Source organism: Gigantopelta aegis, chromosome 3 (assembly GCF_016097555.1).
Source record: "Gigantopelta aegis isolate Gae_Host chromosome 3, Gae_host_genome, whole genome shotgun sequence".
Classification (NCBI taxonomy): domain Eukaryota; kingdom Metazoa; phylum Mollusca; class Gastropoda; order Neomphalida; family Peltospiridae; genus Gigantopelta; species Gigantopelta aegis.
Window position 1 is genome coordinate 44,937,254 of NC_054701.1, and position 72,089 is coordinate 45,009,342.

The 72,089-nt window shown below is 36.6% G+C and overlaps 1 protein-coding gene across 1 annotated transcript; it reads right to left on the bottom strand.

The window, feature by feature from the left end:
* Window positions 1-845: 845 nt before the first annotated feature.
* On the bottom strand, window positions 846-48,794 carry LOC121390502. Its single transcript, XM_041522336.1, has 4 exons — window positions 48,486-48,794; window positions 14,572-14,719; window positions 13,050-13,195; window positions 846-1,089 (listed from the first exon to the last, which is right to left on the bottom strand). The coding sequence occupies exons 1-4, from the start codon at window positions 48,783-48,785 to the stop codon at window positions 973-975; spliced, it is 711 nt and encodes a 236-aa protein (XP_041378270.1). The 5' UTR covers window positions 48,786-48,794; the 3' UTR covers window positions 846-972.
* Window positions 48,795-72,089: the final 23,295 nt, after the last annotated feature.

A 72,089-nucleotide genomic window follows, 5' to 3' on the forward strand; every position in this document is an offset into this window, starting at 1 on the left:
ATGGCATCAGACATATGGCTAAGGACCACACAGATATTGAGGGAGAAAACCTGCTGTCGCCACTTCATGGGCTACTCTTTTCGATTAGCAGCAAGGGATCTTTTATATGCACTATCCCATAGACAGGATAGCACATACCACAGCCTTTGATGTACCAGTCGTGGTGCACTGGCTGGAGCGAGAAATAGCCCAATGGGCCCACTGATGGGGATTGATTCCAGACTGACCGCACATCAAGTGAACGCTTTACCACTGGGCTATGGTTTACTTGATTAGAAATTTCCACCCCTGTACAATGGTAAACGGTATATCAACCTGTAAACATAAGTTAATGTTAGTTAACAATTAGATTTCTTTTGGAATTCTGTATATTTGGTTGCAGTGGAATGTTTGTTTAGTGACACCCCAGCACATTGTCCAAACTGTATGGCTATTAGGTATCACATAAATGATAAAACTGATACTTGTTTTATTTTTACTTTTAGAGTTTTGTTAGTTAAAAATGAGGCATCTTTATAATGTATTTTCCCACAGATAGTTTAAGAATTGTAAGATATACACCAATTTAATTTTAAGCCATTTTATTTGTTTGATCTATTTCTCGTTCCAGCCAATGCACCACGACTGGTATATCAAAGGTCGTGGTATGTGCTATCCTGTCTGTGGGATGGTGCATATAAAAGATGCTTTGCTACTGGTGGAAAAATGTAGCAGGTTTCCTTTCTAAGACTATATGTCAAAATTACCAAATGTATGACATCCAATAGCCAATGATTAATAAATCAATGTGCTCTTTTTTCTTTTCTTTTTTTCAGTTTGATTGTTTTCTCTTATATCCACTTTAGGTTCAAGCATGCTGTTGTGGGCACACACACTTCAGCTATCTCGGCTGTCTGTCTAAAATAAAACTCATCGTGGCCGACTGCTTAACAATTACATCACTGAGGTTGGTATAAAGTCCTATAATCAATATTAAAATGATGTTTGTGGGGGTTTTGTGTTTTTCATAATACCTGGGCCTTCCTTGTCTTTCTCGCACAGTAACTCTGGCTCAAACAGCAAGCTCTGCAACTGGGGAATGATATTCCGCTGAAACATAAAACAAAAGCCTTGGGATGCAACACAAACATTTACCATGCCACGAAGACATGAGAAAACTCAAAACTCTAATTACCAAACACTTAGAAGTGTGTGTTGTTGAAGATGTCTGGACTGACTACTAGGGTTGTGTCAGCTATGCTGGAGTGTTACATAATTAACATAACTAAACCAAACTGTTTCAAATACATACAATGTCAAAACCTATATTACTGTAAATCAGAAAATATTAGTGGTAGTACTATACCAAATAACTTCCGGCTGGGTCAAAGTTCGAGGTGCACCGAACTTTTGATAGAGAAGTGAACACCACAAGTCCTGTGATTGGTTATAAATGTGAGTGTGTTGGTTGTAAAAAATAATAGTTTCATCTGGGTAAAATAAATGTGCAATTTTATTTCATCTAGTACCAATGTGTCAAGTAGCCTTGTGCTTGAAACATGTATGGGGTACCTGTAAAAAAAAGTACTCAAATTTTGTGCGAAACTAGGGTAGTCATAGACGCTACCCGTTATCTCAGAAACGAGCAGCTTGACCCCCATTTTTTTCTGATTCACTTTAAGTGTAAGGGGTGGTAGTATTTATATCCGTGGCATTTATGTCGGTTGATACGTTGCAGGTAGGAGTTTTAGCCGCATATGTTACTATTGTCGTCTATGGGATTTGATTTGGTAGTATACACCCTATAGCACATATTCAGTGCATAATAAAAAATATTATGATTTTGTCATTTTATTTAATTAAACTATACTGGTTGATTAATTAGCCATCACTCGATCATGCAAGTTCACAATGACCTTGACCTTGACAATAATCTCTGTACATGGCTCTGAATGGAGTTTGAATCAAAGTTAGCACTGAAGAAAAGTTGGTTTTGGCCTATAATTCATACTGTAAAGATTTCAATAATTTCTTTTTACATGGTATTTGACTTGCCATATACAACTGCTCTTAAATATGGTATTATATATAGGCAACCTGAACTAAGATTTTAATAGCAATTTATTTTTATATTAAAAATAGCATGTGCCAATAGTGGGTTAATGTCTTTAGTTTCCATTAACATTGTTAATTTTTTTTATGTATGAAATTCTGAAAATTCAAATTTGTAAAGAAGTTGATTTTTATTGTCATTTTGACATATTTATAGGGTGCTAAGTTATATTTTAGACAAATTTGTAGTTTTATGCAAAATTTAAAGTAAATTTGAAGAAAAACTTTACCAAAAAACATAATTAAATTTGTTGTCACTATTGTGCCTTCTGTTCTTATTTGTACATAACAATAAGGTTGTTAAACATATACTTAGATCTCCAGATCATTTTGTTTCTTAATAATCACTTAGTTAGCTCTCATGAAAAGCATTTTGAGTTTATACTAGATTCAGAACCAATTTTTTCAGATTTGATTATCTGCCTTGGATTAAGTTGATAATTTATTTTATTGTTAAAGCTGTATTACCTAATGTTACTAGCTAAATAAAATGCTGGATTACAGATTGTAGGAATACATCTAATGTACATATTGTATTCATCCGGATTAGAAAATAATGCAAGAAAATAGATGTTCGGGTAATTTTGTCATTTAAAAATAGTTTTTTTTCAGTAATTAATCAAAAATAAATGTGTTTAAAGCTGCATGATTATTCCAGATATCACAACTATTAAAACCTCCAACTACAGTAGGCTATAAATAAAATATAGTCAGGAATATTGGTGGCTGCCAATGGTTTTGATGGTTCATTATGAAAATCAGCATGGCCGATGGATTTGAAATTCCCACACCTGGTAACTTGAAGACACCCACACCCAGCATACAGGATTTCCTCCCAACACTAATGTTCAGGACATTAAGTCATTACTTCATACAGGTACAGTCATGTTTGTGTTTCCTTCCTCAGACAGTGTATTTTTTTAATACTGATATTTCTTTGATGTGCCTGTTAAGGTCTTCATAATCTAGGGGTCAATCAAGTGCATGTGTTTTAATGGCATTCTTTAAAGGGGTAGAGGTACTCTGACTATCTTTGTTGTCTCTACATATATACCTGAGTACACACACCCAACTGAAAGTAAATATCTTCAGGAGTTTTATTTTAAAACATTTTGTTGTTTAATATGACATATTGCATTTCTACAAAACTATATGCAATATATATGCTTTTTGAGGTGTACATTATATTAGGTTGTACTGTAGAAACAACAGTTTCAGTGAGGTTGTCAGTTTATGTCAGAATACACCAGATCCTGGTTGTCATAAAGACACATAGCTGGACACTTTTTGAAAAATGTATGTTATCAGTATAGGTAGTACTATACCAAATAACTTCCGGCTGGGTCAAAGTTCGAGGTGCACCGAACTTTTGATAGAGAAGTGAACACCACAAGTCCTGTGATTGGTTATAAATGTGAGTGTGTTGGTTGTAAAAAATAATAGTTTCATCTGGGTAAAATAAATGTGCAATTTTATTTCATCTAGTACCAATGTGTCAAGTAGCCTTGTGCTTGAAACATGTATGGGGTACCTGTAAAAAAAAGTACTCAAATTTTGTGCGAAACTAGGGTAGTCATAGACACTACCCGTTATCTCAGAAACGAGCAGCTTGACCCCCATTTTTTTATGATTCACTTTAAGTGTAAGGGGTGGTAGTATTTATATCCGTGGCATTTATGTCGGTTGATACGTTGCAGGTAGGAGTTTTAGCCGCATATGTTACTATTGTCGTCTATGGGATTTGATTTGGTAGTATACACCCTAGTGACCTTAAAATTTAGTGAAATCCGTATCAGTGACATATTAGCAACATAAAACGTTAGCGAGGTCGGCATATCAAACATTAAAAAAACCGTAGGCCGTTTTTTGTTTGTTTTTTAGACTGACTGGTGACAAGAACACTCGATAATTTTTGATGTTGTGCAATGCGCACTATTTCCGGTTTGAAATATAGCCTCAAACGTCCAAGTGACGCTCCTTGTCTCCAACTTAATTTTAATAAAAACATTACAGTGTTATACGTCTAAAATAATTAGTATTGTTGTCTGTATTTATTGCCTAATCTATAGCCTGTTGTTTGTCCAGTTAATCGCCAACGAAACCACCACACATAATCAGTCCAATGAAAACGTGTTTTCGGAGTAGTCTATTGTGCGTACAGGGGTCGTAAGCTGTTTTTCCACTGAGACGTACTAGTAATCAATGCTCTGGTACTTTTCTCACTTTGTCAAATAAAGAAAACAATTTATTTTTAACCACAATTATGTGTCTTTATTGCTAAAAGTTACAAACATTGAAACTATAAGCCTGTATTCATAATACTGACATTTCGTTTTGCTTTGTTGCGACACTGCACCGGATGTGACAATAGTTTTAATTATTGTGCCACGAACGGTAGTGCACATAGGATATGTGACGACTTTTTATTTGCCTTGGTTCTGAAATTCAACTTAATTAATTCAAATCGTTATTAAATATGTATACGTTTTTAAGACTTGTTTGATTTTTGTTTTAATCTGACTTTAGTTTATATTTAGCGTCATGAAATGTTAGCGTTTTGTATGGCTCGCTAAATTCGTGAATATTTTATGCTCGCCAACATTTTCTGATTTACAGTATTACCCCCAAAATATCTTGATGGCTACTAGGAATGAGTGTCATGAGAATTTGCCATTCTTAGGTAACAAATAAAATATTAAAATTATATTAAAATATTAGTACTGTATATTAAATTATCAAAATATATTGTTTACAACAGTATTTTGAGGAACGCTTATTTTTACAAGATGAACAAAAAACATGATACACCCAGACCTCTGAAAATTGCGGGTGCGATAGTTTCATTCCTCTGTCGTTTGTGCAATCCATTTTTTTTTTTTCACGCATTGAATTTATGACATTATTTACATGTTCATGACAGGTTACCTAAAACCGAAATGGGTCACCTGAATTAGTTTTTGCGCAGATTTTCAGTTCTCAGAGTCCTGGATACACTTCAGCATACTAAAGTTTAATCAATAATGTCAAAGTTGAGAGGAAGGAAGGAATGTTTTATTTAACGATGCACTCAACACATTGTATTTACAGTTATATGGCATCAGACATATGGTAAAGGACCACACAGATATAGAGAGAGGAAACCCGTTGTCGCCACTTCATGGGCTACTCTTTTCAATTAGCAGCAAGGGATCATTTATATGCACCATCCCACAGACAGGATAGTACATACCACGGCCTTTGTTATACCAGTTGTAGAGCACTGGCTGGAATGAGAAATAGCCCAATGGGGCCACCGACGGGATCCTAAATAGACCGCCCATCAAGCGAGTGCTTTAGTTGAGAGAGCCAGTTGAAGCCAAGATATGAGGAGCCCAATTCACAAATTTCTCTTAGGCTCTGTTAGACAACAAAGCATCCTCTTTGCACGTCTTTTAGCATTGCACTGTGAGATCGCAAAGTTGTGAGAGTTTAATGAATAGGCCCCAGGCCTACATTTAGCAGGCCATTTTCCACTAAATGTTTGCAAACTATTCTGACTGGTTCCCTAAGTAGTCATCTGGTTTAATATACAGTGTAACAATTGGTCTAGAAATCCTTTATAATGACAACAGCTGGCTGAACTTACACCAGTCTTTCCGCTTAACAACAGATTTTTATGAAAATACCAAGTGTATTGGTACAGACAGGATGAATTGTAATACATGTTATTTATTCGTTTTAATCATAATATTTTGAATCGTATCATATTTGTAATACAGACATCACTCATGGTTAAATGTCCTCATGACATCACAAACTGTCACTTTTGTCCATGCTTTAAAATAATTTTGTTATGCTAAAATTTATAAAATGCCATACTTGGGGTAACAAATCAAATATTAAACTCATTATTTCACTCAGGACATAAACTTGTTATGAAATGGAAGCTTATAACTATCTAATAGTGTAAGAGTTAATTTTTTCCACTGCTAGAAAAAAAATCTCTTTATTCATTAAGAGACTTTCTATATCAATGAACAATTATTAACTTTGCAAAACATAAAAAGTTGAAAGCACTCTACTATATGATAACTGTGACAAAGACACAATGCTCCTCGAATAAGTGCTCTAACACTGAGCCACATCTCACTTCCTTATTGGCGTTCTCAAAAAGAAGAAAAAAACCCATTCCATATCGACAAATATAATTGGAACTGTCTAAAAATCAAAAGTGAGTGGAATTAATCTATCGGGATATCTCAGCAGACCCAGTAATGGAGAACTGTTTAAGTTGTCTATGTCCCAGTGGGCAGATGACTGTAAATCAACAAAATGCTGAAAGACTTCAGGCCATTCAGACCACAAGACAAACAGAAATTTAATTGTTTATCAGCTCATTGCTGTTGACACGGTTTTGAGAAGAAAAAGAAAAACAATAATTTAATTCACCCTGAAGGTGAGGAAACATTTCAGATCTTTCAAATAACAACATTTTAATGCAAGTCCTGATTGTTATCACTTAGCTCGCAGCAAGTCGTCTTTAGTTTTTATTTTATCCTGCCAAACACAAAATAACTCCACCATTACTAAAATGGGGAGATAAGTGTGAAAGGCATAGAAAGTTAAAAGTGTTTTGTTTAACGACACCATTAAAGCACATTGATGTAAAATGATTCATCAGCTGTTGTATATGAAACAAATATTTGGTAATTTTGACTCGTAATCTTCATAGGAAACCTGCTACATTTTTTTTTTAGTACTTTTCCACAGACCTACCATGACCTTTGATATACCAGTCGTGGTTCACTGGATGGAATGGGGGGTACCAATCAAAGACGTGGAAAGAGGCACATATACCCAAAGTGATTTTGGGGGGGTGGGGGGTGGGGGTGTTGTTGATTTTATTGGGTTTGTGCAACACAACTGATACATCAAAGGCTGTTGTATTTGCACTCATGATTATTGAAGCCAGTGCAACACGACTGGTACATTAAAAGCTGTGGTACATGTGCTATCCTGTCTATGGGATGGTTCACATAAAAGATCCCTTGCTACTAAATAAAAAGAGAAGCCCATGAAATGGTGACAGCAGGTTTCCTCCCTCAATATCTGTGTCGTCTTTAACCATATGCCCGATGCCATATAACCGTAAATAAAATGTGTCGAGTGTGTTGTTAAATAGAACATTTCCTTCATGATTATTGGAATGTGTATATATAAGATATCTTACTGTTTTATAGGTAGGAATAACCTATTGTTGGCAGCAGGTTTCTTCTTTTTCTTTCTCTCAATTATGTATCAAAATAATATGTCAGAAGATAAATAACATTAATTTTAAGATGAGCCAAAATATCATTAATAAAGTTATGAATCTTGGTTTCATTTCCTCGTGGGGAATTGTCATCTGTATGCATGTCTTTGCTTTGTTCTGAGATTCGGTGTGTTACAGAAATCCATAATCTCTACTGTGAGAAAAGAATACACAGCAGTGACATGGATACAGCTCTGTGCGGGGAGATATCTATTACCTTAGTAATCCTCTACTGTGGACTTTGTCTAAATCACAGCCATGTGAAAAAGACAAAACATCCTCTTCAAATTACACATTTGTTTTTACAGTTTTGGACCAATTTAGGATTAACAGATCAAATATATCAAAAGGTCTGAAAAATCTACAGGGAATACAGTTTGAGGTGAAAAGAAACACAGGAAATACATTTAGTTTTTACTGTTATATTTTCAAAAGCCATAGAAAATTCACATGAAATTGGTTTACAGGAAAAACAATTCACAGGAAAAAGATTATAGGAAAATGCATCTATTTAGAGAGATTTAAATCTCAAATATCAGTTCTTTTATATTTTACACTTTGAAATAACAAATAATGAAACAGTTCTGATGACTGCCAGACAATACAGTTAAAATGTTAATAAAAGATTATCTATGTTTAAAAAGCACATAAATTTCACGACCTTGATCATATTATTTCTTTAAATAGTCTGATTTTCAATTTACATAAGCATTGCTGTCGATATATACACCTCGTCATAAATATCGCACCACCCAATTTTGTTCACTAAGTAAAACTGGATCTTCAGCCTCATAAAAATGGTGCTTAGAAAAGCACATTAAACTGTTTATATGGCCTCATGTGAGCGTTCAGTCAGAAAATTTACAACACAAGACCGAATTTGAGCACTAAATGAGGGTTTAATTGTAGCAAAGTAAAGTTCACTAAAATCACTGTAAAATACGGTGAAATAAGTATGGCTGCCGGGGTCGTTACAACAGACACACAACACAGTTCACATTTCATTAATGTCAAACACACTAGTAAGGTCCACAATGACTGGCTAACTCAGTATCTGGTGTAACCGCCTCGCACTTGGATAACATGTTCTACACACCTTCTCATGCTTGTCACCAGACGTCTGATGCTCTGTTGAGGGATCTGCTGCCACTCATCATGCAATGCATGGGTCAATTCCTGAAGGTTCTGAACTGGAGGATCCCTTGCTCTCACCCTACGTCCCAAAATGTCCCACAAATGCTCAATAGGATTTAGGTCTGGACTTCTGGCAGGCCATGGTAGTGTCTCAATGGCGTTGTGTTGGAGATGCTGAACAACAGCTCGAGCACGATGTGGTCTGGCATTATTGTCCATGAAGACTGGACGTGTGGCGAGAGCATGGTTATCGAAATGAGGCACAACAGCACCGTCCAGGATCAAGTTCTGGTACATCTGTCCATTCAGTGTTCCGGGAACTGTGATGAGGTCAAGTTTACAATCATAGGAACAACACCCCCACACCATTACGGATCCACCCCCAAATGGAACCTCAGCTTGAATGTTCCTCTGATCATATGCTGTGCCTCTCTGCCTCCAAACTCGTGCCCTCCCGTCTGTATGATGCAGCAAAAATCTGCTTTCATCGGACCAGTGGATCCTTCTCCATGTTCTCAGGTTCCAGTGATTACGTGCTTGGCACCAGGCTAAACGGGCATGGCGGTGCTGCTTTGTGAGGAGTGGACGTCTGATTGGTCGTCTTGCTCTCAATCCTGCAGAATTTAGGCGTCGTCTGATGGTGCTGATGGACACTCTGTTGTATGGATGCCATCCATGTCGCAGCTGTGTACAAGTAGACTTTGGGCTTCGTCTGGCTTGGCGTACGAGAGCACGGTCTTCCCTGTCATTGGTTTTTCTGGGACGTCCAGACCTCGGTGCATCCTTCACTTCACCAAAAGCAGTATGTTTACGTATTAGCCTGCTGATGACAGTGTGATTAATGTTCAATTGTGTTCCAATAGCATGACATGACATACCAGTCTGGTGCATACCAATAATTTGCCATCTTTGGTTCAGAGGCACTGGACGCTTGGGCATTTCACTGGTTGGTCAAAATAAAGCTTAATTTATGCCTAAAATCAAATTTTAGCTGTGTCTGCCAACATAACATACACCAAAAGAGGCTATGTGCATACTGCATTGTTAGCAAACCGACCCCCGGATCAATCATGCTCGACTGAGCATGCACGTGCAGCTCGGAACAGGGTGTGTTTGTGATATTATGTTCACAGATGTTGTAGTATATTAAATATATACTTGTAGTTTAAAAAACCGAAACTTATATTTTCTAATTTTACTTTAAAATGTGTGGTGTGATATTTATGACGAGGTGTATATATAGGGAAGCGAAAATGGACATATTTTTTCAAAAACTGATTTAATATAATGGAGTGCATGATAATGAAAGATATTTTATTGTTAATTTTCACTAACACATGCATACATTTTTTTAAAGGGACTGTCCTGAGTTTGCAGCCATTGTAAGATGTTTTTGATTAACAGTCTTTTTGCAAACTAAAATCACATATTAAATACATTTTCTTATTTAGAATGCAATTGTCTGTATATCTAATGTGTTTGTGGTCATGCATTGTTATTATTTACTAACATATATTTGATCCAATTTGGGCTACTATATTAATTAGGACAACAAAAAATACCTCGTTTATACAGAAATTGATATTTTCTAAACAAGAAAATACCTTTAATATGTAATTTAAGTCATCAAAAAGCATCCGTTAGTTGTAAACATGTCACAATGAAACCAAACTCAGGACAGTCCCTTTAACTCTTTCACCCCTACAGGCCGGTATACCGGCTTACAAATAACAACTCCGCTCAGCACGACAGGCCGGTATAGCGGCTTGTAACACCTGTTCATATTTGGCGCCGAGTGACGCGTCGTTATTATAATTAGCTAAAATCTCGCGCGAGCATAAACCACGTGTGAAGTTTGTTTATGGCTGCGTCCAGGTTTTACATTGTTTTCAAATAGTTTTTGCAAGTTTATATCAATATTTTATCTGTATTTTGAAATGAATTCCAACGGAGATAATTCACCTGTTGTGAGCAATGACGGAGATTCCGACGATGAGTTTTCAGACGATGAAATGTGGAATAACATGGACTTTGGTGCGTTTGATTTAATCGAAATTGGCGAGCTTGAACAAAACATCATTCAGCGTGCAAACTTAGAAGAAAACGATGCCGATGACGACCTGCAAGATGACTTGCCATTGTTTTATCATGCACCTGAATTTACCTGGACACGTGAGCCATATTTAATTAGGTGCCGATCAACTTTTGCTAAAAATCTGGGCCCCGTAAAATTGTTTGACATTGACACTAAGGCCACTCAGTATTTTTCTTTGTTTTATACCAATGCAATGTTTGAAAAAATTGTGGAATTTACAAACATGAATGCCATGAGAAAGCGAACCAAACTTTCATTCGGGTTGTTCAATACCTGTAATCACTGTGGCTCCACTGGCATTGTAAGTCAACTTGTATATACTTTGTGAAATTCAAATTAATTAAATACATAACTTATTGATCAATCTTGACTTTATTTTCACATTATTACCATGTTTCATTTATCAAATACATGAAAGATATGCAAATTTTACCTGTATTTACCTGGTTTTCACCTGTATGGTATATCATTTTAAAAATATTATTTTATATTTAGACAGTCTATCCACTCCCCTTTCTGGAAATGTATAGTTTGTAATCAAAATTACTGATAGATTAACTGGTTTTATCCATTACCTAATGTGACCCTAAATTTGCAATATAAACTCAGGGTGCAGGGAACTATAGTGCAATAAATACTTAGTGGTGAAAGAGTTAATAGTCTGATTTTAAATTTACTCAACCACTGCTTTTCAGGCATGGAAAAAAATAGACATTTTCTCAGACTTCATTTCCTACACAAATTGTTACTTTTTTTTCACCTACAAGCTGATGAAATCAAATGGATTTTTATTATTATACACTATTTTAAGACGGTTAATTGTCTCTGCCTTTGACATATCGGCACAAAAACGGATGAACTCAACAAATTCAATCTCCATTAATGTTTTAAAGTGTTCATGCTATATTTCATTCACGTTCCTTTTTTAACAGTAAATGACTTCTAAAAAAATAACAAGTCAGGATCAGTGTTTTTATTATTAATGATGATATTCTTCAAAAGTTCACATATATTTCTGTCTCCAATCAGCATAAATTAAAGATCTCCTTGCCCTATTCAGCATGATATATTATGTTTTGAATCTGTCTGTTCATGTGTCTGTCCAAGATATAGCTTTCTGAAAAAAGAATCTTCCGCAGTGCATAGCTTTATATGTAGATTTACAGATCAAGTTTGACTTTTATCAATATCTATTGGCTCAGTAGGGGAATTAATTTAGCAGTACTTTAGCAGTACTTTAGCAGTACTTTAGCAGTACTTTAGCAGTAAGAATGCTCCATTTCCTGGCTAATGTAAGCTTTACAATTTAGTGACAGAAGAGCATGCCATTAATTGATTTTGCCATTGGTAAAATTATTCTTTTACTGTCATAAGTCACTGTCAGCAGCTTTTCTATTTATTCCACATGATTGTAAGTGTAAGTGCAGATGTTTAAGGCATCAACTGACCCCAACTGGATCTTCACGTGTGTGAAAATTAAGACATCTGGGCAAAATGAGCTGGTCTGAAACCTTTTCACCATGTATTTCTTTCATTCCACCCACAATATTAGTTGTAATGCATGTAAAAATGCATAGTGATTTGTTTGGAACCCTTTATAGTTGTTTGCATGGTAAGAATACTTATATGAATAAACATTGTTATCCAGATTAAGACATTTTAGTATCAAGGCCAGGGTCAGGATTAGGGTCAGGGTCAGGGTCAGGGTCAGGGTCAGGGTTAGGGTGAGATTTCCTCTTTATGTTAGTACAATGGTCAGGGTGACCAGGCAGATATATTTCTTTTACTTCTCAACAGAGATGGTTACACGAGGAAGACAGGTTACTGGTTAACAGAGGTGGTTACTTGAGGAAGACAGGTTACTGCTTAACAGAGGTGGTTACTTGAGGAAGACAGGTTACTGCTTAACAGAGGTGGTTACTTGAGGAAGACAGGTTACTGCTTGACAGAGGTGGTTACTTGAGGAAGACAGGTTACTGCTTAACAGAGGTGGTTACTTGAGGAAGACAGGTTACTGCTTCACAGAGGTGGTTACTTGAGGAAGACAGGTTACTGCTTAACAGAGGTGGTTACTTGAGGAAGACAGGTTACTGCTTAACAGAGGTGGTTACTTGAGGAAGACAGGTTACTGCTTAACAGAGGTGGTTACTTGAGGAAGACAGGTTACTGCTTAACAGAGGTGGTTACTTGAGGAAGACAGGTTACTGCTTAACAGAGGTGGTTACTTGAGGAAGACAGGTTACTGCTTAACAGAGGTGGTTACACGAGGAAGACAGGTTACTGGTTAACAGAGGTGGTTACACGAGGAAGACAGGTTACTGGTTAACAGAGGTGGTTACTTGAGGAAGACAGGTTACTGCTTAACAGAGGTGGTTACTTGAGGAAGACAGGTTACTGGTTAGCAGAGGTGGTTATATTAGGAGGTTGGACTGTACGCACCTTCTGAAACCTCTGTCTGAGATCGAGTGTGGACGTCTGGTGACAAGCCTCTGACGACAAACTGCTCAGACACATGAGGACCGTCCACGCTTTCTTGTCCTTGTCCTCACTGATGGACTGGACTGTCCGACTCAACACGACAGAATCTAAAACAAACAAGTCATCTATCTGACATATTTACCATTAAGACTTTCATGAGTGAGCCCACATTGTAGGCAGTGTATAGGTCTGTCTGTGTGTGTGTCTGAGTGTGTTTGTATGTCTGTGTATGAGTCTGTGTGGGTGTGTCTGTGTGTGTGTGTGTCTGTGCGTCTGAGTGTGTCTGTGTGTGTGTGTGTGTCTGAGTGTGTTTGTGTGTCTGTGTATGAGTCTGTCCGTCTGTGTGTGTGTGTGTGTTTGTGTGTATGAGTCTGTGTGTGTGTGTGTCTGTGTGTCTGAGTGTGTTTGTGTGTCTGTGTCTGTGTGTGTGTTTGTGTGTCTGAGTGTGTCTATGTCTGTGTATGAGTCTGTGTGTGTCTGTGTATGAGTATGTGTGTTTGTGTCTGTGCGTGTCTATGTCTGTGTATGAGTATGTGTGTGTGTGTGTGTCTGTGCATGTGTGTGTGTGTCTGTGTGTCTGTGCGTGTCTGTGTGTCAGAGTGTGTCTGTGTATGAGTCTGTGTGTGTGTGTGTGCGAGTGTGTGAGTGTCTGTCTGTGTGTATCTCTGTCTGTGTGTATCTCTGTCTGTGTGTATCTATGTCTGTGTGTCCATGTCTGTGTGTGTAGGCAAGTAAAGGATCACAATATGGGATGGATGGATGAATGAAAAAATGAATGATTGGACAAATGGATGGATGAATGATTGTAAACTGATGGCGAGTGTGTTCTGTATTGTGATTGGTTAATTACATTCTTTTTCTGGGATCAAATAGACAAATCTAAAAACTCCATATGGTTATCTCCTAAATGAATGATTGGATTGATGGATGGATGGAAGGATGGTTTAACAATACCATATTGGGTGTCAAAAAATAATGATATAAAAATAATGAATAACAATATAAAAACAGTGTAGATGTGTGAAAAATATAATTATCAAAGAACAGTATCTCCTTAAAATTTCAATATCAGTTCTGGATAGAATAACAACAAATGCTGAAGTTTAAAACCTATTTCAAATCTGAGGAACAGAACCCAACAATTTAAAACAGCATCTTGTAAGTTAATTAATGTTTAAAAGGTTATTAATCTGCCAAATCAGACTGTGTTCATATAACCTATCCGACTTGATTCTTTTACTGCAATATCATCATTTATTTGGGAGGGCCTCCATGGAACCTGTGATAAATATTATTCAAAATATTTATAGTAGTAGTAAGTAGCACTGTAACATCAGCATAAGTTAATCATTTGACAAATGTTCACACACATCTTTAAAGTTCCTTCGGAAGATCTGCTGAAGATAAGAGTCCATTAACAACATGTTGGAAACCTTAAACTGATTACTGAGCATCGCAATATCAGCGTGACCTTGACACTCACCTGGTCTGACCTTGAACTTGACCTCAGCTCCGAGTTGCCTGAAAGCAGACTCTATGAGAGGAACTTCATGTTTTATAGCTGACAGTGACCCTTCTACTAGAATAACAACAGGAAGCTTGGTCTTCTGTGGCAATGACTCATCCTCCAACTGTAAAAAACAAAAGAGGAAAAATATTCATTTATAATCAATGCAGCAAATATAAATTTAAAATATTTATTTTATCTGGATTATAACATAAAGGCTGAATTTATGAAGATTGTTTTTCTTAAAAGCAGATGTCGTTACATGTGCTTAAGACAAAACAAGCTTTGTAAATTCAACCCTATGTTTGTGGACATGCCTGTACTATATGTTAATGTCTGTAAGACACACACACCCACCCACCCACCCACCCACCATACTGACAAGGTGTGTCGATTGATAGAATACCCTCTTTGTTGATTGGCAGTAGGACATCATCTATATTTTCATTTCATTTCAACTTACTTTCGTGCTTATATCCAATTACGGTTCAAGCACATTGTCCTGGACACACATCTCAGCTATCTGAGCTGTCTGTCCAGGACAGTGGGTTTGTTGTTAGTGGTTAGTGAGAAAGAAGAGGATGTAGTGGTCTTACACCTATCCATTAAAACATCGTTCAAACTCGCTCTGGGTGGGAGCCGGTACTGGGCTGCGAACCCAGTACCTACCAGCCTTATATCCGGTGGCTTAATCACGACACCACCGAGGCTGGTTCCACTATATTAAAAATGGCAGTACAATGCTCCTCATGTTGATTAGTAATTGAACATATTCCCCCATCATGCTTCTTGGTCTTAAAAACACCTTTCATCTTAATAAAAATCAATATCTTACATAAGAAGAGCCAGAATCTAATTATATGTGTTTTAATACATAATACAGTGAGTGATTCAATTGTCTAAAGCTAGTTAGTGAAGCTATGTAACTAAATGTCACTAAAGTACATGAGTTAAAAAAGACGTAATTCTTCTTTCATTCAATTAGTAATCCATAGCAGCTATTTCAATTGATTTTGTAACAGTTTATTGTGTTTACTGTTGGATATCATTCATGTTGTCATATAGTCACAGGAAACATGCTACATTTTTCCTTTAGTAATAACAGGATCTTTTATATGCACTTTCCCACAGACAGAACAGCACATACCACAATCTTTATTCATTTCATGCTCATATCCAATAAATATATCAAGTATGCTGTCTTGGGCACACACCTCAGTTATCTGGGCTATCTGTCCAAGACAGTGGGTTAGTGGTTAGTGAGAGAGAAGATGGTGTAGTGGTCTTACACCTACCCACTGAGCTGGTACCAGGCTACTAACCCAGTACCTACCAGCCTTATGTCCGATGGCTTAACCACGACACCACCGAGGCTGGTTCCCCTATATTAAAAATGGCAGTACAATACTATATACTATATTATACTAGTCGTGGGACATTGGTTGATATGGTGTGGGGGGGAACCCAATCAGACAATGGTTCCACTGAGGGGATTCGATCCTTTGAACCAAGCACCTCAGGCGAGAGCTCTACCAACTGAGCAAGATCCCACCCATGGCAAGTACATGTACTTTGTGACCTGAGAGGATGGGATTCAGCTCAGTCGGTCGATTGCTTGCTTGAGATGCTCGTGTTACAGGATCTAACTACCTTGGTGGATCCATTCAAATGATTTGAATTTTTTCTCATTCCAACCAGTGCACCACAACTGGACAAAGGCTGTGGTATGTGTTTTCCTGTCTGTGGGAAAGTGCATATAAAAGATCCCTTGCTGCATTAGAAAAAATGTTGCGGGTTTCCTCTGATGACTATGAGTCAGAATTACCAAATGTTTTACATCCAAAAGCTGATAATCAATGTGCTCTAGTGGTGCCATTAAACAAAACAAACTTCTTCTCTTTTTTTTTTTTGCGACCTGAGAGAAAAATTGCCTTGTCATATAACCTAGCTCTGGCCACCTTTTATACAGATTGCAGTGACCAGAACAGACTTTAAAATATCTATCATTCTACTGTTCCATAAACAAAAGAATAAACCAAACTCAACTATTTATTCAGCAATGAAAGTAGCTTCTTCAAATCTAAAGTGATAAGCGATGTAAAAATCAACAACTGAATACAATACCTACAAAGTCTGCCTCTGGCTTTACACCAGTAATGTCCCTAATCCATCCCCAAAGCTCGGATGAATCGAGGGACTACTGTATTGAAATGGCCCACCTCAGTGGCAATGCGGACATGTCACCAGTTCTTAGGCTGACCAGCCAGTATACAAATAACAGGGGCCAGTTGATCATAGCATACTGGCCTCGGTGGTATCGTGGTTAAGCCATCGGACATAAGGCTAGTAGGTATAGGGTTCACAGCCCGGTACCGGCTTTCACCCAGAACGAGTTTTAACGACTCAATGAATAGGTTTAAGACGACACACCCTCTCTCACTAACCATTAATAACTAACAACTAACCTACTGTCCTGAACAGCCAGCCCAGATAGCTGAGGTGTGCCCAGGAAAGTGTACTTGAACCTTAATTGGATATAAGCATGAAAATAAGTTGAAATGAAATGATCATAGCATGGTGTAGCTGAACTCAAGTTGGTGAAGTGTGCACATTCTAAATACATGTTAAAAATTCCCAAAACATACTTTATGTCCAGCTAGCCACAAATAGCTCATTATTACTAATTGCATACAAACATGGTATAAAATTATCATTATTATCATCATAATTATCTTCAATTGTTTAATTTAAGTCAGTATTGGACCAAGTGTCATTAAAGAAACATTCCTTTCCTGTCTATTAATTTTTAATGTGCTCTGGGATGGAGATGGACAAAATTAAATATGTGTAAGATTGGGAAAGAATGAGACTTGGAGAAGCTAAGTGTTGAAACTTCAAATACATCCAATACTCAACAGCTCAAATACGGAATCTTGGAATGAGGGAAGATAAGATTAAAATGTCAACAACTAAGCCTGGAAGTTTAAAATTAAAGCAAGACTCAGCATAATTTGACAAGTAAGATTTTATAGATATGGATGTTGACAGCGCTGCTTGCTGATGATGTAAACATGGCCCCATGCCATAAACAGATAGTTGAAAGGTTGGAAGTTACATATGTATGAACAGATAAGATAAGTTAACAGTCAGCAATAATTTGACACAAGAACTTGTTTCAATTAATTACTTACTTACCATTTGTGATACCCAACAGCCGATGTGTGTTTTTGTGCTGGGGTGTCGTTAAACATTCATTCAATTAATTACAAAAAATTAGGAGATAACTTTGGGTTTTTTGGGGTTGTTGTTTTTGTCAAATTGCAGGCATAAACCTGTAGCTTTACTGTCACATCTTTAATTTAACTGATTATGCATCAGTGAATCTATTAATTGAATTTATTTCAACTTATTTTCATGCTTATATCCAATTAAGGTTCAAGCATGTTGTCCTGGGCACACACCTCAGCTATCTGGGCTGTCTGTCCAGGACAGTGGGTTAGTTTTCAGTTGCTTAGTGGTTAGTGAGAGAGAAGAGGGTGTATAGTGGCCTTACACCTACCCATTGAGCCCTTAAGAACTCGCTCTGGGTTGGAACCGGTACCGGGCTGCGAACCCTGTACCTACCAGCCTGTAGTCTGATGGCTTAACCACTGTGCCACTGAGGCCGGTTGAATCTATTAAAAGACATTTGCAACAATAAAACCATTGCTATATAATGGTAAACTGGAAATGCATTAGTGTTATCCCCATTCTGATTTTTAATACAAATATTTTATTTTCAATAAGAATAACCATTACAAACATCAATAACCATTACCACCCTGTATCTACCAGCCTGTAGTCCGATGGCTTAACCACTGCGCCACCGAGGCCGGTTGAATCTATTAAAAGACATTTGCAAAAATAAAGCCACTGCTATATAATGGTAAATTGGAAATGCATTAGTGTTATCCCCATTCTAATTTTTAATACAAATATTTTATTTTCAACAAGACTAACCATTACAAACATCAATAACCATTACAAGCTGGTGATGTCCTATGACATTATCAAGAAATCTTAACGAGAGCCTGGAAGCCAAACCATTAGCAGATCTGTCAGAGATTGCATGATTAGCAGGATTTCAATTTTTATGTATGAATAAATCACAACATGATTCTTTCTGACCTTAAAATTATTCTGTGTTCAACCTATGCAATAATGTCGGTGGCAATCGACAATGTTGTGGCAATTGCATAGATTTTTTAATTCTCCATAGTACTTTTTTTCTTCTTTTTAAAAAAAATTAAAAAATCTTGAATCATATTCAACTGCTGTGGACATTTAAAAAATAAAATAAAAAATGAATTGGTCAATCCATCTTCAAGATATCATTACAAATGAAATACCTTTTTAAAAAGTTATGATGCATTTTAAAATGTGGAAAGTTGCAGCTATAAATCGGTGGTTTTACTATCCTAAATTTGAGAAAATATCCAGTGAGATTACTTCTTGCAAATATGCTTTAATTTGACATTATGTCTTACACTGCATAACAAATATGTCAAAGTGACCTAAATTCTGAATACTTTGGGTCACCTATGGCTGTTATTTGTTAATTATTATACTGGATAATGCTATGCTTGTGCAATCACATTTACATGATTGTTTAGCATCAAAGTCTATATCATGTACTTATAAACAACACAAATGAATATTAAAAAAACCCACCTTCAGAAGAAGGAAGGAAGGAAATGTTTTATTTAACAACACACTCAACACATTTTATTTACAGTTAAAATATGGTGTCAAACATATGGTTAAGGACCACACAGATATATATAGAGAAAACCCGCTGTCGACACTTCATGGGCTACATACCACGACCTTTGTTACACCAGTTGTGAAGCACTGACTGGAACAAGAAATAGCCCAATGGGGCCACCGACCGCACATCAAGAGAGCGCGTTACCACTGGGCTATGTCCCGCTCCCCCACCTATAGCTACTCAATCTTTTGAACCACTTCTCTATAATTTCACAATTTTAATATCACAGTCAACATAGCCCCTTTGATCGAACCATCAAATGAAATGAAATGTACCTATTTTAGTCATTTAATTACACAATTTATCTTCCAGATAAATTACACCGCACACACATAAAAACAGCATGACTTGCACAAACAGCATGACTTGTAATGGAATATTTGTAATAGCCATCACCGAACACATGTAATTCAGAACAGCAAAGTTCAAAACCATGCTCGTTTCCTAATTAATATTTACGGCTGCAATTAATGAACAAAAAGAGTCCTTCATGAACCATTGGACAGAAATGCAAATCTGACATTATCCATAATTTGCCTACATTATTTCCACATCTTGATTCAATTAACGCAATTAATTCGGAAACAGGATAGCACGGTACAGAGAAATACTAGCAATAAACTTGGCATGGAATCGCACCAGCTTGGGCGAGGTGAATGAAGACATTACAATAATAAATCCTATCAGGGCAGTTTTTATTTTATGCCTAGTGTGTCTCCCACATCTTTCTCTTATAAATACATATATATAGGTGATGGGTATATACAAAACATTAGCTACCCTCCCTTCCCCTCCAGCTCTTAGCCATGGAATAACTCATGGTGGATCTATAAAAATGTACCTACCCCAACCCCTTCAACTCTTAGCCCTGGAATAAATACTTTTACTCCATGGGTGGTGGGTATATAAAACAATTACCTACAAGCTCCCTTCTCCAGCTCTTAACCTTGCAATAAATCTTTGTACTCTGTGGGTGGTTGGTAAGTAAATAAAAATTACCTACACATTCCAACTCATAGCCTTGCAATAAATTGTTTTACTCCTTTGATGGTGGGTCAAACAACCTCAGTGGAACTATTCTTTGACTGGGTTTTTCTCCATCCCAACCAGTGCTCCATGACTGGTATATCAAAGGCCAAGGTATGTACTGTCTTGGCTATTGGAATGTATATATAAACGATCCCTTGCTACTAATGGAATAATGTGATGGATTTCCTTTAAGACTACAAGTCAAAATATTACCAAATGTTTGACATCCTCTGATTAATAAATCAACGTGCTCTTATGAAGGAACGAAATGTTTTATTTAACGACGCACTTAATACAAAATGTTATGATTATACAGCATCAGACATTTGGTTAAGGACCACAGATATTGAAAGAGGAAACCTGCTGTCGCCACTTTATGGACTGCTTTTTTCGATTAGCAGCAAGGATCTTTTATATGCATCATCCCACAGACAGGATAACACATACCACAGCCTTTGATAGACCAGTCGTGGTGCACTGGCTGGAACGAGAAATAGCCCAATGGGCCCACCGATGGGGATTGATCCCAGACCAACTGGGCATTAAGCGAGCGCTTTACCACTGGGCTACGTCCCACCCCTCCCTTGTGCTTTAATGATGTCATTAAACAAGACCAACTAACTTTTTAATTTTATAAAAGATCCCTTGCTGCTAAAGACTGAGTACAAATTACCAAATGTTTGCCATCCAATAGCTGATGATTAATAAATCAATGTGTTCTAGTGGTATCATTAAACAAAGCAAACTTTAAAGTTTATGTCTTAATCAACCATCACCTACCAGACTGAACGCATACCAGTATTTGTAATCTAACTGTCCACTGATCATATATTAGTCTGAAGTACACATATTACAGTTATCTCTCTTAAAAGATGTCTTCTATGAATCATGCTCCACAAAATGAATATGATTCCAAGTTCAAGGGTGATATCTGCCAAATTAGACAGAACATATTTTTAATTTCATTTTAATGTATCATTTCCTGCTCAAGTCTTTTATTAAATTTATGCACTTCTGAAATCAGCCCGATGTTTATTTCTAGGACACAGCAGATAACCAAAATTGCCAAAATTGCTTTCTGAAAATAAATTTCCTGTGTTATCAGCATCTAATATTACAAATAATAACTGGTTTTTTGTGGGTTTTTTTGCAAAACACAATTTTATTACTGAATACATTTAATTATGCTGAACATTAAAATCCAACATTATCTCTTTTTTTCTGTTATTTATCACTCATTTCAACGTGCTTTGCCTCTAACATTATTTATTATGAGAAAACTGGCGTAACTGGCTATGGTTATATAATGCCTTAACTGCAAATATCCATGCAATGTTTTGAGATGACAGAGCAAAGCATTTTTGTTGTGTGATCGTCTGCAGTGTTACACAAGAAGAATGATGTCTCCTCCATGGGAAAGTGGCACCACTGATGTAACATGATGATATAATTATTTCCATGTTCAGCTATTTAAACTATGGTTCAAGCATTCTGCCATGTGTAGCATAGCTTTAAATCTCACTAATTTGTGCACAACAGGCTTTTTGTCTGTTCAAGCACACCAAGGTCTTTTTAGTTCTGTAATGTTAATAACAGCTGCTAAAGAGTTGTACATATTCACAAATGCATTTCAAGTTATTTTAATTTAATAACTTAACCTTCCACTGATTTTGAGGTACAATAGTTTAAGTTTATCATGTTTGTACTTAATTTGGGCTTGCTTATTTTAATTTAATAACTTAACCTTCCACTGATTCTGAGGTACAATAGTTTGAGTTTATCATGTTTGTACTTAATTTGGGCTTGCTTATTTTAATTTAATAACTTAACCTTCCACTGATTCTGAGGTACAATAGTTTACGTTTATCATGTTTGTACTTAATTTGGGCTTGCTTATTTTAATTTAATAACTTAACCTTCCACTGATTCTGATGTACAATAGTTTAAGTTTATCATGTTTGTACTTAATTTGGGCTTGCTTATTTTAATTTAATAACTTAACCTTCCACTGATTCTGATGTACAATAGTTTAAGTTTATCATGTTTGTACTTAATTTGGGCTTGCTTATTTTAATTTAATAACTTAACCTTCCACTGATTCTGAGGTACAACAGTTTGAGTTTATCATGTTTGTACTTAATTTGGGCTTGCTTATTTTAATTTAATAACTTAACCTTCCACTGATTCTGAGGTACAATAGTTTGAGTTTATCATGTTTGTACTTAATTTGGGCTTGCTTATTTTAATTTAATAACTTAACCTTCCACTGATTCTGAGGTACAATAGTTTGAGTTTATCATGTTTGTACTTAATTTGGGCTTGCTTATTTTAATTTAATAACTTAACCTTACACTGATTCTGAGGTACAATAGTTTGAGTTTATCATGTTTGTACTTAATTTGGGCTTGCTTATTTTAATTTAATAACTTAACCTTCCACTGATTCTGAGGTACAATAGTTTGAGTTTATCATGTTTGTACTTAATTTGGGCTTGCTTATTTTAATTTAATAACTTAACCTTCCACTGATTCTGAGGTACAATAGTTTGAGTTTATCATGTTTGTACTTAATTTGGGCTTGCTTATTTTAATTTAATAACTTAACCTTCCACTGATTTTGAGGTACAATAGTTTGAGTTTATCATGTTTGTACTTAATTTGGGCTTGCTTATTTTAATTTAATAACTTAACCTTCCACTGATTTTGAGGTACAATAGTTTAAGTTTATCATGTTTGTACTTAATTTGGGCTTGCTTATTTTAATTTAATAACTTAACCTTTCACGATTCTGATGTACAATAGTTTGAGTTTATCATGTTTGTACTTAATTTGGGCTTGCTTATTTTAATTTAATAACTTAACCTTCCACTGATTTTGAGGTACAATAGTTTAAGTTTATCATGTTTGTACTTAATTTGGGCTTGCTTATTTTAATTTAATAACTTAACCTTCCACTGATTTTGAGGTACAATAGTTTAAGTTTATCATGTTTGTACTTAATTTGGGCTTGCTTATTTTAATTTAATAACTTAACCTTTCACGATTCTGATGTACAATAGTTTGAGTTTATCATGTTTGTACTTAATTTGGGCTTGCTTATTTTAATTTAATAACTTAACCTTCCACTGATTTTGAGGTACAATAGTTTAAGTTTATCATGTTTGTACTTAATTTGGGCTTGCTTATTTTAATTTAATAACTTAACCTTCCACTGATTTTGAGGTACAATAGTTTAAGTTTATCATGTTTGTACTTAATTTGGGCTTGCTTATTTTGGGCACAACCTTTATCGCTTCAGCTTTTGTGCAATTTAAAGCCATGGGTAGGAAATTGCTGAACTCTGTCCATAACGGTTACTAGTATTTTTAGTTTTCAAAATTTATTTTTATTCTTATATCAAATTAAGGTCCAAGCACACTTCTTCCAGGACATTCACCTCAATTCAGGCCTTTGAAAATTGCGAGAACAATAGTTTTATTTGCATGTCGCTTGCACAAGCCTAGTTCTGCATAACCTCATTTTTGTTTGTGCATTAAATTTATGACATCATTTGCATAGTCAAGATGGGTTAAACAAAAATGATATAGGTTACCTCAACTTATTTTTGTGCATAATACAAATGGCTAATACCAATTTTCAAAGGACTGCAGTTGCCTGCATTGTCTTTCTAGGACAGAAGTTAATGATTAGTAGTCATTGAGATAAACATAATTTGACATGATGATCTTGCACCTACATGTTATGCTAGGATACGACTACCAATTGCCAGCAGAAAGTTGGTCAAATTTCTGCTGTCACGATTTCTACGAGAGTCCAGTTGCTAGTCTGAGCCTTGTAACAACTCTAAATCTTGTTGTATAACTTGTTAATTGTTAATCTGAGGATACCATCGTAAGTTAGGACTTGGGAAAGTTACAACACAACCGTTGAGTTGGCTAACTTTGTCATAACAGTTGACAGTCTGATCCTAGCATCAGCAGTGATGGCACCAATACAGTGATATGAACCCAGTACCCATCATTTATAAATTATAATAACCTAACAACTGTACCACTGAGGCTAACATGATACTCCTAACATTTAATAACAGCAAGGGATCTTTTTTTAAAGGCATACTGTCACAGATTTAAGGACCATATTTCCCTAAAAATGGATAATAAATAAAAATTACATTAATTGTTGGAAACCAAATCTAGCTATTGCATCACCTTAACTGAACTATGATGGAGTGAAATCCATGTCATCCCTCTCGGCTATGTTATTTTTTGAATTATGGACCATTGCCATAATTCAATTATTTTTACAAAATGTCATTAATAAATAGAGTATGGCGGTTATGAACATGGCTGAATAAAGTACATTTAGGGACAAATAAAATTATTTTTGTTCAGGTAATACTTTGTTAGATCATTAAATAGGTCAGTGGTCTGTGACAATATGCTTTTAACACAATTAAACAGGACATATGCCATTGCTTTTATACTATATGTGACGCAATATATATTTTTTTTTACTGCATTGTAATTGTGGAGCACTGGTTGCATGTAATTGGAAATAATCCATTCAGTTGATGGAGGTATATGGTACAAACTGATCTGTATTAAGCTTAGTTAACGACAGAAAAGGAATTGTTCAACAACATCTGAGTACATTTGTTAAACTATAGCTAAATAGTGTCTAACATATGGTTATTTCAATATTTGATAGAGAAAAATAAAATGAAAACCTGCTGGTGTTACAAAGGCTATGTCTAATGAAAAACCCCACAGCAATGGATCTTTGATATACACTTTTCCATAAACAGGACAGTAGTCTAGAGTCTTTGATGTACCAATCATAGGACTCTGGCTGGGATGGGCAAAAATTCAAATTCCTTGAAGAAGGAAATGTTTTATATAACAATGCACTCAATATATTTTAATTACAGTTATATGGCATTGGACATAATGATTAAGAACCATACAGATAACAAGAGAGGAAACCCACTGCCACCACGCAATGGGCTATTTTTTCCAATTAGCATCAAGGGATCTTTTATATGCAGCATCCTATCAGAACAGTACATACCATAACCTTTGTTACAGCAGTTGTAGAGCACTGGCTGCAACGAGAAATAGCTGAATAGGCCCACTGATGGGGATTGATCCTAGACCGACCGCTCATCAGGCGAGTGCTTTAACAATGAGCTACATCCAGCACCAAAATCCATTACGGCCAACTGATCCCATGGCCCTTCAGACTCCGAGGTGCGAGTGCAGATTTTAAGTACTCTCTAGGATGTCTGAACATCAAACACTGGTTTTACTGTACTTGCAGTGTCACAATAAAGAAGAAGACTTGAACAATTACTCCCATTGGGCATGCAATGGTCTGAGCAATGTCTGGCCCCCACTTGACCATCGTCCAGGACCCACTGCACATCGGCCATCAACGTTAAGTGAAGTGACAGTCGACAATGGATCCCGCCAGCCAGCCATGCCAGATATGTGTTGAAGCATCACAGGAATCTCACCATTATTCAAACTGTCAATTCCAACTTGCTGTTAATGTTTCATTGTATGTAATCAGTCACATTGTGACTTGGGGAAGGGGGAAAGAATATAACTAATTTTTTAATACATATTTAGTCAAAATCTGTGATAAACAGTTAATCAAAGAAGTTGTAGTGACCTACATGTATATTGTAATAAATTACCTTAATTAAAATACAGCAAAGTCCACTTATAACGAACATGCTTAGAATGAAAGCTGCATAGAACGAACTGATCTTAAAGTCCCGTTTTATCTCCCTGTACATTAATAACCAACTTATGCAAATATATACAACTAACTACTGCTATAACGAATTAACTATTATGGTCTCTTGCGGTTCATTATAAGAGTACTTTACTGTACCTAATTTTGGATTGTAATTTTAAAAAGTGATCTAAATTGTAATACTTACTTAAACAGTAATAAAAACTGAATTTTAATAAAACACCTTACTTGAATTGTAATAATTAAATAAACTGCCCTGACATGTAATAACCATAGCTACTCTGAACTGCAATGAGATATTGACTTGAACTGTCATTTAATAATTATTTAGAAATTAATAGTATATTAGATTAATTGGGATAATGGCTTCACATATATCAAAATGAAAATGGAGGATAATATGAAATTGTAGTTTTAAAAGATGATTTTGGGAGGTACATTTCAATTTTTTTTTTTAATTATAGGTTAGCCCAGACTTCATGGTTTAAGGGGAGCTATACCATGCTCCCCATCACTCCCATGACACTAGTTCAAGGAGTAATTTTTAGCTCCCCATAGCATGTGAATTTATATGGTACCAATATGGTAATATCTTAACTCCTCTCAATTTTTTCATGGCTAGAGTTGGCTAACCTTTAAAAAACCCGATGATTTACACAACTATTTTTATTTTATATTTTCACAGCAAAATGGGGTGGGATGTAGCCTAGTGGTAAAGCATTCGCTTGATGCATGGCTGGTCTAGAATCGATCCCCGTCGGTGGACCCATTGGGCTATTTCTTGTTCCAGCCAGTGCTCCACAACTGGTGTAACAAAGGCCGTGATATGCACTATCCTGTCTTTGGGATGGTGCATATAAAAGATCCCTTGCTGTTAATCAAAAAGAATAGCCCATGAAGTGGTGACAGCAGGTTTCCTCCCTCAATATCTGTGTGGTCCTTAACCATATGCCCGACGCCATATAACTGTAAATAAAATGTGTTGAATGCGTCGTTAAATAAAATATTTTCTTCCTTCACAGCAAAATAAAATAAAATTACAAACACTTGAGTCATAAAAAAATATAGTGTCAATATAAATTTTAACACCCACAGCTTCCAAAAACATGTAAATATTAGTGTTTTCATTTTGTCTTTGTAAAAAAAAAAAAAAAAAAAGATGAAACTAAAGTTGAAAGAATAATCTGCACTTTGTACTCATCTCTTCCACACATGCACTGAAATAACCCAGCAACACACAAGGGCATCACCCTCAAAAACCCTGGTGCCTGCTAAAACTGATAGCTTTTTCGTGTGTGATGTCGTTGCCCTTTCGGTTTGAAGAAATTTGATTTCTTGATATTATGTGTCTGGTTCACACAACAGCTATTTATGAGTGTACTTATCTGATATATACACATTCCATTAGCAGTTGCTAAGAATGCATCACAATGTTTCAACTGGAAATTGGTGAGAAAATCTAAGACAACAAAGAAATGTTTGTTGAACGATACCTCAGCACATTTTAAATCGCAGGTATTTAACGTCTAACATGTGGCCATTGTAATACTTGGCCTAGAGAAAGAAACCTGTTGATGATGCCACATAGGCTATTCTTACTGAGTATCAGTAAGGAAGTTTGTTTTGTTTAACAACACCACTAGAGCACATTGATTTATTAATCATCAGCTATTGGATGTCAAATAATTGGTAATTTTGACATACCTTAGAGATGAAACCCACTACATTTTTCTATTAGTAGCAAGGGATCTTTTATATGCACCATCCCACAGACAGGATAGCACATATACCATAACCTTTGATATACTAGTCGTGATGCACTGGCTGGAACGAGAAATAGCTCAATATGAGCCCACTGATGGGGATCAATCCCAAACAGACCGCACATCAAACTAGTGTTTTACCACTGGGCTACGTCCTGTCCCAGAGTTACAGCAAATAGTCTTATATGCACATTTCCTCAAACAAATTAACAAATACCATGGCTTTTGATATATCATGTGGCAATAGTTGGAATATGAAATACTCCAGATAGATATAGCCGTTGATGGGGACTGGTCCTAATAATCCATCACATCTTAAACTTAAAAAAATGAAGAACTGTGGGAGGTTGTTTTTTTGGGGTGTGTGCGTTGCGTTCTCTTTACGAACCATGATACACTTCCTGTCAGTGAATTAATTTCCCATACAAGGTCCTTGCAAAAGTGTTAAAAGTTTTTAACAGCCATTAGCTATGAACCATGAAATGAGAGGATTTTTTTTTTTTTTTAAACTCTGAATTGATTAACATATGGTCGATACAAATCTCTGAGAAATGACACTATTTGTACAAATACTGTAAAAAGTTTAACTAAGCCTAAATATTAGAAAATCATTAGCCAGGGTCTTGTTTCCTCTCAGTAGGAGAAGCCTGTGTGGCAGTAATGGATTTCCTCTTTCAGTTTTACTACTGTATAATACTTTATTTTCGAGTGGAATTTATTTTTGCATTTTTCGTGTGTGAATGAAATTCGTGAAAATATATTCCACGCGAAAATAAACTTTTTATAAAGGCTGACAATTTTTTTTTTTTAAATATGTAGTCTCGTTCAACTATACCACATTAGTTTCCGATGTACGAGGCTAGTAGTAACAAAGCGGTGCTCCCTCTTGTTACGGAACAAAACACAAAAGCTGTTTAAAACTTTAAATCAAGAACACGATTGTAAGTACATACATGATAATAAAACAATACTAACACTAAAAAGCTTTATGCTGTTTTCCTTCGCATGTGCTAGCGATCAGTTCATCGGACAGTCTACATGTGTTCAACGACGGAAGTAAACATGCATTATCACAGTATATTAAAAATGTGTTCAGATGTTTCACAATTTTATTTTTATTTTTGGCCTGTTAGCCAATCACAAACCGTTTTGAACTAGTATTTTGACGGCAATAAATATTGTTTCAATTAAACTTAAGTTACTGAGTATTAGTAGCTTGTGCCTTCAAATTTCGTTTTGTTTGTTTTCGTTTTTTGGTTTTATAACAATTATAAGGACAATAAAGTCTTGATTGGTTAAAGCAGGAAAACTATTGTTTTATGTGTATAGCACTCGTGTGTACATGTAGGATTAGTTCTACAGATTAGCGTAACAACCGGCAAAACTAAGTTCCGTTTTTAAAACAAAATTATTGACATCTGTACTTCGTTTTTTTATTGATGGGGGTTGGGAGATTCGCGAAAATAAATGTTCGCAAATTGACCCATTTTCATTAAATCGCGAAAATTTGATCCCGCGAAAATAAAGTATTCTACAGTGTCTAGATCAAGTATAGGACAAACAGCATATTCTACCAGGCAGCTGCAAGTAATCTATTACATGCATATTGCCATAGACAGGACAGTATATACCATGGCTTTTGATGTACCAGTTATGAATCAATGTATAGAATGGGGGCGGGAAGTAGCTCAGTGGTACAGCGCTTGCTCGATGCACGGTCAGTCTGGTATCGATCCCCATCGGTGGGCCCATTGGGCTATTTCTCCTCACAGCCAGTGCACCACGACTGGTATATCAAAGGCCGTGGTATGTGCTATCCTGTCTGTGGGATGGTGCATATAAAATATCCCTTGCTGCTAATCGGAAAGAGTAGCCCATGAAGTGGCGACAGTGGGTTTCCTCTCTCAATATCTGTGTGGTCCTTAACCATATGTCTGATGCCATATAACCGTAAATAAAATGTGCTGAGTGTGTCGTTAAATAAAACATTTCTTTCTTTCTTATGTATAGGATGAGCAAAAAGAAAAAGAAAACAGTAGAACAGAGCTACATTATGCCTCAATGTGTAAGACTACAGTAGCTATTATGATATACACTAGATATTGAGAAATGAGACTGCCACATGGCTATTCTTATTATTAGCAGCAAGGTTGCTTTTATATTCATTTTCAAAGAAAAAACAACAAGATACATTTGATATAGCAGCTGTTGAGCACTAGCTGGAATAGGAATTTTTATTTTTTTTAACAACACCACTAGAGCACATTGATTTATTAATCATCAGCTATTGGATGTCCAACATATGGTCATTTTTGACAGTCATAGGGAGGAAATCAGCTACATTTTTTCATTAGTAGCAAGCGATCTTTTATATGCACCATCCCAGACAGGCTAGTACATACCACGGCCTTTGATATACCAGTTGTGGTGCACTGGCTGTAATGAGAAATAGCCCAATGGGCCCACCGACAGGGATTGATCCCAAACCAACCATGCATCAAGCGAGCACTTTACCAGTGGGCTACATCCCACCCCTAGAATGAAAGGAAGGAATGAGATGTTTTATTTAACGACGCACTCAGCACATTTTATTTACATTGCTCGTATTAGGCTCTACAATTTGAAAAGGAAGGAAGGTAATGGTTTATTTAACGATGCACTCAACACATTTTATTTACGGTTTTATGGCATCAGACATATGGTTAAGGACCACACAGATATTGAGGGAGGAAACCCACTGTCGCCACTTCATGGCCTACTCTTTTCGATTAGCAGCAAGGGATCTTTTATATGCACCATCCCATAGACAGGATAGCACATACCACAGCCTTTGATGTACCAGTTGTGGTGCACTGGCTGGAGCGAGAAATAGCCCAATGGGCCCACTGATGGGGATCGATCCCAAACCAATCGTGCATCAAGCAAGCGCTTTACCACTAAGCGATGTCCCGACCATAGAATGGGAAAAGACCCTGTTGAATCCACTGAAGAGGAATAGCCCTCTTATCAGAAATAGAAACAATAAGCCATGCAACACTCATTCTCTCCTTTGGGCTGTTGCGGACTGTTATGATTTGACCTCAGATGTTAAATCCCAAGCACAAACATCCGAATACATCTGCCTTCAGTTGGGATTTATTTAACAGGAATTAATTGTGAATGCATGTGTAAAAGAAAAATACTCTAGCATAAGCAAAAATAATTGAAGCTTACAGTTTTGTTGCCTTCGAATGCAACCGAGAGCAATTCTGCTCACAGAAATGACATTTATGAATCATGCATGAACAAGTTGGTAGAATTGATGGAACGGTTTACTGAAGGCTATCACAATGTCACAGGCACATTTACAGATTTTTGCCATTCATCCTGTAATGAGGCAAATAAATATGAATTAGGATCGGAATTGTGCAATTTAATCAAATTTGGCAATGAATACCAAATAGTTACTTGTGTTTTTGGGTATTATTAATAAATCAAATTTGTTACACTATGTGCCATGATGTTAACTCTGGTCAAATTGCAATTTAAGGCCATGCAAAAAGAGAGAGAGAGAAGAGAGAGAGAGAGAGAGAGAGAGAGAGAGAGAGAGAGAGAGAGAGAGAGAGAGAGAGAGAGAGAGAGAGAGAGAGAGAGAGAGAGAGAGAGAGAGAGAGAGAGAGATAGAAGAGAGATATGGAGGGAGAGAGAGACAGACAGACGGAGACAGGAGAGAGAGAGAGAGAGAGAGAGAGAGAGAGAGAGAGAGAGAGAGAGAGAGAGAGAGAGAGACAGACAGACAGACAGACAGACAGACAGACAGACAGACAGACAGACAGACAGAAAAGAAGTAAATATGATTTAGGATCTGGATAATATAATTCAAGGAACACTTTAATCAAATTTTGCACTGAATACCAAATAGTTCCTGTGTTGTGTTGGTATTATTAATAAATCAAATTCATTACACTATGTGCTATGGTGTTAACTCAGATCAAATTGCAATTTACGGCCATACCAAAAAAAAACCCACCACCACAACACCAAACAAACAAACAAAAAAGAAAACAATACCCCCAACAAAACATCCCAAAGAAACACCCCTAAAACTAATTAAAACACAATCAAAACACACATAAAAGTAGAAAAGAAAAAAAGTACATTATCTGTGTTTGTTATTATAGTAGGAAGTCTATTTTTTTTTAAAGCAGATTGTTTCTGATGTGAAGCAACTCTATTTTAGCACTCAGACTGACAGGTGGGATCATTTAATCTTCATTCTTTCATTTATACCAACAACAAAAAAAGAGAGAAAAAAAAAGAAAAAAAAAAAGAAAGAAGAAAATATGGCTTTGTGAAAAAAAAGTGTTATGCTAGGCTAATACTACAAACTGCCAGCAGAAAGTTGGCCAACTTGACGGTTGTGTTGCAACTTCCACAACTCCTGACTTACAATGGGTGCGCTCAGATTAACTAATAGGTTATGTGACAAGAATCGAGTTGCAAGAGCGCTCATATTAGCAACTGGACAGTCATAGAAGTCGTAACAGGAGAAAGTTGGCCAACTTTCTGCTGGCAGTTGGTAGTCTGATCCTAAATAAATGATTATAGCAAACAGTGTATACTTTTTTTTCAAAGATTGGCCTTTGAAAAGCTATAAGCTATAGATATAGATCCATAAAGGAATAATTTGAATTTTTAAAAATAGAACTATGTTTATATACTTAAAAACTATAAAGAACCAGGAAAACAGAAACATACATATAAGACAACTGTATAAATACTAAATGCCAACAATGTTTATATACTGAACTAGCGAGAACAGAAGAACAAAAGGTGAAGCTACAAAATGAATATAAAAGGTCAGTTGCTTGTACAGAGGAAATCAATATTAAGCAATTATGGCCCAGATGATGAGAACAAAATAATGCTCTATAGAGCATGGAAAACAAATATTGACCCAGGGTGGTAGGCTTGTATGTACCGTAGGTTGATATTTGTTTTCGGTATTCCATAAATCTTAACATTGTCATCCCAAATGTGTTATTCATTCAGTTATAATAACAACATTAAATAAATAAACAGTAAGTTAAAGACATTAATTTAAAAAACAATTTTTTTATAACATTTAAATGCTGGGATGTCTGGCTTTTTGTTTGTCATTTTTTAAAACATGAATTGAGATGGAAATTCATAGATGCAACTATAAACCAAGTTTCACTGATTTAGTATTTAGTTTATGTTACAAATTGAGTTGTTAAACATGAAAAATTATTTTTTAGCTATATTTAGCTATATACCATTGGAAAAGTAATAATTATATCTTGCCTTTTGACTTCACCAAAGTTAAAAGTTTGTTTTGCTGAAAAACATCACTAGAGCACATTGGTTTTTCTATTGGATGTCAAACAGTTGGTAATTTTGGCATGTAGTCTATTTTTCCACTAGCAAGGGATCTTTTATATGCACCATGCCATAGACAGGATAGCACATACCATGGCCTTTGATGTACCAATCGTGATGCACAGGCTGGGACAAGAAGTAGCCCAATGGGCCCACCAACAGGGATTGATCCTAGACCAAATGTGCACCAAGTGAGCACTTTTAACATTGAGCTTGACTTCACCAATGCAAAAAGGAAAATAACAACTCAGCAGTTTCAACAATGGGCTTTTAGTGATTAATATATGGTTTTCATACACTAGGTCTAAAGTGTGAGATAAGAATGAATGAATGAATGAATGAATGTTTAACGACACCCCAGCACGAAAAATACATCGGCTATTGGGTGTCAAACTATGGTAATGCAAATAAATAAAGTGATGATCAACATCAATATAAAAATTCAAGGTTTAAACAAAAACAGTGTAAAGAACTGTGCAAAAATACAAATATCACAGAATTTTACGGACACCGAATTTTTACTCTAAACTTCAATTTGTGCTGTATTGGCCATTCTCAAAGAGAATGTTACACCCCTGCACCACGGTGAGGTTACAGCACGCGCAGGGGTGTGAGATAAGAAACCATCTGTTATCAGGTACTTAAGCTACTTCTATCAAATAAGACTTGGCTTCATTTAGGGTTTCACTTGCACATTCAGCTGTTGTAGCAGCAAAGGATTATTTATATATGCACTTTCTCAGACAGCACAGCACATACCTGACATTTGTTGGGGTACAATAAAATCCATTGGATTCACCAAAGGAGATCAATCCCATGACTCACCAAATTGCAGGTGAGCAGTGTACCACTAAACTCCACCCAGCATATCAACACTAACACAAAAGTCTGTTGTGTTTAATAACACCACTAGAGCAAATTGATTTATTAATTAATCATTGACTTTTGGACCTCAAATATTTGGTAATTTTAACATGTAGTCTCAGAGAGGAAACCTGCTTACATTTTTCCATTAGTAGCAATGGATCTTTATATATATATATGCACCATTCAACAGACAGGATCGCAAATATGATGACCTTTGATTTACCAGTTGTGGTGCACTGGCTGGAACATGAAATGGGCTCACCAAATAGGGATCGATCTTAGATCTACCATGTATCAGGCAAATGCTTTACCACTGGGCTATGTCCTGCCCTCAACTCTGAAAAAGATATACACATTAGCAATCAAAGGAAAGTGTATATGAAACGTGTGTTTCCGAACAGCTTGGCCTGTCAGAAAACCAGTGACATGAAACAAGACACTGTTGGCATTTCTTTGGACAGGTTATCCACCTGACAACATAAAGCCATGTTGAGAATTTCGAAATTTGTCAACTACATGATATTGCCTTCGGGGCAAGGTGAAAATGTAGTTGCATATTCAAGGTTTGACTGTTAGGGAAATGTCAAGCAGTGACAGGTGAAGAGGACCCCAGCCTACCTGGGTCCCCGTTCCACGAAGCGATCTTAGCCCTAAGATCAACTTAAGTGCATAGGGTAGCTATGCGCCTAAGGTAATCTTAGGGCTAAGATCACTTCGTGGAACGGGGCCCAGGACTGTAAGATGAAGAAAATATTATTTCAGAAATTATTTCAGGGATTAAGAAAAGAATAAATTGTTTCGTAGAAGCACTGACATAAAGGCCATAGAATTGTCAGTACCTGTTATGGAAAGAAAAATATTATATTTTGTTGAACTACACCCCAGCACATTGTTTAGTGATCTGACATAAGAAAATATTACTTGGTCCAGAGAATGATAATAGAATATTGCTGCTTCCACATAAACTATTATTTTCAACTAGCAGCAAGGAGTATTCTATATATGCCCTTTACCACAATTAGGACATAGGTTTAACTTTAAAGTTACTTTAGTTAAATATAATTGGACTTTTATCTCGAGCTGTGCATGATCCATTAGTATATGCCACCATAACTGTCAAAACTATCCCTTGAACTGTGTCTTGTGCAGAAATGCAACTTTGTCATTCAGCTGAAGCAGAAACAATGTTTTATTCTGCTGGAACGTGGCTGCCTTCCTAATGACAAAACACCAGACAGTGATTCATGAGAGCACACCATCATGAAAGGACAAAAAAAAAAAAATCCTTTGTACTCTGTTTTGTACTAAGATAAAAGTTGCCATATGATGATTGTTTTGTGGCTCAGGTTAGAGAGGAGGCACCCTAGTTATTTTAACAGCATTGCCTTAAGACCAATAAACCAAGTTACATTTGAATGGGTGACTTTTTGGCTACCTCTTAACATGCCAGCAATAACAGTCCCATAACCTCTGGTACTGATAGCCTGCCTGCGAAGCATCACTGTCTGGTTAACTTGCCTAAACTGGGGCCATATTGGATTGATAAAATGATGGGAAACAAGACCTTGGCACCAACACGTTCACCTAATGGCCAGCTAATATCGGCCAAACCAGGTTAACATTGGCCAGACCTCATAACAGATGGTGTGCACTAAAACAACTTGTTAAAACCCATCTTCTTTACAGCCACAGATATCAATCAACCAGATACATCAAGTTTTCTAATTGGTGTGCCTGGTATTTTTTTTATATATAACAGAATGTTTATTTATAAAATTAATGATACACCCTTGAGTGTTTTAATTTACAACTAATCATGAGTGAAATAAAAAACATGGGGGTCATTAAGACTGTAAAAACTTTTCAAGACACGAACATTTAGCACATCTGTCTTTTTTATTTCATTCCAAGGAAAGGAAAGGTGTATTTGTTTAATGATACCTTAACACATTGTAAGCTGTGTTTATCTGGTGTCTCAACAAATGGTTATTATAATAATTGGTTTACTGAGAAAGGAAATCACTATCATCACATTCCTATCAAATAAGAGAAAGAGATATTTTACATGCATCTCTTTAAAACCAACATGCTTATTATCTTTGAAAATAGATGGAAGGAAATGTTTTATTTAATGACACACTCAACACATTTCATTTACGGTTATATGGCATCAGACACATTGTTAAGGACCACACAGATATTGAGAGAATGAAACCTGCTGTTGCCACTTTATGGGCTACTCTTTTTAATTAGCAGCATGGGATCTTTTATATGCACCATCCCACAGAAAGGATAGTACATACCACAGCCTTTGTTACACCAGTTGTGGAACACTGGCTGGAATGAGAAATAGCCCAATGGGTCCACCGACGGGGATCGATCCTAGACTGACCGCACATCAAGCAGACACTTTACCACTGGGCTACGTTCCACCCCTGAAAATAGAAGGGTTTTAAAAATAAAAAAAAGTAGATGGCTATATTTACTCAATACTGAATAACTGTAAGCATTCCCTATCCTGGACAGGACTCTCTGGTGAAGTCGCAGGTTGTGTCCATGACAGATGTGCTTGAACAATTATCTGATGGAAGCATGCCAAAAATTACCCACACCCACTGTAAGCATGAAACATATAGTGGTAATTGCAGCAATGGCTGCCAAAAAATCACCACCTGCCACCTAGTAATGAACACAATGCCCAAGATGGAATAGCATACAACAGCTTTTAATATACCAGTCCTGTAAAACATCCCAACATAATTATTGAGGACTACTGATATTATGACACATCATATCTCTAGAAAGCACACTACAATTACTCCTTTATGTATCTACCATCAAACTGAATTTGAAACTAAATTAAGTTAAAGTTAAAGTTTGTTTTGTTTAACGACACCACTAGATCACACTGATTTATTAATCATCAGCTATTGGATGTCTAACATTTGGTAATTTTGATATAAGTATTAAGAGAGGAAACCCGCCATATTTTTCCATTGGTAGCAAGGGGTCTTTTAATATACACCATCCCACGAACAGGATAGCACATACCACAGTCTTTGATATACCAGTCGTAGTGCATGCCTGGAACAAGAAATAGCCCAATGGACTCACTGATGAGGATTGATCCCACACCGACTGTTCATCAAGCGAGCGATATTACCACTGGACTACGTCGCGTCCCTTAAATATTAAGAGAGGAAACCCACTACATTTTTCAATTAGTAGCAAGGGACCTTTTATATGCACCATCCCACAGATAGGATAGCACATACCACAGCCTTTGATATACTGGCTAGAACGAGAAATAACCCAATGGACCCACAGACAGAGATTAATCCCAAGGCTAATCACGTATCAGGCAAGTACTTTACCACTGGACTAAGTCTCACTCCCCTGAATTAAGTCTGACAGCAGATGTATCAGACTAATCTACTACTAAGCTACATCTTGCAGTGGCCATGATTCTTTCATGAACTACAATAAAATGGTGGGAGGTCCATAAACCCCCATCCCTCAGATGGTAACTAATGAACTTCTATCTGCTGTAATAATATATAAACATACATTCCATGCCAGTATAACCACAGCAGGCCAGGAAATGTTTTTCACAGTTTCCTTCACAGCTAGAGGTGACACACTTGAATAACAAGTTCAGAAAATATCATTGACAGCCCTTGCACAGAGCCATGCTGTTCCCAGGCCACCCCCTCCTCACTACATCACTGTCCCCTGCCCTGTCACATCAAACATGCTATAACAGCTGTCATCTTTAACGGCTGCTCAAGTATTTTGTATACATTCAAGTCTGCTACAGACATTTTTGAAGAGGCGTTCACCCCAGTGGCAATTTGTTAGGGCCAGATACATGCAATATATTGCAAACAAAACTGGAAAGAAATAATCTTTTATCTTCAACACATGGAATAATCTATTAAACAGACAGCTTCCTGTTTCCTTGGTTTAAACATCACATGGTAGATATTCCTTCTTTTTTTTCTTCTTTTTTGTTTTGTTTAAAGACTTTTTTCCTCCATGATCATTTTCAACAAATGTTCTTTTGTTATAGCGACATTTTGGTTAAACAATAGCAATGGCAAACAATGGCAATAGTTAGAGTATGATGTGTGGACACAGGGGTTGGGGTGAGGGTAGGGGTGGATTGATGGCTGGCAGAGTTCAACTGTCCATCAGTTAAGAATATGATGTGTGGACGCAGGGGTTGGGGTGAGGGTTGGGGTGAATGAATGGTTGGTAGAGTTCATTTGTACATCAGTTAAGAATATGATGTATAAACATAGGAGTTGGGGTGAGGGTAAAGGTGAATCAATGGTTGGTAGAGTTCATTTGTACATCAGTTAAGAATATGATGTATAAACATAGGGGTTGGGGTGAGGGTAGGGGGTGAATCAATGGTTGGTAGAGTTCATTTGTACATCAGTTAAGAATATGATGTATAAACATAGGGGTTGGGGTGGATCAATGGTTGGTAGAGTTCATTTGTACATCAGCTAAGAATATGATGTATAAACATAGGGGTTGGGGTGAGGGTAGGGGGTGAAACAATGGTTGGTAGAGTTCATTTGTACATCAGTTAAGAATATGATGTATAAACATAGGGGTTGGGGTGAGGGTAAAGGTGAATCAATGGTTGGTAGAGTTCATTTGTACATCAGTTAAGAATATGATGTATAAACATAGGGGTTGGGGTGAGGGTAAAGGTGAATCAATGGTTGGTAGAGTTCAACTGTCCATCAGTTAAAAATATGATGTATAAACATAGGGGTTGGGGTGAGGGTAAAGGTGAATCAATGGTTGGTAGAGTTCATTTGTACACCAGTTAGGAAGGAAGGAAGGAAATGTTTTATTTAACGATGCACTCAACACATTTTATTTACAGTAATGTGGCGTCGGACATATGGTTAAGGACCACACAGATATTGAGACAAAACTCACTATTGCCACTTCATGGGCTACTCTTTTTGATTAACAGCAAGGGATCTTTTATATGCACCATCCCTCAGACAGGATAGGTCTAACAGTTAAGAGTATGATGTGTGGACACAGGGTGTTTGGCTGAGGGTAGGGGTGGATTGATAGTTGGTAAGAGTTCAACTGTCCATCAGTTAGAGTATGATGTGTGGACACAAGGGGGCTGGGCCAAGGGATTGATGGTTGAAAGAGTTCTACTGTCCGTCAAGGCCTCTCAAATGGGTGTGCTAATTGGGGTGGTCATCATATCTTTAAATGTCACTTTTCATATAGATAATAGTATTTTTTTCAACCAGGTAGGTATATTAAAATGGGCATGACTTAGAGGTGTAGCTAATCCTCATACCACCATTGCAAATGATGTCTAACAATGATCATTTCATCACTTGGTGAAGATCGAGTGAGATAGGAACCCACTGCCATCATAAAGGCTATTTCTACTGAAAAAGCTATAAGGAAATTTGTATATGCATTTTCCTACAGACAGGACAATACATATAATGGTCTTTGATGAAACAAAGAGATGATCAAAGTTTGTTTTGTTTAACAATACCACCAAAGCACACTGATGTCTCAATAATTGGCTACTGGATGTCAAACATTTGATAATTCTGACATATAGTCTTGGAGCAAGGAATCGTTTATAGTCACTTTTCCAGAACAGGACATCACATACCATGACCTTTAGTAAATAATAAAAAAAAAAACCCAAGAATTCTGTGGAATTGAATGTCTCACCTACCATAAACTTTTTGGATTTTGGTGCACTGTGATGAAAATCCATAGATGCACCTACAAACCAAGTTTCATTGACCTAGTTTATGAGAAACTGATCTAAACACGGGACTTTTTAACATTAAAATTTAACACAAAAGTTTACGACAATGCCACCATGGGAAAAGTAATACCTATATCTTCGTAACAGTAAGACAATAAATCAAGTTATATATAAAAAAAAGATACAGTTAATGGTGATTGATCCTTTGACCTGTTACACCTCAGGTGAGCATTCTAAAACTCGGCTACATCCGGTACCCACTGCCGACAGAGGACAAATGTCCTGATCTTGATAAACTAATGACATAATAAGACAAACAAAACATGAAATGGGAAGGATATGTCAACTTAATCATGTAACTAATAGCTGACAGGCAGTAAAAATCACCTGCTACTGACATTGAAGTACAGGCTGTTGAAACACATAAAATATATATTATTTCCACCAGGGTTTTTCCTTTTTTTCCATATGACAAAAATATCAAAATAATACTCAAACTGGCTCAGTTTCTAACTGTTCCAGATATCAGCTGGGATGTGCGAGGTAATGTTTTAAAATGTTCAGCATCCACATAAAGTAACATAAAATTAAATTAATCTTTAAGAGAAGAAACTATATACTTTCTTTTTATAAATCACTTTTCCAACCGTATGTTGATTTATCTTAACAATATCAAAAACATATCATACATACATACATATATACCTGCCTGTGCAAAACACATGAAAATGTCACTACCATAAACTGAACACATATCCTCTACCAAGCACAACAAATTTTCCTATCTCCTAAATTCTAGGGCCATAAATTTGATTTGTAACAGTACATGATAAAGCTATATACAAAATTTTATCTCAATATCTTCAGGCATTGCAAAAAAAATCTTTTTTTTTTTTTTTTTAATATCTTCTAAGTTCAAGGGTCATAACTCTGTCAAAAATGGCTAAATCGACATTAAGGTCAAATCGATATTAAGGTCAAACTTGATTTGTAACAGTACATGATAAAGCTATACACAAAATTTCATCTCAATAGCAAGGCATTCTGAAAAAAACAACCCATCTGGAAAACTATATGTGGGACACACAGACAGACTTGACCGACCTATAGTTCCCTACCAGTGCAACTATAGACCAAGTTTCACTGACCTAGGACTTATAGTTTGTAAGAAACTGATCTAAACGCGAAACTTTAAACTTTTAACTACAATACAAAAGTTGACACGATCGCCGCCACTGTTGCTGCCATCGTCAGAAAGGTTATACCTCTATCTCGCCTTTTCACATCGAAAAGGTAGAATAAAAAGAATCTGACGTCAAATTCAGTCTGACTGTAGATATATCAGACAACCAGACTTTCTGCCACTGAGCTACATTTTATGATCTTCAGTTACAGCTGTTCTGCAAATTTTAATCTAGTCATATTTAGAGTTGATAAGTTCATGGGTTCTCAAACATGTGGAGATGGCAGACGATTATGTAAGACATATAAAGGGCTACTTCAGACAGCTATCGGGACCGCAATGGTTTGAAATGCACATGATTTATTCTGTCATAGATATACTCACAAACTGTCAGTCCCCCACTGAGTAGCTATCAGAGAAATGTCTACCTGTCAGCTGTAATGCATTTACAAATACAGGTACCTGTTACAGTATACAATATAAGTGTACACAGGCAAATCCAGGAAATATTTTAGGGAGGGTACCTAGAGGAAAAAGGGAACACAGACCAACCCCTAAAAAACAAAAGAAAAAAATTTGCATTTGTGAAATGAAAATTGTAAAGAAATTGTAAAAAAAAAAAAAAGGGGGGGGGGGGCACTTGAACAGTTTTCGAGGGGTCAGGTCCCCCTGGTCTATACCCTTGTATCTGCCCTTGGTGTATATTTATTATGTATGTATGCATCAGGTTCTGTTGTGTATTACTTGACTATACATTGTACATGTAGTTTTATTGCTTGCATGTGACATTTTTTATTTACATATATTATATATATATATATAATATTATATATATATATATAATTAATCTATGCAGGTAAAAAAAAAAAATATATAATGAAAGGTATTAGAACTTTTTTGTGACGTTTCCATGACTGAATTTCACACTAAAAGAAAAAACAAATACTAATAATAAAAGGAATTTAAAAAATAAAAATAGTAATAACACTTACTTACAGTGCTTTTCATATTTTTTTTAGCTGGACTGGATTGGAATTTTTTATTTAACAATGATATAGAGTACTTTTTAAAATATCACAAACCAGCTGTCTTGTCGCAGCTGAAAGATATTGAAGGAAAGTGACACAGGAGATATCGGAAAAATGCCATAACAACATTAGGCGATATGGAATCCAGGTAACAGTGACTCCTGAAAGACCTAAATATTCAATGAATTTTCTCCATCTAATCTGTTACCCTCCAAATCCATTAAATATGATGCAACAAATTGGTCCAGTATCTGTGGACATAGCTAGTCTCAAACTGAGGTAGAAGTTGAAAATGGGGGCATGAAGGGTCAAGGATGTTCGAGCTGAAATAGTCTGATGTTTTATGTAAGAAAGGCACTTGAGATTCAAATCATTCTGACAGTTATATGGCTAGTGGAATAGGAAGGAAGGAAGGAAGAAAATATTTTATTTAATGACATTTTATTTTCAGTTATATGGCATCAGACATATGGTTAAGGACCACTCAGATATTGAGAGAGGAAACCCGCTGTCTCCACTTCATGGACTACTCTTTTCGATTAGCAGCAAGGGATCTTTTATATGCACCATCCCACAGACAGGATAGTACATACCACAGCCTTTGTTACACCAGTTGTGGAGCACTGGCTGGAATGAGAAACAGCCTAATAGGTCCACCGACGGGGATCGATCCTGGACCGACCGTGCATCAAGCGAATGCTTTACCACTGGGCTACGTCCCGCCCCCGGCTAGTGGAATAATGCATGCACTAGCTGTCCAGGTACCTAAACACTGGGTATGGTAATTTGTATACACTGTACGTGTTGCTCACAACTGCAAAGGTTACAGTTAAAGATTGTTTTGTTTAACACTGATTTATAATTCATCACAGATGGTAACAAACATATGACAATTCTGACACAGTAGTCTTAGAAGAAACCTGTTACATTTATTTATTAACAGCAACAGATTTTTTAATATGCACTTTCTCACAGACAGGACAGAAACCACTGCCTTTGACATATACCATTTGAATGGTACTGGTTGGGATGGGAAAAACCCAATCAGATAGTGAGTCCACCCAAGGGATTCGATCCTATGACCCAAGCATCTCAGGCAAGTGCTCTACCCACTGAGCTAAATCCCATCCCTTCCAATAACTGCATGTTAACATTAAATACTTTTGACATCTATTGTTCACTCAAAAACCATGACATTTTTTATGAACCATTACTAATGGCTTAATAGACTATAATAACCTATTTCATGATTATCATTAAGCACATCTTTTCTTCCTTTCTTTTGTGGCAGTTTTTTCCTTCGGAGATAGATCTGCAGCATTAAAACCGTAAGCTTGGATTACATTGTTTGCCAGGTGTACTTAATAACATATTAAGTGAATCATCAGCTTGTGAGATTCTGAGAAAGAAAAATATACAGAAGTCACCAGAGACCAAAGCATTCTATAGCTTGAGATTGAATGTTTGAAAAACTAACAAATTTAGATTAATAATTCCCACACTGGTTTGAAACCAGATATAAGTCTGATTATGATCAGATTAAACAAAACAACAAAGAGAAATCAAGATTCATAACAATGTGAACATTAATATTTATTTTAGTGCAATATCCCATTAGGCCATTAACCTTTAAAGAACCATACATACATTAAATTTGTATGACTAAACAAAAAAAATTAAAATTGCACAGATGTATTTTTCCAAAATATACCATTATTTTCTGCTCCTCTTGTTCAATATACATTTATAAATATCAAATGAAATATTAATTATACCATTAATCTTTAAAAAACACACACTATAAATACTGATTTATATACAAATTCATAAAAGAAAACTTGCATAGACCATTATTTTTTCAGCCTGTATTTAATTTTTTTTCAATAGCAACTATAATGGTTCTACATAACACCAAACCAGATTTTTTCTTTTAATGCTCTCAGCTAAAAATATCTATTTTTAAAAATTAAAGATCTAAAATTATGTTATATAAAGGTGAAAAATAAACAATGCTCTTTCCAATTAAAAAAACTAATTAATGGAAGTGTTAGGAAATTAATGTATTTCTAACACTATTATCCAACTGGGTGTCATCATCAATCAGCTAAACATATTACAGTCCTGATATCTCTAGGCAGATGGCCACTACGTGGGTCAGAGGAGGACAACAAGATCATTAGACATTGGTGAAGTGTGGAGACCTTCTGCTCACCGAAGCAGAACCAACCCACTGGGGCGAGTAAACAAAGATCTCCAACGAGGCACCAGCAAACAGTCCTGTATAACCAAAGCAGTTTCCGAGAAAGGCGGAAAAAGGATTATGTCCTTATTCTTCAGTAGGCAAGGATCTTTTTTTTTAAACAAACAATCTTAGCATAATAAACAGAAGTCTTGTGAATGGATCTTCTATGGCTTTGTGTTGCAGTGTATAATGCTGTCGGTGGTTAGTGGTGAATTAGGCAGTTATGATGGCACACACAAAAAAGACCCCAGTGGGCTTTAAATGATTCACTCCGTTCCATGAATGCTCAAATGTCAAAACATGTGACAAATGAAAATGACTCGCTATGGCTCTAGCAGATGGTTAAAAAGAAATCAACAACAAATCTTTTTTAATACGAACTTAACAAAAACCTTTCTTTTATTATTTACTATTTAAAGCAGACTATTTTGGTTTAAGTTTAAGTTTCCAAAGAAAAACAGGATCTTATTAAAAAGCAATACAATTTAAGCAAACTACATTTACATTAATAGTCATACTGGAGACAGATGGGCATGCCATAATGTTTTTCACAGAAAATTATGTTTCAAGATAAAAATACAGTATTTGTAAATTTCGCAATCGTGAAGTAAATCATATGCAAGAGGCTAAAACATTTGCACAAAGCTAACCTAAAATGTGTTTATCTTACTACTTCATCTTATCAAATTAAAAACAATTAAACTCCAAACTAAACAGTTATGTAGAATGAATTTAGTAAAATTAATTTAATATCATAACTCCATGCTTCAGGAAAACGTCTGTAAATTTTTTAAAGATACAAATTTTATTTTTATATATTTAAAATATATGGGACTTACCACAAAGAGCTACTTGTAATCTACTTTTTTTCTAGCTAAAACCCAGAGCTAATATACAAAACAGCATTAAAACAGTAACTGATAAAAATTTGTATTACACTTATAATGTTGTTTTCGCATGGACAAAAGTGTGCAATAAATCTATATAACATCACACTTTTTACATCTCCCCATCTCTCACCGAGTCAAACTTGCTTGTTACATTATGCAGTGTCACTTGGGGTATGGTACAATGTACAAGTCAGGTAATTACCACATAAACGCATGGATGGTACAGATGGTTATTGCACACTTTCCATGTTTTGACTGACAGCAGACAGACACTTATGCTGTCGCATTTGGTACTATCAACTGTCAGTCAGAACATCAAATGTGTGCAATTAACTTCTGTGGTGATTTACTAACAAAATTATAGGAATAGAAAATGCAAAATCAACAATTCCATATGAAAATAACACCATTACTATTATCAATGACTATTTTCAAATATGTGATTGAAAACACAACCTCAAAAAGAAAGTGTTTTATTACAACATATAAAGACAGCCATCTTAATTCTGCAGTCCAATTTCAATAAAGACATGCAATTATGCTAAACAATAAACTAACATTTAAAAAAATTATTTCCAGTAGTGTGAAATTATTTATTATCTAACTATACAACAATATAAACTGTAATAAAAAATCTATTTGTATTTTTTACTGGTTACTATTTTAAGTAACAATCCATTATCATGAAAGGAATATTTTATTTATGCTGTGTTTGTTCAAGTGATGAAAGTTGCATCTGCTACAGAATGAACCTCAGTTAACAATGGCGTTAGAAGCAGACGTCGGTAAACCTCGGTTAACAATGGCGTTAGAAGCAGACGTCGGTAAACCTCGGTTAACAATGGCGTTAGAAGCAGACGTCGGTAAACCTCGGTTAACAATGGCGTTAGAAGCAGACGTCGGTAAACCTCGGTTAACAATGGCGTTAGAAGCAGACGTCGGTAAACCTCGGTTAACAATGGCTAGGGAAGCAGACGTCGGTAAACATCGGTTAACAATGGCGTTAGAAGCAGACGTCAGTAAACCTCGGTTAACAATGGCGTTAGAAGCAGACGTCAGTAAACCTCGGTTAACAATGGCGTTAGAAGCAGACATCAGTAAACCTCGGTTAACAATGGCGTTAGAAGCAGACGTCAGTAAACCTCGGTTAACAAAGGTGTTAGAAGCAGAAATCAGTATAATGTCCACCTTAATTGGAACTTTGATAGTACTTTGCCCCCACCCATCAGATGGGAAGATATACGACTGATGTTTTCTTTTAAATATAACTACATGTATGTATCTTAATTTGTAGCTACTGTAAGATGTTTTTCCCTGTGTAGCATGGACTGGATCTGGGAGTGAGGATGGAGAGTTAATAGATCTAGTGGACCGTTGTTTTTTCTATATTTTCCACAAAACATTGTTTTAGCTACAGTGGATGTCTGTGGGTTTCCTATCCCTTGAACCCTTCCAGCCAAGGACTTTGGCCAACATCAGTAGCAGCAACATTACAATATATGTTGCATTTAAGTTTGTTAAGTTAGTTTTGTTTAACACCACCACTAGCGCACATTGATTTATTAATCATCAGCTACTGGTAATTTTGACATATTGTCTTGGAGAAGAAACCCTCTACATTTTTCCATTAGTAGCAAGGGATCTTTTATATGCACCATCCCATAAACAGGATAGCACATACCACAGTCTTTGATATACCAGTCGTGGTACACTGGCTGGAATGAAAAATATCTCAGTGGGGATCAATCCGGGTCCGACCATGCATAAAGTGAGCGCTTTACCACTGGGCTACATACGAACCCCATATATGTTGCAAAAACTGCAACTGAAACTATTACATCAAGATATACTATCAGTAACCAAACACTAAGGGAATGTTATTTCTTATTGGGTAGCAGAAAAAGAAATGGTAATATAATGATCAGTCAGCAGAAGAAGGCTATAACAGTTTCAGTGCAGTCCTAAAGTGTTGCCATAGTCTGTAATTTATGAACTCATTTCAAAGAAACTAAACAATAAATAATATGATAAACAGAATTTACAAAACTTCAACTTGCACCTTTTTTTAATGTGGAAAATATCAACACGATTTCTTTATCCATCCATTCTTGAGGGGAAATCATCAAAATATCATCACTTCAGGGTCATATATAAGAATATCTCTCCAATCTCAGAATCACAGCCCATGATCCCCCCCTCCAAACCAAAACAAAACAAAAACATGACCAAAACAGATATACCTAAAACTTGATTGAAGAAGGGCATGTCATAAGCAGAGTACATGTGCTCATGCTTGTAAAACTAGATTCTAGTCTCAAATATTTAATGACATCACATTCATTGCCATGAAGTCTGAGTCTGGATTTTAGAAGTTTTATAAGCATGGAGCCAGAATCCGCACTGATCTCTACAGAAAGATTTAAACCACAAAGTTCTACAACTTATGTAAATGTCTACGTATTCCTTATTCCTTGTATTAACTAGAGTGGGATCCAGCTCTGTCAGCAGAATGCTCTTTCTTAGGTCGAAGGACTGAATCCCCTCGATGAACCAATTTTCCCCACCCTCCTAACCAATGTCCTTAAACTGGTATGTCAAAGACCATGGTATGTATTGTCCTGTCTGTGAAAAAGTGCATACAAAAAATCCCTTGCTGCTTATGTGAAAATGTAGTGGATTTTGTCTGAAGACTACAAACTAAAAATTACCAAATGTTTGACCTCCAAAAGACAATGTGCTTCAGTGGTGTCCTTAAACAAAACGAACATTAACTCATTAACTAACACTGACCTGAGCAAGTCCTTTAACCAGAACTCTGTGTTTATCAGGGATCTGTTTGCCATGATTAATTAATCGATGTGCTCTTGCAGTGTCATTAAACAAAACAAACTTTACCTTCTCAACTACTGACCTGAGCCAGTCTCTGGACCAGAGCTCTGTGTTCGTCAGGGATATGTTTACCCAGTCTCGTGGTTCTCCTGACTGATGAGCTCTAGTGGTGTCATTAAACAAAACACTAACTCCTCAACTACTAACCTGAACCAGTCTCTGGACCAGAGCTCTGTGTTCGTCGGTGATATGTTTACCCAGTCTCGTGGTTGTCCTGACTGATGAGCTCTAGTGGTGTCATTAAACAAAACAAAATAAAACAAAACACTAACTCCTCAACTACTAACCTGAACCAGTCTCTGGACCAGAGCTCTGTGTTCGTCGGGGATCTGTTTGCCCAGTCTCGTGGATCTCCTGGCCGCTGCTCTCTTCCTCCAGCCTTCCTCCTTGCCATCACTGAGCTGCAGGCTGCGGTAGATGTTCAGATGGCCATCCACGTGGATGTTGAGGTCGGGCTGGGGCTGCAGCCATGGCAGATGTCTGCTCATGTTGATCGTCATGACGATGGAGAGCACCATGATGAAGATGAGGAAGAGGAAGAGATCCCGCAGAGAGCGAAGGCTCCACTTGCAGACTCGTGGCACCATCCTTCATGCCTAACACTGGAGATAAAGACAAACAGTTTTAGACTTTACAGCACCATCCTTCATGCCTAACACTGGAGATAAAGACAAACAGTTTTAGACTTACAGCACCATTCTTCATGCCTAACAATGGAGTTAAAGACAAACAGTTTTAGACTTGTGCCACCATCCTTCATACCTAACATTGGAAATAAAGACAAACAGTTTTAGACTCGCGGAACCATCCTTCATGCCTAACACTGGAGATAAAGACAAACAGTTTTAGACTCGCGGAACCATCCTTCATGCCTAACACTGGAGATAAAGACAAACAGTTTTAGACTGGTGCCACCATCCTTCATGCCTAACACTGGATGGAGATAAAGACAAACAGTTTTAGTCTCATGGCACCATTCTTCATGCATGGTACCGGCCTCGGTGGCGTAGTGGTTAGGCCATCAGTCTACAGGCTGGTATTTACTGGGTTCGGATCCCAGTCGAGGCATGGAATTTTAAATCCAGATACAGACTCCAAACCCTGAGTGAGTGATCCGCAAGGCTCATTGGGTAGGTGTAAACCACTTGCACCGACCAGTGATCCATAACTGGTTCAACAAAGGCCATGGTTTGTGCTATCCTGCCTGTGGGAAGCGCAAATAAAAGATCCCTTGCTGCCTGTCATAAAAGAGTAGCCTATGTGGCGACAGCGGGTTTCCTCTAAAAACAATCTGTGTGGTCCTTAACCATATGTCTGACGCCATATAACCGTAAATAAAATGTGTTGAGTGCGTCGTTAAATAAAACACTTCTTTCTTTCTTTCCATTCTTCATGCCTAACACTGGATGGAGATAAAGAGAAACAGTTTTAGACTCGCAGCACCATCCTTCATGCCTAACACTGAAAATAAAGAGAAACAGTTTTAGACTCACAGCAGACATGAATAGTCAGTCTAAAGGGACCCCTCCAAAGAGCTCAAGATAACAGTGGGTCTAAATAAACATATGGTGAAAATTATACTGTGGGATCATTTTTTAATCTTAAGATATCATGGTGCAACAAGACCACAGAGGTGAAGACAATGACATTTGACTCTATATGGTTATTTAGACACTTGGTTATCAGTGAGAGGAAATCCACTGCCACCTAACAGACTACTCCTGCAGATGAATAACTTCATGGCACCATGTAAAGTCTAAAACTTAAGAATTTGTCTTCCAAGGCAATTTGAAAAAGATTTGTCGTGGTCAAAAAGGCCCACTGATGGTAATTTTGAGCCTGCCTGTGGCATTTTTTTTTAAAGTGACTTTTGAAGCAAATAAACTTGACAGAAAGGTTATTTTGCTGTATGTAGACATCTTTTAAATGTGCAAATGTTAAATACTGGCAGATAATGTACACCAGGTGTATACATTTTGCCACTGTTGAGGAGCTTTACCAACCACACAAAAGTGCCATCAGATCGGATTGCTGGCAGTGCCGTCGTTAAGTTCGAATCCTGAACTTAGTATTGTACTCGCTTGTACTTGATTAACGGACCAAGAAGATTAAAGTTAAAGTTTGTATTGTTTAATGATACACTATCTAGAGCACATCTCCCTATTGAGATATTGCTACCATTGATGATGGATATCAAACATTTTATAACTCTGATAATATTATATAGTCTTAAAGGAAATCTGCTAGATTTGTCCATTAGCAGCAATTTGTATTGTATTTTATATGCACTTTCCCACAAACAGGAAAGCACATACACATACATATATACATTGGCCTTTGAGTTGTGGAGAACTGGTTGCGACAAAAAAAAAAAAAAAAAAAACCCATCAGAGAATGGTTCCAGCGAGGGGATTTGATCCTACAACCCAATGATCTCGGGAAAGCACTCTAACAACTGAGCTAGCTCCAACACCAAATTGGATTAAATGATTAATACTCAACAAACTTGATTAACATCACCAGATATCCCATTTGGCTCTGAACAACATTAATACGTATTTATCTGCTCTTTGCAACTGAAATAACTTCATCTGGAGATATCATCGCAGGATTCCATTAATGAAATCAGGACCAGAGAAAACAAAGACCTGTGAAATGATGGAAGTCAATGAGCTCAAGTCAGAAAGTCATTAATAACTGAAATAAGATCTTGGCTATCGCTGAGGCTGAAAGGAAGCAACGATCATGTAGAAATTAAAACTGATATAGCATCACTTGGAAATCAGGAAACTATATTCGTTCTAAAAAAAATATATGTAAAGATGAAAAAGCTTGAAAGGCCTTAGAAAAGTGCTTTTAAGATTCTTGTAGCTTTTTAATCTCTAATATATATTTTTTTCTGAATTTTTTTTTTTTTTTTTTTTCAAGTGTGTATTTAGTTAGGCTCAAAGTAAAAGAAAAAAAAGAGAAAGTTTGTTTTGTTTAACGACACCACTGGAGCACATTGATTAGTTAATCATCGGCTATTGGATGTCAAAGGCTGAAAGTATGCAGTTTTATAGTACTATACCTGAGCTATTTGATCTGTCTATCCAAAATATAGTGTGACGAAATCAATTCAAGAGCTGATCCAGAATTTATTACTTGGGGTTGGGGGTGGGGGCTGGGGGCTGGAAGCTATTTGTAAAAGATTCATCAAATCGATCAAGCTTAAAATAAAAATTATAGTTCCAGGACTGCTGCCAGCGATATACACTACACTCATGTGCATATTATACATTATTTTGTAAATTATCAGATTTGTTTTTTTTAAATTTCCTTCTTTTTTAAAATCCCTTTATGCTTATACAAATTTTATTGCTGGCAGTGGGCTTGGTCCCATCCCCCCACCCTATTTAATAAATAATGTTCTTGCATCTCCCTATTGAGATATTGCTACTGATTTTATGCTTGTCCCAGCCATTGCACCACAACTGCTATATCAAAGGCCATGGTATGTGCTATCCTCTCTGGGATGGTGCATATAAAAGATGCCTTGCTATTAATGGAAAAATGTAGTGGGTGTCCTCTCTAACACTATTTGTCAAAATTATCAAATGTTTGACATCCAATTTCCAGTGATTAATAAATCAATGTTCTCTACTGCATGGTGTCACTAAACAAACTTTAAAAAAACTTATTTTAAGATGTCAGGTACTGGGATACGAACCCACAACCTACCAGTCTTAAAGTCAATGGATTACCAATTATTATTATACCTGAGGCCAGTCTATCTTTGACCACCAAGTCGTAACATATTACAGACTCTTAGCAATACTTATGTACCTTGTAGTGTATTCCAATACCACTTGCCAGACTAAATCCGTATTACATAGACAGCATGCACCAGCTAATATCCCAGACCATGAGTGGTCAGCCAGATATTTACAGAGATAGTGACCAGTGTGGATAATTGACCAGGACAGATGTTACATAAGTTTTAATCTCGGTAATTCCATACCTGATAACACATGGGTGGAAACCAAATCCCTCTCTTATAAAATGTGCACAGCAGGCTTTGGTATTAGCTTAGTGGAAAGCATTCAGTTCATGTTATATTTACATGTGCATGTATAAACATAGGTCAGCTATTATTATATTCATTGATGCATTAAATCATTTACAGAATTTCATTTCCATTTTATGAAAGAAATGATCGGTTTAACAGCTTGTATTTATAAAAGTGGGAGAGAGAAGCAACACATCATATAAGAATGAGCATGGTGGTTGTGGTAAGGGGTTAAGTTGTTGAAGAAACCAAGTAATTTAAAAATATGCTGAGGTGCCGAGATTACACAAATATTCTTTTCCATTTCTTAGGTACCTATATACAGCATTCACCTATTTTATTTTCATGTTTATATCCAGTTATATCCAATTACAGTTCAAGCATACTGTCCTGGACACAATCTAACAAGGTCAGTCTGGAGGTGGTAATGAGAATAAATCATTGAAGAAACCATTTTGATATAATTTAGAAATATTCTAAGGTGTTATATTAGACAAAGATTCCTTTCCATTTCTTAGGTACCTATACAGCATTCATCTATTTTATCTTCATGTTTATATCCAGTTATATCCAATTACAGTTCAAGCATGCTGTCCTGGACACAATCTAACAAGGTCAGTCTGTCTATGCTAAATCTTACAAAGTCAAAGGTTAGTGGTCAGAGAGAATTAAAGTTTGTTTTGTTTAATGACACTTTTAGAGCACATTGAACAAACAATCAGCTATTGGGTAACAAACATTTGATAATTTTGACATATATAGTCTTTGAGAAAACTTCCTAAATTTTTTTCATTAGCAGACAGGGATCTTTAATATGCACTTTCCTACAGCCAGAACAGTACATATCATGGCCTTTGATATACCAGTTGTGCAGCACTGGTTGGAATGAGAAAACCTTAAGCAAAAAAATGCACCCACTAAGGAGATTCGGTCCTATACAACCAAAGCATCTCAGGTGATCATTCTGTGGAGCTGGATCCATACCTGGTAAGTAAGCGAGGGGGTGGTATAGTGACTGTATACCTCCTAACATAGCCGTGTTAGTTGGTATCGGGATGCAAGCACAATGAATACCTACAACACCAGGGGTGGGATCTACATGTGTAGCTCAGTCTCGGTATACATCTAATTGCCTAAGAGAAAGAAAGAAATGTTTTATTTAACGATGCACTCAACACATTTTATTTACGGTTATATGGCGTCAGACATATGGTTAAGGACCATACAGATTTTGAGAGGAAACCCGCTGTCGCCACTATATGGGCTACTCTTCCGATTAGCAGCAAGGGATCTTTTATTTGCGCTTCCCACAGGCAGGATAGCACAAACCATGGCCTTTGTTGAACCAGTTATGGATCACTGGTCGGTGCAAGTGGTTTACACCTACCCACTGAGCCTTGCGGAGCACTCACTCAGGGTTTGGAGTCGGTATCTGGATTAAAAATCCCATGCCTCGACTGGGATCTGAACCCAGTACCTACCAGCCTGTAGACCGATGGCCTACCACGATGCCACCGAGGCCGGTAAATTAATTGCCTAAGAGGGGCAGGACATAGCCCAGTGGTAAAGTGCTCGCTTGATGCACAGTCGGTTTAGGATCGATCCCCGTTCCAGCCAGTGCTCCACAACAGGTGTAACAAAGGCTGTAGTATGTATTATCCTGTCTGTGTGATGGTGCATATAAAAGATCCCTTGCTGCTTATCGGAAAGAGTAGCCCATGAAGTGGCGACAGCAGGTTTCCTCTCTATATATCTGTATGGTCCTTAACCATATGTCTGACGCTATGTAACCGTAAATAAAATGTGTTGAGTGCGTCGTGAAATAAAATATTTTCTTCTAACTGCCTGAAGTACATGGGTTGGATGATTGAATCCTCTCAGTGAACCCATTCTCTGACTGAGTTTTTTCCATCCAAACCAGTGCCCCATGACTGGTATATCAAAGGCTATGGTATATGCTGTCCTGTCTGTGGTGAAGTGCATATAAAAGATCCATTGCTGCTAATGGAATAAATGTAACAGACTTCCTCTGAAGATTACATGTCAGAATTATCAAACAGTTTCACATTCAAAAGGTAATGATTAATTAATCAATGTGCCCTAGTGGTGTGGTTAAACGTTAACTTTACAATGTATCAGCTCATGTTTCATGACATAACTACACCACAGAGGCTGGGCCTTTTAATAGTCTACATGTACTGAGCCACAGAGGCCAGTCTTGAAGGATAGTGTTTTATATCCTATAACTTACCCATGATATCCATGTCATAAACCCATGTGATAACTTTAGTGTATTAACCCGGTTAATAATTGTATACAAATTTGCAAGGTCTCTAGGTAATGTGTTGCTGTGGATGGGTCTTTTGCTTACAAGCCAACACGACCTGTGTACCTGAGCTTAACGTTTTCAAAGCTTTAGTTAAAATGTGTAACGTCAAACTAATTTGTGCTAATCATGACAACATATTACCGATGGCGGTGACTTTAGTACTGTGATTTACTACAAAATTTAATTAAAATATTATTTTAGAAGTGTTATAGGATAAACAGAATTCTCTACTCGTGTTTTTTAATATGTAAAATATCACCCTCGGCAGAGCCTCCAAATACCGATTAACATAGACTCGGTTGATATTTTCCATATTATAAACCACTCGTGACGAATCCTCTATATATGCACCACACTCTGCCTTTGATTGGCAGGTGCAACATTCTGCAATGGTAAACTCTAATTTGACACTATAAGTCAAAAATCTTTTCCACATTTTTCTGCTGCATATTTTTGAAGAACAGTAATGAATACCATTTGGTATAAATAGTTCACCCATGCATCACCCACATCGGGTCTGTGTATTTTTATATCCAGCTACAATCAATTGGAATCAACAGGTTTTCCTTCATTGACATGCACAATACGAAATAATGTGTGGACACTTTCCGTTGTAAACACTGAACATGTGTTACAGTTTACAGTTTAATGTATTGATAAAACAATTTCAAGACACATTCACTTTGTTATCTAATTTTCCAATACCAAGCTGTGTAGTCACATGCTTGTATATACAAAGTAGGGGTGGGATCTAGCTCAGTCAGTAGAATGCTTGCCTGACGTTATTGGGTCATAGGGTCAAATCCCCTTGGTGGACCCATCTCCGATTAGGTTTTTTATCATCCCAACCAGTATCCCATGACTGCTATATTAAAAGCTGTGGTATGTGTTGTCCTGTCTATGATAAGAGTGCATATAAAATATCCCTTGCTGCTAATAAAAAGAATGTAGCAGGTTTTGTCTGAAGACTAACCATATGTTTCAATTACCTTCTTTTTTTTTTTTACATCCATCGTTATGATTAATTATTAATCAATTTGCTGTAGTGGTGCCGTTAAAATACACAACCTTTTAACTTTAACTTCTGTGTAAGCAAAAAAAGGAATTTTGTACAGGGACATCAATTAACTAGAAAAGAAGGAGAGAAAAAAGGGATATTTATTTAAAACAACTAGGCATATTTTAAATTACAGCCGTTTGGTGTCTACCATGTGATTATTTCAACACTTGTTGACTAGAGTGTAAAACTCTGATGCCATCAAACAGGCAACTTCTATCGAAAAATTATCAAGTAATATTTTAATGTTATATACACTTACTAAGACAGGGAAGCACATACCACAGCTTTCGATATACCAGTCGTGTGACACTGGTTGGGATGAGAAAGAACTCGAACCCATTGTGGGTGATTGATCCTACAACTCCTCACACCTCAGCCTATAGTGCTCTGCCACCGAGCTACATCCCACCCCTCATTCAGTCAGTGGCTATCGGTGGCAGTCTAGAGAATGAGAGGAGAAAACCACCTGCTGACACATGGCTAAGTGTATTACCCTGCAGCATAATATACACAAACCACAGCACAGCTATAAATGAAGTTTTGCAAATTTTGTCTTAAAGAACTCATCAAGGCATGTGCATTACAACTAAGCACAATTTTGAAATCAACAAGTTAAAAGGCATAGACCCTTAGTTGTAACCCGTAAAAAATAGACACTAAGTTTAGTTAATTTACAAACCTGTAACTCATTTGGATAAAGTTACAACAGAGTGAGAGAAGAGTCTGTGATGTTAAAACATGAAAAATCCTTAAAAACAGCCTACAACTCGAATCAATGACCCGCTACTTCTCAGACGCACATGTATTTTTAAAAATATGAACAATGCCATTTTTGGTACTACAAACACCATGATGACCAGGAAACACTTCGGTTGTACTGAAATTAATAATGTAAAGAATAAAATAGAAGTAATGTTTGATTTCAGTGATCATTAACGGCTCTAGTAGTGTAAAATATGCTGTAGTGTTTAAAAACTAGGGTCTGTCACAACAATATTATGACCAGTATATAAGTACAATCACCATTATGAAAAGTTTGGCATAATCTTTAAAAAAGAAAAAAAAATTGTATTGGGAGATGTGATTACCCTAATCACAACAAACAGTACACGTCTATTTACCTTGAATCTAAGGTGATACCAACTGACAGCAAGCTATCAGTTCTAAACTGAAAACCCCCCACAATAATGAGGCTTTTGTTTTGAATCTGTTATAGATTTTATTTCTTATTACGTTTCATTACATATTTGTTGTATTACAATGTGTTGAGCTCCAAGAATTTTGAGAATATTTTTTCGCTATTGCATTTCACCAAGCTTACTTTATTTTTGTCCTAATTAGCCAGCTGAGGTTAAAGCACACTGTCCTTGGCATATCTCAGTCATGAGCTAAACAAAAGCTTCAACTGTACTCCATCAAAGCATGAAAAGAATAGCAATGGTTATTCAACACATCCGCAGAGTAAGAGTAACCCTCCCATCCTGCCATTTCTACCAAATAAAAAGAAAGAAAGAAATGTTTTATTTAACGATACACTCAACACATTTTAATTACGGTTATATGGCGTCAGAAATATGGTTAAGGACCACACAGATATTGAGAAGAAACCCCAGTCACCACTTCATGGGCTCCTCTTTCCAATTAGCAGCAAGGGATCTTTTATATACACCATCCAACAGACAGGATAGCACATACCACAGCCTTTGATATACCAGTCGTGGTGCACTGGCTGTGATGAGAAATAGCCCAATGGGCCCACCGACGTTCTACCAAATAGCATCAAGGGTTCTTCACAAACAAGAAAGGAAGGAAATGTTTTATTTTATGACGCACTCAACACATTTTATTTACGGTTATATAGCGTCAGACATATAATTAAGGACCACACATATATTGAGAGAGGAAACCCGCTGTCGCCACTTCATGGACTACTCTTTTCGATTAGCAGCAAGGGATTTTAATATGCACTCTCTCACAGACAGGATAGCACATACCAAGGCCTTCGTTTTTCCAGTTGTGGTGCATTGGCTGGAACGAGAAATTGCCCAATAGGCCCATCGATGGGGATCGATCCCAGACAGACCGCATATCAAGAACATATACCATGGCATTTGGTATACCATTCATATCTGCACTGACAGGGACAAGAAAAGAAAGAAACAGCTTATGTCATTTCTATTATGGAGGATCGATCCTAATACCCATCAAATCTCTCCATCACATGTGATTAATCACATGACCTTGGGCCATCACAAGCAAGCAATTCTATAACCCATCACATCTCAGGCGAGGTTTCAGATCTATCATGGAGGATTGATCCTAAGACCTTTCACATTGCAGGCAAGTGGCCATAAACATGTAAACACAAAATCTGAGATTTTTACCCCCTCCCCTATGTACACCCTTTGTACATTTGATTATAACCTCATATCCCATGTACATCTTTCTTTCACACTAAAAAGTACATCTAAAACAATTAAGTTTGGTATATGTACTCTGTCAGCAACCCCCCCCCCCCCCCCCCCCCACCCCAAACCTCTCTCCATATGTAATGCCTGAACCTCCTTCCCCTTCTCAAGGTGTACCTACTTTATGAATGGCCCCTAAGCTCTCGGATCCATTACAGGGAATTGATCTTAAGACCCACTGCATCTTAGGTGAGCTGTCTAGTACATCAAGACAAGTGGACTAATATCAATCATGTATATCCTGATCCCTACATTGTCAAAATCCCAGCCAGCGTACCTGTACCTTCAAGTTTTATACTCGAAAATATGCCCTCGTAACATAATACATAAACTCTTAAAACGCTTAACAATGCTTCGGCATGTATTTCCTTCTGCCATTAAAAAAATCACATAAAAAAACAGCAAGCGACAAAATCCTGTGACAAGTTAACACCAGTACAATACAAATGACACTAATACCAGGAACCACAAAGCTGACATTACGGCCACACGGCTGAGATCATTATTAATCAAACTAGGCTCAATACAAGTGAGGAACATCAGGAAACACTAAGCAGATGGAAGTCACTACTCTTCTTCACACTCACCCCCCCCCCCCCCAAACCACTCATCCCCCCCCCTCTATGATAATTCCCCACTCATCTCCCCATACACGACCACTCCCCGCCCCTCTACAACCATTCCCCATCACCCTGCACAGAACCTCCCCAACCCTCTATGACCATTCCCTACTCAACCCAATCTACAACCACCACCAAAATTTTTTGCTTTCAAGCAGAATATAATTACAATGTAAATAAATATATATTTATTATTTCCATTTCATTTGTACTTATTTTTGTGCTTATATCCAACTGAGGTTCAAGCATCCTGTTGTGGGCACACACCTCAGCTATCCGGGCTATGTCCCCGACAATGGTTTAATCATTAGTTGTTAGTGATTAGTGAGCGAGAAGTTGGTGTAGTGGCCTTACATCTACCCACCGAATCATTAAATTAGCTCTGGGTGGATGCCGGTACTGGGATGAGAACCCAGTACCTACCAGGCTTAACCACTACACCACCAAGGCTGGTAATTTTTTTAATGCAATTTCTGCAATCCCCACCTCATCCCCACCCTTACAAATCACTTTTAGGTCAATAAAGGGCCTGAATGGACTAATGGACCAAAGAAAGAAAGAAATGTTTTATTTAACCACGCACTCAACACATTTTGTTTACGGTTATATGGCGTTAGACATATGGTTAAGGACCACACAGATATTGAGAGAGAAACCCGCTGTTGCCACTTCATGGGCTACACTTTTTAATTAACAGCACGGGATCTATTATATGCACCATCAAATGCACAGACAGGGTAGTACATACGATAGCCTTTGATATACCAGTCGTGGTGCACTGGCTGGAACAAGAAATAGCCCAATTGGCCCACTGACAGGGATCAATCCCAGACCGACCACGCATCAAGCGAGTGCTTTACCACTGGGTTACGTCCCGCCCCGGACTAATGTACAAAGCCCCCGTTACTACAGAATGGATTATTCATCCAGTGCCAACACTCTTTACAGTCCATCAATTCAGCCCATCTCTCCACTTTCATCCCAACATATCCTACCAGTACCTTAACTTTCATTCACAACATCTCCAGTACAAAGACTTTCCATTATGATTCCCCCTGTAATCTAACTACTATATAGCTACAGCTGCATAACCAGCCTCGGCTTGAGGTTGTCACTCTGTGTAGAAAATATTTCATATTTGTAAATACACAGATAATACACCGGACATGTGACCTTGTAGACACCCTGTTTACTCAGGTCATACCCCTGGGGGCAGGATTCATGTTCAACTTCTTTTCTATCCTGTCACATTCTCAACTATCGGTCTTGCTGAATGACACAGTGAACAATGTCACAATCTCATGTGAATTTCTATATGTAAGATCGGAAAACAATGTGAATTATTTTTATAAGCTCTGGATATAGAATGGTGTATTAGTCAACAATGCATATATACAGTGCTACATTTGTCAACAATGAGTGGAACCGTGAACAATGCCACAATGTCATGTAAATTTCAATATTTAAAATTAGAAAACAATGTGAATTATTTTTATAAGCTCTGGATAGAGAATGGTATATTAGTAAACAATGCATACAGTACTACATTTGTTAACAATGAATGGAACCGTGAACAATGCCAAAATCTCATGTGAATTTCTCTATGTAAGATAAAAAACCCCAATGTGAATTATTTTTTTATTAGCAGTGGATATAGAAGGGTGTATTTGTAAACAATGCACACAGTGATGCATATGTCAACATTGCACACAGTGATGCATGTCAACATTGCACACAGTGATGCATGTCAACAATGTATACAGTGTGAAAAATATGTAAAACAATACATGCAGTGTGGTGCCTTTGTAAACAATGCATGTAGTGTTACATTTTGAAACAATGCACACAGTGTTATATTTGTAAACAATGCCACTATTATAATTACCGAGAATCCTCAAGAGTATCAGTCAAATTACCATGGTAACTGGTATTAATATTCAAAGAAAAGAAAACAAAATTACAGTGTTAATTTGTATGTATTACATCTACTCTAACATGTCAGCAGGTGTCAGTATAAGATTCAATTCTCTTTCTGTGTAGAGGTCCTGTAAACAACCCTTACCTTTCTCCCAGAATTATCCAGAACGCCAGTTCAAAAACTACAGTACAAATCCAAAGAACTGTCGAATGACATCAACCAACTCCTATATCTTTTTTTCACATTTCACATATACTGATTGACAAATCTCTTCATTCAGAGCAGTGTAATACTGCAGTGTTGTGATAGAACAGAGTGAGAGGATCCCTAGAGCTGGGAAGTAACAACCAACGCTGTGCTGCCTGCCAGTGAGCGGGCCTGCCTGCCTCAATCGCCAGTGTTTATATCTCCCACTCTCGCTGAGGCCACACTGTCCAATGAGGATTGCTGTGTACTAACGTGACAGTGGAAAGTGGAAAGTAGAACCAGCGTACAATCTTCATATACAAATGTACAAGTGCATATTTATATATATATATTTTGTAGATTTGGACCTCATCCTGAAAACAAATGGAGGAGAGTGCTTAATTGCTTCCTTAACTTAAGATTATGGAGAGCTATTAAGTTATTAATTATGATATCACTGGTGTAGGAAATGGGGGGGGGGGGGGGGGGGGGGGGGGGAGGGCAAGGGGGCTTTTCAGATATTTTGCTTTATATTTGCTTTATAATAGTGTACAAGTGTGTAAATATAGAAGTGTCCCCCATCACACACTTTTTGACACCTTCCTACGCTCGTGGATATTAAGCATTGATATGTGATCCTTTTGTAGTACTTTTTTTTAAATTCACATGCTATAAAGGGAGCTAATAATGACTCTCCTTGAATTAGTCTCAGGAGAATGATGAAGGGCCAAAGAGATAACTCTCCTTAAATGACTAGATCAGTAGATTTCCACGTAATTTGGTGTTTTTTTAACTGCATAAAGGCTGTGTTTTAGAAATTAGAAATAAATTAGTAATAAAAATTTGGATTATAAAATGAAATTATATATTTTTTAAATGCACACTTAAAGAATTTCATATTAATAAAAACATGATGACCCTTATTTTTAAAATTTAAAGTTTTTGTTTAACAACACCACTAGAGCACATTAATTTATTAATCAATAAAATTTATTTACTGGATGTCAAACATTTAGTAATTCTGGCATACAGTCTAAGAGGCAACCCACTACATTTTCCCGCAAGTAGCAATGAATCTTTTATAATAAATTATATATACTTTCCCATTAACAGGAGAGCACATACCATGGCCTTTGATATACCAGTAATGTCAATAAAATTTATTTTCAATGTTGCAGCAATAGCCACATTCTCAAATACATGACGATTCATTAATCCTATGTTTACCGGCCTCGGTGGCGTAGTGGTTAGGCCATCGGTCCTGGGTTCGGACCCCAGTCGAGGCATGGAATTTTTAATCCAGATACCGACTCCAAACCCTGAGTGAGTGCTCCGCAAGGCTCAATGGGTAGGTGTAAAACCACTTGCACTGACCAGTGATCCATAACTGGTTCAACAAAGGCCATGGTTTGTGCTATCCTGTCTGTGGGAAGCGCAAATAAAAGATCCCTTGCTGCTAATCGGAAAGAGTAGCCCATGTAGTGGCGACAGCAGGTTTCCTCTCAAAATCTGTGTGGTCCTTAACCATATGTCTGACGCCATATAACCGTAAATAAAATGTGTTGAGTGCATCGTTAAATAAAACATTTCTTTCTTTTTCTTTCTTGCTTAATGCAAAATACAAGCACTACTGCATTGTTGTAACAAACCAGTAAGTCACAAAGTCACCATTTGTAAAAAAATAAATAACGGATCATTTCAACAGTGAAGATTGCAAACTGAAATAATTAATATTCACTTGACTAAAAAACATAGCAACAGTATGTAAGTGATATTCAAGAATTGTGTATCACAAAAAAAAAATCCTGACCAAAAAAAAGTGTAATATAGAAGGGGACTTTTAATGTAAGTCTTAACCAATACCATGCTTCCTTATTTCTATAGTATTATCAATAGATACAGTCACACCTTCCCACCTGACATCATACTCTCCTATGTAAAATACAAGCACTATTACCGTATATCGCTGTGTATTAGCCGACTCCATGCATTAGCCGACCCCCTAGTTTCACCCTCCAAATCGGCTTTAAAATTATAGACCTTGTATATAAGCCGACCCCCCCTATATAAAACTAACCAAGTCAGATGTCTGTGTGGTCTACAAAATGACAAAGTACATCTGCTTTCAAACGTATTTTGTCACAGCAAACTTATCCGGAAGGAGTAGCCGATTTCTATTTATAGAAACGGTGTCCGGTTAATTTATTTCTCGTAAAATATAAGTACCAAGATAGCGAAATATACCTAAACATTCTTGATTGCAGCCACACGTTAAAAACACAGTGACTGTTTGCATTGTTGATTGTGCTAATCGGTCTTTTCATTACTAGTCGGCTATACCCTACCATACCCAACCACCCGTGTCGATTAATCCCAAGCCGACAAACAAAACAAATGAAGCTGGAACAATTAACGTGTTCACCGGTTTAGTAAGCAGTTTTGTAATGACACGTGACCTGCGAAGTTTTCCGAAATTGTTTTGATCGGTCACCATTTATTGTTGTTTAAACAGATAAATATTACTAAATAACTTTTAAACACCAACATTTATTAAAGATGAACATATATATACAATTTTAATATCTTTTATTTGTAATAGCTTGTGTTAAAATGCAATATTAAACCTTTATGAAAGCGGAAATGCAGAGCACAATTATGACAATAGATCAAGTCGAGACGTGACGTCACTATTCTAACTTTACATTTCCAATAAAATGTTGACTCCTTAGACAAGCCGACCCCAGCCTTTGACTTGATAAATTTTGTATCAAAAAGTCGGCTAATACACAGCGATATACGGTATACAAGTCATCATTTGTAAAAAAACCAAAAAAACAAAAACATAGATACTCTCAACAGTGGAGATTGCAAGCTGAAGTAATTAATATTTACTTGACTAAAATTAGTGACAACCTTTAAGATATTCCAGAATTGTTTCACAGAAAGAAAACCCTGATTTAAAAAAGTGTAACATAGAAGGGGGTATTTAATGTAAATTAACTAACACCATTTTTCATCGCCTCTATAGCATTATCACTAGAAGCAGTCCTGCCTCCCCACCCAACATAATTCTTTTCTAATATGAAATACAAGCACTACTGCATTGCTTAAAGGCATACTGTCACAGATTTAAGGACCTTATTTCTCTAAAAATGGATAACTAAAAATTACCATAATTGTTGAAAACCAAATATAGCTATTGCATCACCTTAATTGAACCATCATGGAGTGAAATCTATGTGAAACCTCTTGGCAATTTTATTTTTTGAATTATGGACCATTGCCATAATTCAATTATTTTTACAAAATATCATTAATAAATGGAGTATGGTGGTTATGAAGATGGTTGAATAAAGTACATTTAGGGACAAATCAAATTATTTTTGTTCAGATAATACTTTGTTAGACCATTAAATAGGTCAGTGGTCTGTGACAATATGCCTTTAACAAACATGTAAGTCACCATTTATATATATATATATATAAAAACCCCAGATATATTCAACAGAGAAGATTGCAAACTAAGCCCACAGCTAAAAGCTGATGGGAAACAGGTGTGTGGCACAGATAGCCACAAGAGACAAACACCTGTCGTGGTTGGAGACACAAGGACTGGGATGTGGAGGTGGACAGCGAAAGAAGTTGAACGATAGGAGTTGCCAGATCGGGAAGAAATGAAATGGAATTCAAAGGAGAGAAAGGAAAGGGGGCACTGGGATAAAAAAAAAAGTAATTAATCTTCACGTGAATAAATTTAGAAACAGTATGTAAGTGATATTCAAGAATTGTGTATCACAGGGAAAAAAATTCCTGATTAAAAACAAAGTGTAATTTAGAAGGGGGCATTTAATGTAACTAAGTCTTAACCAACACCATGCTTCCTTATTTTTACCCCTGCACGTGCTGTAACCTCACCGTGGTGCAGGGGTGTAACATTCTCTTTGAGAATGGCCAATACAGCACAAATTGAAGTTTAGAGTCAAATTCGGTGTCCGTAAAATTCTGTGATATTTGTATTGGTATTTTTGCACAGTTCTTTACACTGTTTTTGTTTAAACCTTGAATTTTTATATTGATGTTGATCATCACTTTATTTATTTGCATTACCATAGTTTGACACCCAATAGCCGATGTATTTTTCGTGCTGGGGTGTCGTTAAACATTCATTCATTCATTCATTCATTCATTCATTCATTCATTCATTCATTCCTTATTTTTACAGCATTATCAATAGAAGCAATACCACCTTCCCACCTGACATCATTCTTTTTTAATGTAAAACATAACTTATGTCATAAACACTACTGCTCTGATATAAGAAACAAAAAAGTCACTATCTGTAAACAAAAATAACATAGATACACTCAACATTGGAGATTGCAAGCTGAAGTAATTAATATTCAATCTACTTAGATTGGCGACATCATCTAATAGAAATTCAAGGATTGTGTATAACAGAAATAAACCGTTATATTTGCAATGTATTTTCATGTTTAGAATATTGGTGTCTGTACATGCAATGTGTTTTTGATTGTTCTAATATACTGACGTCCAAAAGAAACTATACCAATACTCTGAGACTACTGAAGGAAAACTAAAATATGTTGCATGTTTAAAACATTTCCTGTAGTATCTTGTTGGGTCAAACATACTACAATGCTCAAACCAAAAACTAAGTCCCAAGTTACACTTAAACGACGTTGACCAAATAGTTAGGTCAAACACTTTCTAAAGCACTGACTGGGTTCGAGCAAATGGGATTCAACTGTATATTCATGAGAGTTGTGTTTTGGATTGTTAGGAAAGAAAATTTCATTCCATAAAAGCAGACACATTTTCAACGACCATTTTATTTCCATTATCCACATTATAAAGAAAATTAAACAAACTTCTGTTGGTATAGTTTCTCTTTGGATGTTAGTATATTTGTAGTAATCAAAACTAGATTTAATCTCCTAATATTTAGTTTATATTAAAGAAAAGATATATTAGAAAATAAAAATAAATTTATGTTAAGTGCTACAAATATTAGTATGCTCAGAAACATACTTGATACTGAGACACTGATGTTCTAAACAAGAAACTTTATTTAAAATAGAATTTAAGTTGTTAAAAAAGCTCTTATTAGTCGGATACACCTGACAATGGTACACAGCCAGTTTGAATTAAAAAATATATACAGTGAAACCTGTTTAAACCAGACCCTGAACAAACCGGAATCCAGTCAAAAGCAGCCAAGTTTCTATAGTCTAAAACGTGACTCTTTAAACACCGGATCCCATCTAATTCGGATAAGTATTAGGTCCCCAGAGTGACCCGGATTAGATAGTTTTCACTCTGTATAATTGTGACTACAGCTTTTGTATTTAAGATACAAGTTTAGACTTGATTAATAAAGTAGTGTTAGCAATTTGGCAAATTGTGGATATTAAAACCAAATTCATAAAATAAAACCACGATGAACATGCAAAAAGAATCTTAAATTAAATTACTTTTTTGGCACATTTCTAGTAAAATAATTAAATTTACCACAATTAGCTTCAATTCAAAATTGGCAATTTGACAATCTGGCAAACATCAGCCCTAGTTGTGTACATGTATGTATATCTAAAAAAAAAAAAAAGAAGAAGAAAAAAGTATTGTTTTTCAACAAAAAACAACAATCTTGAGTTTTTACCATGAGCATCTGTTGTGAAGATTCCAGGAAGCTCTCCAAGACTAACCATATGGCATTTATAATGGACCAAATTATCCCCATCTCAGCAGATTCATTGTGAACACAAAACTGTCAGATTTTCTTGCATCAAAGTAAACATATCAAGCGGGAGTAAACAAAAGGGGGTCTGCTACCAATAACACTGAGGACAGACAAGACACACAGGGAGGCTTACATCCCAGACAGAGCTGGTACTATCCAGTAGCTGCAGGGGGTGGGGTCCAGACCAGGCACATAAAATAGCAGCATCCCAGGTGGTGGGCAGTACGATTATTAAACATATGATATATTGTAAACTCGAAGTTCGTTGTTTATGCTTTCTTACGTAGGTTAAACTATAAAAAAAAACTTAATTTATTTTATCTCTGGTATCCAAAATAGCAAATACATTAATTATATTGTTCTTATTATTTATAGATTTTAATTGTTTACAACATAAGCATTTAAATTCAGCTACAAATTAGCTTTCAGCTGTATACATTTGTTCATATAGTAATGGTTACTGGAACATTATTATACATTTTAAAACCCCGAGAAACCCTGTGAAAATTAATTCGTTATTTATATATAGTTTAGTTTAGTGTTAATGTGGGTTTTTTGAGGGGGTGGGGGTTTGGGGGTGGGGGTTTGGGGGAGGGGTGTTTTTTGTTTGTGTTTTTTGGGGGGTGGGGTGAGGGGGTGTGTTATTGTAAAAATAAATTAAAAAAATTAGTCACTAGTTTCTGACAACAAATTTGTTTATTGGTTCACAAACACAATCACACCAAACAAACCAAAAATATATTCCTAAAGACAAAGCATGGGAATGAGAAACTCATTTAACGTGACCATATCCAATCGAGGTTCAGGCATACCCATCTTGATCTGGTCTCTGACATCGCCAGGGAGTAGTTCCGGGGTGGGTGGGTGGTTTACAAAGTATGCAACCAATTTGCAGCAAATAATCTTTTATATGCACTCTTCCATAGATAGGGTGGCATTAACCAAAACAGGGGCCTAATTCACTAACTCTCGCAACTTTGCGACCACGCAGTGCAATGCAAAGAGGATGCTTTGATGTCCAGCAGAGCTTAAGAGAGCTTTGTGAATTAGGCCCCAGGTCACTGGTGGAAAGGTGAAAACCATCCAAATGGTCATTTTATTTAACGACGCACTCAACACATTTTATTTAGTTATATGGTGTCAGACATATGGTTAACGACCACACAAATATTGGAGGAGGAAACCCGCTGTTGCCACTTCATAGGCTACTCTTTTCAATTGGCAGCAAGGGATCTTTTATATGCACCATCCCACAGACAGGATAGCACATACCACGGCCTTTGATATACCAGTCGTGGTGCACTGGCTCATTCAAAAGATGTCCGTCAAAGTAATGACTCAATCAGCACATACTCCAGGGTGGCTCCAGTGATGGGATAGGAACCCAGCACCTACCAACCTTTATATCCAACTACTAAACTACGGTGGCGTCGTGGTTAGGCCATCGGTCTACAGGCTGGTAGGTACTGGGTTCGGATCCCAGTCGAGGCATGGGATTTTTAATCCAGATATCGACTCCAAACCCTGAGTGAGTGCTCCGCAAGGCTCAATGGGTAGGTGTAAACCACTTGCACCGACCAATGATCCATAACTGGTTCAACAAAGGCCATGGTTTGTGCTATCCTGCCTGTGGGAAGCGCAAATAAAAGATCCCTTGCTGCTAATCGGAAAGAGTAGCCCATGTAGTGGCGACAGCGGGTTTCCTCTCAAAATCTGTGTGGTCCTTAACCATATGTCTGACGCCATATAACCATAAATAAAATGTGTTGAGTGTGTTGTTAAATAAAACATTTTTCTTTCTTCCTTGAATGTAATCTCTGGCTCAAACTCAAGACACCGTGCCCAGGGCAAACATGCCTGAACCTTAATTGGATATGGTCATGTTAATGCTGCACTGCATGGCTGACTGATGGAATACAGCTCCTCACCACTTACACATTGCAATGAAGCACTCTGTCTGGCCGTGGTGGTTTAATTTAACACACATTTACTCATCTGTGCTGGCTCCAAGTGAGTACTAAAAGTAATTCTGCAGCATCAGTGTCCAGACATTTAAAGTGGGTTGTCTGATCAACCAATTCCATCATGACCAGGGCATGTTTCTGTCGTAGAACTAATTTTATTGTGTGATTTACTTTTAATCTATGGTATGTGGCATCATGCATCATCAACATACCGAAACACTGATTTCAAACTGAATTTAAGATACCGGTAGGCAAAAACACAACACACTTTCTGAGAGTACTGTTAAAGCTATACATGCCCTTTACCAAGCTCAACAAACTTTCATATCTCCTAAGTTCAAAGGCCATAACTCTGTGAAAAATGGATAAGTCACCATGAAAGATAAACTTGATTCTTAACAGTACATGATTAAAGCTATATACATCATCTTGAGGCATTGTTAAAACCAGTCTGGAAAACAAATTTTGTATTTTCTAAGTTCAAGGATCGTAATTGTCAAAAATGGGTAAATTGTCATGAAAGTCACAGATGATCTGTAATAGTACATAACATTATACATAAAATTTTAGCTTAATATTTTGAGGCATTGTGAAAAAAAAATGTCCACAAAACAATATGTGGAACAGATGAATGGACAGACAGACAGAAGGACAGACAAAACCAATAGTCCCCTCCGGCTGAATTGGTAGGGGACTAATAATCTGGCTTTAAAATACTGTCCGGCATATGTTGATTTTACATTTGTTTGTTTTGTTTTTTGTTTAACAACACCACTAGAGCACATTAATTTATTAATCATCGGCTATTGGATGTCAAACATTTGGTAACTGAGGCGTATAGTCAGTGAGGAAACCCACTACATTTTTCCATTAGCAGCAAAAGTTAGTTTGTTTTGTTTAGTGACACCACTAGAGCACGCTGATTTATTAATCATAGGCTACTGAATGTCACACATTTGTTCATTTCGACATATTGTTTTAGAGAGGAAACCTGCTGCATTTTTCCATTAGTATTAAGAGATCTTTAATATGCACCATCCTACAGATAGGATAGTACATACTACAGCCTTTGATAAACCAGTCATGGTGCACTGGCTGGAATGTGAAATAGCCCAATGGGCTCACCGACGGGGACTGATCCTAGACCGACATCATATGGTAATCACATTAACAAAGAAGCAAGAATTGCCCACAGTTCCCAGACCACCACCATAACCACCCAGCTACAGAGACATTCTTAAAAGATGCAAGAAGAAATGTTAAAATTAACACAAACACATAACCAAAATTATTATTTCTTAATATTAAAACAATATTCAAACTATACAATGCTTAATATTTAACCTTTTATAATTATATTTTCAAAACAACTAGTTTTTATTATTATCTACAAATATCAGTCATGTCAAGGAATAACTTGTCTCTTATCACTACTGGATTAATTGGTCATTCTGGTGGATTTGTGCCATATGGCTTGAAAAAAATTAAAAAAAATTTAATGTCAAATTAAAAATAATTTCCCATCATGTAGCTTGTTTATAACTAACGAAGTTTTTTAAAACATAAATTACTGTTTGCTAAAAACTCATTAGAACTGTTACCCACTGGCCACCTCTTGGCAATCTTTACAGGCAATCATAAATAATTCCTCAAAGGTTTGATGTATGTGATTTTTTCTCTCCATCTCCTAGGGTGGCTGGTAACTTATTACTGCACTGTGCATGGTTCGTGGATGTCTCACATACAGCACTGCCCAGTCTACGTTTAATAGATCAGTGCCAATGGCCAGCCAGAACAGCAGGGACTCGGGACAGTTTGCAGGTTTTCATCTGGTTTTTTTTTTTTTTATCTGCATTGATGCTCTTTTTAACAATATTTTCTCAACACAAAACATCTGCAGCAGAAATGAAGACCATACAACGCCCACAGGGAGAAGTGCAGAGAAGCAGATTCGAATTAAAAGGCACCACACTATCATTTGTTGTGTTGTTACTTGTAGCAGCTTAATATAGTCAGTTTGGGAAAGAGTTCATCAAAAAAAAAAAATTAATAATAATAATAATAATAATAATAATAAATATATATATTTCAGGTTCCCCTACTTTTTTTTTGAAGAGTATATTATACTCTTCAAAAAAAAGTAGGGGAACCTGAAATATTAAAACATACGTTTTGATCACAGACATCCTAGTAAAGAACGTTCAGGTCTGTTTACCAACACACCGAAACACATTCCATAGTTTGCACATGCATCATGCAGCTGCCCCGTACACGTGTGTGGGGTGTCATTCTTGATTTTTACCATTTCCTGGAAGGTCGATTAATTACCGTGGAACATTATTTCTGTCAATCTTTTTCATTCTGTTGATCATACGGTTGTTATTTTTTTGTTTTTAGTCATTTTTATTGTTTGAATTTGTGATTTACTGATTAAAAAACCCATCAACTTTCAAATTTCACTTCTGACCCCAGTCGTCCTTCAAGATCTTTGGTGGTCATAAAACCTTGTGTAATACTGAACTACCTGTTGTAATGTTTGCCCAATTAATTCACTATTATCATATAACCATTCCCCACAGCTAAGATACCTTACAATTTTGGCAATTGTAAATTCTTATTAGAGTTCCCCTACTTTTTTTGAAGAGTATATAATTCTGAAATGCTTTTTCAAATCTTTCTTTGATGATTACAAGTAGATTGACCTCTGTAGTATTTAAATTCCCATCAGTTTGAAGTTACTTGTTATATTTAGTACTAACTGATAACAACTGTGCAAGTGGTATAGTGCTACCTACATAATAGCAACATGAGGTGATGCTCTGGCATGAGGTTGGCTAACAGAAAATGTTGTTGGTCGATCGATGTTGTATTTTTCACAGGACACACTCCGACATAGATATTGTATATAAGTGCATGGAGTAATTAATGGTGGCGTGATGCAACCTAAAAGATGGTCAAGTGAATTTAGAAAACAGAGTATTCATTGTTTCAGAACCAAAACAAAAATTAATTTAACATTCAAACAGGTTTTTTTTTTTTTAAGTTCAGGCACATTTGTCTTGGGGAGTACAAAGATACTTATTCAAAACTAAGACAACTTGTTTTTTTATTGTGAACGGAAGACGAGGTAGCCATTATGACAGCTGATGAAAGGTGTTGGATGCTAGTATCTTTTGACAGGCCTGATTATGAGCAAGATTTCTGCTGTCATTCACCAAGAAGAGAAAGGAAATGAGTGTTTGTTTTATACACCTCAGTCCAAATCCTGTCAAAGATGACTCACACTTTCATTCATCTTTCTCATCTATCACCCTCTGCCTATCATTCTCATTATCTTAATATTAAAAAAAATCCAATTTCTCCTATGATATCAATCTGTTTCGACCCTGTCTGTCAGTTTTCTCCGACTCCGTCTTCTGAGCTGTCCACACCATCACCTACCTGTCTCAACTTCCTCCACGGGTGCAGTCTATGTGTACTTCCCTGCACCCACCTGGCATCCTCGTTCTCTGCCGCTAATAAAGCTGGTCTAACCCATGG

Bases quoted from the DNA above. Each gene is read 5' to 3' on its own strand.
- LOC121390502 (XM_041522336.1), bottom strand. From the start codon at position 48,785: ATGGTGCCACGAGTCTGCAAGTGGAGCCTTCGCTCTCTGCGGGATCTC. The intron at 13,196-14,571 runs GTGAGTGTCAAG...TGTTTGTTTTAG, and splicing joins CAAGTTCAAGGTCAGACCAG to ATTCTGTCGTGTTGAGTCGG. The intron at 1,090-13,049 runs GTGCGTACAGTC...TTTATGTTTCAG, and splicing joins TCAGACAGAGGTTTCAGAAG to CGGAATATCATTCCCCAGTT.